The sequence below is a fragment of the Cupressus sempervirens genome, chromosome 1, assembly GCF_028749045.1.
Source record: "Cupressus sempervirens isolate cs-2001-9-10 chromosome 1, ASM2874904v1, whole genome shotgun sequence".
Classification (NCBI taxonomy): domain Eukaryota; kingdom Viridiplantae; phylum Streptophyta; class Pinopsida; order Cupressales; family Cupressaceae; genus Cupressus; species Cupressus sempervirens.
Genome location: NC_143118.1, coordinates 75,919,970 through 75,992,058, shown reverse-complemented (window position 1 = coordinate 75,992,058; position 72,089 = coordinate 75,919,970). Strand labels below are relative to the sequence as shown.

The 72,089-nt window shown below is 34.8% G+C and overlaps 3 protein-coding genes and 1 long non-coding RNA gene across 8 annotated transcripts; 2 read left to right on the top strand and 2 right to left on the bottom strand.

The window, feature by feature from the left end:
• Positions 1-28,789: 28,789 nt before the first annotated feature.
• Positions 28,790-45,093, bottom strand: LOC149576272 (uncharacterized). The gene is made up of 2 exons (XR_016361422.1): positions 45,011-45,093; positions 28,790-29,259 (listed from the first exon to the last, which is right to left on the bottom strand). It is a non-coding gene; the product is annotated as an uncharacterized LOC149576272 (long non-coding RNA).
• Positions 36,513-37,657, top strand: LOC149576274 (F-box/kelch-repeat protein At1g80440-like). The gene has a single exon (XM_089816727.1). The coding sequence runs from the start codon at positions 36,513-36,515 to the stop codon at positions 37,548-37,550; it is 1,038 nt and encodes a 345-aa protein (XP_089672853.1). The 3' UTR covers positions 37,551-37,657.
• LOC149576273 (F-box/kelch-repeat protein At1g80440-like) lies at positions 37,823-38,890 on the top strand. Its single transcript, XM_089814805.1, has one exon. It carries the CDS (start codon positions 37,823-37,825, stop codon positions 38,888-38,890), a length of 1,068 nt encoding a protein of 355 aa, XP_089670931.1.
• Position 45,094: 1 nt separating the features above from the next.
• LOC149576271 (homeobox-leucine zipper protein HOX15-like) lies at positions 45,095-51,178 on the bottom strand. 5 transcript variants are annotated; one of them, XM_089816721.1, is made up of 6 exons: positions 50,949-51,173; positions 50,339-50,736; positions 49,925-50,202; positions 48,595-48,710; positions 45,260-45,310; positions 45,095-45,118 (listed from the first exon to the last, which is right to left on the bottom strand). In XM_089816721.1, the coding sequence occupies exons 3-4, from the start codon at positions 50,096-50,098 to the stop codon at positions 48,660-48,662; spliced, it is 225 nt and encodes a 74-aa protein (XP_089672847.1). In that variant the 5' UTR covers positions 50,099-50,202; positions 50,339-50,736; positions 50,949-51,173; the 3' UTR covers positions 45,095-45,118; positions 45,260-45,310; positions 48,595-48,659. The 5 variants fall into 5 exon arrangements, 4 of the variants coding, with proteins under 4 accessions (XP_089672847.1, XP_089672846.1, XP_089672849.1 ...); XR_016361421.1 differs by lacking the exons at positions 49,925-50,202; positions 50,339-50,736; positions 50,949-51,173 and adding exons at positions 47,089-47,641; positions 47,801-48,018 and having other exon boundaries at positions 48,595-48,833; XM_089816720.1 differs by lacking the exons at positions 45,095-45,118; positions 45,260-45,310 and adding an exon at positions 47,812-48,018 and having other exon boundaries at positions 50,949-51,166.
• Between the last annotated feature and the right edge of the window lie 20,911 nt (positions 51,179-72,089).

Below are 72,089 nucleotides of genomic sequence, written 5' to 3'. Positions count from 1 at the left end.
TGTAATATGGGTATAACCTTGTGATCATTGTATGAAGTGTGAAGTGTGAAAAGGAGTGGAGTGTTTATTGAATGTGAATAAACTAATCCAAGGGAATATTTGGATGCAAGTTTTGTGATCTGGTTACAAGATCATAAGGAGTAGAGGTCCGATTGACACGACAGAGGAAGGAAGTACCATTCATTTCTATTATTGTGTAAGGAATAATACAAATATCATTTCAAGAGTGGGTTCATTGGTCTTTCCCCTAAAGCTCTTTGGATAGCGGGTCTAGCTATCTTCCACAACTCTTAACAGGGTTGGCACAACTCCTAATAGGGTTGGAATCTCTTAATAGAGATTCAAAGTCCCCTAATAGGGACTAATATGTACTAAATGTTGTTATAGTCTCCTAATAGGGTCCATACTCTAACAAGGAATATTTATATTAGTACATCATCTTGTGGGTACAATCCCTGCCAGGGTTTCCCTATGATCAAGGGTTTCCCTATTTAACATATATAGTGTTATTGTGTATGAGTATCTTGTTGTGGTTTATGATTATATTACTCATATGGTTAAGGTTGTTTAAAGTTAATATTTGTGATAATTAGTTGGATAAATAATTCTCTCCCCCCCAGCCCCCCTCTTAGTAATATTGGTGGACTATATATTATAACAATTGGTATCAAAGCATCAGGTTCTTGAAGGATAAGCTTTAAAATTTTGGGAGATTGATGGTGAATCCATTTAGAAAGGATATTCCTAGATTGATGAGGCCAACTATGATAGTTGGAAGGAGAAGATGAAGACTCATTTGTTGTGCATGGGTTTGGGTTTGGATCTTGACAAAGACTGAGAAGACAATTGTCAAAGAAGGGAAACTTGAAGAATGTGGTGAAGTCAAGAGAGATCTATTCATGTGCAACATGAGAGCTAGAGAGGATCTATTATTAGCTCATCCAGAGAATGAATACAATCAAGTAAAGTCACTTCAAACATGTCATGAAATTTGGAAAGCATTAGAAGTTATTTTTGAAGGTGATACACATACAAAGAGAGTAAGATTTAAAAATTGGATATGTGAATTTCAAGATGCTAAGATGAAGGAAGATGAATCTGTAAGAAACTATATTGGTAGAATATTATAGATTGTTCTAGGAATCAAGTCTCATGGTTTAACCAAGGAAGAATATGTGGTTGTGTGGAAGATATTGAAAACTTTGACACCACCATTCAAGAAAATTTCTTAGATGATTCAATTAATTATAACCTACCCTAAGGATTTTACCAAGGAAATGTTGCTTGGAAGATTGGAAGCAACAAAAGTAGATCTGAAGCAATCAGGAGAATTGAAAAGAGTTGAGATAGGTTTTCATGCCTTGAATATTCGGCCAAGAATATCTAGAAGCACAAGAACACATGGAGATTTTGCTGGTAGCAATTGAACTAGATCTAATGAAGACAAGAATATTGGGGAAGGTTTAACACTTCTTGCGAGAAGAGAAAAATATGGTAAGAATATCTCTAAATGTTGGACATGTAATGAATTTGGTCATTATGCATCTAAATTTCCTAAAAGAGAGAAAAAAAATTATGGGAAAGTTTAAGCCTACAAGAGATAGAAACTATTTGTATGCTAATGAAGATGAAGAATCTGATGAAATATCTCAAAGTGATTTAAGTGATGATGAGCTAGGATTTGTATCTATCCAAGAAGATGATCTTGATAGAGAATCAATGAAGAAAAAACTCTAGTTTCCCAAGTTGAAAAGAAGTATGATCAGATAATAAACAATGGTTGGTCACATCACATGACTAGTGATATAAATAAGTTTTTTAAATTTAGAAACTATGATAGAGGTATTGTTAGAATTGGTAACAATGCAACCTACCATATTACAGGGATTGGATCCATTACTTTAGATGGGAGAACTAACTCCGATGATGTTTATTTTGTTGATAGATTGAAGCATAATTTTTTGAGTGTTGGACAATTAGCCGACAATAGGTATCAATCACAATTCACAAAAAATGTCTTGCACCATCAAAGATAAGGATGGTAAGATATTGGAACTAGAACTAGGTCCAGAGGAAATATATCTCAATTGACTCCCACTAAAATTAACTGTTTGGTTGCTAAAATGGATAAAAATTGGTTAAAGTGCTCTAAGTCCTCCCACTATGTTGAAAGAAGGGAGAAGAGTCTACAATAATATCTGTATTGGGTTTTTAGTACAAAAGTTCTATGCCATTGACTTGATAATTTTCTTGTAACCCATCTCCATTGGTTGGAGAAGGCTAGGAAAAACCAGAGCTTATTGGAGACATGGAGTAACCCCCCACTCATAATATCCTAAACAAAACAACTACATTGACACATAGCTACACTTGCTAGATTTAGAATCTAGGTTGCCCAAACTCACCATTAGACTACAAGTGACATGTCATATGTTGGCTTTCTTGGTTTTTCTTAATAGTTTATGTGAGTACTTAACAAACACATCTACAACATCCAACCTCCCCATTTGTCTTGTCTACTCTCTAATTTGCTCAAATATATGAGGCTTGCCTTCTTATGAAAAATTAGCGAGGAATTTATAATAATTGAAAGGAGGAGCCCTCAAGTCCTTCAATGTAGGTGCATAAGCATGTTGTAGGTGTGAATGGTGGGTTTTGAGTCACACTGTATCATCTCATCATAGAGTTTAGTAGCTTCATCTGGTTTATATAGATCTGCCATGATTTTTATTAGAGCATTGTACGTCTAGAAATCATGAGGAATCCCAAATTTGTATTGTTCCATCAAAGGAAATATTTGCACCATTTTTAAATTCATCTCTCTGCTAGCTACACAACATTTGATGGAAAATGCATCTATTTTGACAAAATGTTATCTAGGTTCTTCAGTTTTTCCTAGCACATAGAAATTTTCTATTGAAGAACTCTTCATAGTGAAAGTTTTCCATATTACATTTCCTATTTTGCTTCCGACTCTTTTTAACTTTAATGTTGTTTTAGGTTAAGTTTTCCGTTTGTGTTTGTGGAAATTATCTTTAAATTCTAAATTCAAAGTAGAAGAAATCTTCCCCATTATTATTATTTTTATATTGGTTCCTACCAAAAGTAGGATACTATTGTTTTTATTCAATTCAAATTTTCAATTTAACTGACTAATCAATTCATAGGATTTCAAAGATTAAAAGAAACTTCAAATGTTTATATCTTTTTCTAATTTTTCATTATTTTATAAATCACAATTTTCATTTATTCTATTGGACCATTCTATTTTTGGCAATGAAAGAATTCAATTTTCTCCAACAAAAATACAAATACAACTCTATTAATGAATGCATTAATTGCAATTTTATCTTTTCCACATTTGTGACAAGTGGATTAACTTTAAAAAAAACAATCATTTTTATCTTCCACCTCAGAAATGAATGCCTAATCAATATTAATTATCCCTATCTATTTTCATTACCAAGTTCAAATATAGAGTTAAATATATTATATATTATATTTTAAATATATTTATTATTAGTTTTACATTGATATTTATTTTTGTAATTTGCAAAATGTTATTTCTTTAAGTTTACACTATATTTTACTAGCTACTATTTTCCAATCTTATTCTAATTAAACTTTTTAAAAGAAAACATTATAACTTGTCAATGCTTTTTTGTGGAGCTACCTAAATTATAACTGATTTTTGAAACTAAGAAACTAAATTAAGTATAATTTAAATTTTATTTTATTCTAATTTATAAATTTATTTATTTATTCTAAATTGTAATTAAATTAATAAATAACAAGAGTATATTTTTAAGAATCTAATTATTTCATTTTTTTATACTAAAAATATTTATAAATTTTGTTAAAATTTTTTATGAGGAATTTAAATAATGAGGTCATTTATTTAAAATAAGAAGAGATAGGATGTTGAGCACAGACCTAGTTTTTGCTAGGGCTTCTGTGCCCTAGCTCCTTCGGTGCTGAAGACCTGCAATTTAGAGGTGGGTGATCGTCTGTTTTGAATGTTGTTCTTTCTAGATTGGCTGGGCATGGAGATTTGGGTGGCAGTGGTTCATTCTAGCCCGTGGGTGGTTTCTTCATTTCCCAAGCTATGTCATGCTGCATCCTCAGTGGGGGCCATGCTGTTTTGAGTTTGTGGGGCTTCTGCCTCAGTCTCTCCTTATTTGTATTGTATCTTGGTTTGGTGGTGAATGGGGGATTGGGGTATTTCCTCCTTCAAGCTTCTTGTTGGTGATGCAAAGATGGGGGAGCCATCTTCCTTAGTGCATGTTGTTACCACATTTTGTTCACCCGCCAAAGATTCAAATTTCAAATGTCTAGCTCGTCCAATAGTTATTTTCCAAGTTAATATTATTTTAATGTCGAGCTTTATAACATGGTTCCTACGGCCACAAATTCTCCTTCGTCGGATCCACGAAGATCTATGACTGGCGCTGTCTCGCTATGGTGAAGTTGTGCGAGATTTATGTTAGCGACATGGTGCTTGGAGGACGTGTGTCCGATGGGTCCAGTTTGCAGGTCGTCCAAAACTCTACGGTAGGTCAGAAAAGTTTCACGACGGATCGAAAAGGTTCCCCGGCACTGTGGGCGCTATGTTGCTATCGTGTGTTGGCCGAAAAATCTTCATAGCGACATAGCGCCTAACGAAAAAGGTTTCACAGTGGGCAGATTGCATCACCGAAAAATGTTTGCGGTGGCCGGGCGAATATGTGGTTCACGGGCCAAAAAATTCAAAAGGCAGCAAGGTGCCATGTCGCCATCGAAAAACTCATGACTTTTCCAATAGTGACATAGCGCCCGACCGACCGGAGGTTATTTCTACGGTGAGTCCTAGTGTCGGCAGCAAGGTTCACGACAATGAAAAAGTCACCACAGTGAGAGCTTTAGGCAAGTTGTTGGGTCCCATGTACCTCATCTGCCCAGTTGGCAGAGTTTGGTGCCATGGTGGCGAATTACTTGTTGACATGTGGCTGATCAGTGGGGCCAAGTCTTGCCGGGTGTGCTGAGAACAGAGGATCAAAGTGTGGGGTACGACGAGTCTTCATGATCGTCAGATTAAGTCAGATCGACGAATGATGCTATGTCGCTATGGCGAAGCTGTGCGATCTTTACCATAGCAACATGGTGCCCTTTCGCCATGTGTCAGCAGGGCTAGATTGCACCAAGGTATGTCTGTCAGGTATTGCCAGGTTTCATTCGGGTGTAGTGCAGTTGCTGAGGTGGTGCCAGATATAATGGGCCCGGGGTAAGGACAGTGCAGAGCATGACGAGTCTTCACGATCGTCAGATTGAGACAGATCTACGGTGGGCGCCATTGCGCTATGAGGAACTACTCAGGAGATAACATTGGCAACATAGCGCCCTAGGGCCACGTGTCCTGGTGGGGCCATATTTCCATGCAGCCAGCGCAGTAAAGAGGGATAGATCTTTCATGGCCGTCAGATCAAGATGATCAATGGCAGGCACCATCGCGCTATGAAGAAGCTGCACGATGTATATGTTGGCGACATAGCGCCCTGATGACACATGTCTCACTAGTAGACCAAGGTTGATGGTTAGAGGTTGGCAGTTGCGGTTAATGATAATAGTTTGAAGGGTGGCGTGGTTAGTTCAATAAAAAGTAGGTCAACCACAGAGGACCTCCCGGGTGGTAGAATGAAAAGAAGTGATTCATCCGTGTGGCCCAGTTGGCTCGTGAAACTAGGTTGACTCTCTTACCCCTGCGGATTCATGAGCCAGAAATAATGAATTAGGTTTTTTGCCGCGAGATTTCAATCCTGTGATCAATCCTGACCTACCAGAAATGAATGCAGGATGAGGAAGACACTCCACCGTCTCGGTCGATCCATCTACCTGGTCAGAGCGCAGTTATGGCACCATTTCTATCTTCTCCAGGCTCTTTCTTAGAGGAATATCAGATTTTGGTACTCAAACCACCAGATCTTTGATTGGATTTTTAGGGTGAGAAGTTAATGCCAGTAGTTGAGAAGTAAATGTAATGCAATAATCCTTAGTTATGCTTGTACTATAAAGGCAATTTTGTAATCTTTTCTAGGGGACTCCTTCTTCTGATTTCTCTGCTACTGCTCATAGGTCTGCAGTGTAAAACTCCCTTTGCCTCTGAGCTGTATAACATTCTGTATCATCTCCTTCAGCTATCAATGTGTATGTGCATCCATCTTGCCTCTCATTGGTGTATTGTTGAGATCTGTGACTGGCATATTGTATCTATTTTGGCCTATTGGATAATATATAAGTGAATCCTTTTCCTTATGTTATTCAGTCTGGTTTCTTGATCTGTATGTGGTTATTGATTGATATAAGTCTGGGTGTGTATGTCTTTTGGACGTTATCTTGGTTTTGTAGTGCATATATGGCCAGAAAAGAAGTCTGAACACTCTATTTTGGTGCATCACCTCCTTAGATTAGACTAGGTAGATTTGCTTTCGTGCTCTCTCTCTCCCTTTTCCTCTCCAAGAGTAGTTAGGTGCACCCTGATAGTAAGAGGAAGCCAGTCTTCTCCAGAGACTCAACCTCGCAGTTCAAGTCCCACAGCTTGGAGGTTGTTTCCATGTTTCACTAGGTTGTCCTCGCGCATAGGCCTTGGACAAGGGTGCAAACCTAAGTGACAACAATTTTTGGCACGCCCGGTGGGACACCTTTTCAAACAAATTTAAAGTCTACTGGTGTTAAGAAGAAAGAGTTTTAGAGATTAATGCTGAAGAGGTAGTGCTGGCTTCAGTATTCAACCCTTTAAGAGGCTGATCCTTCAAAGTACTTGGTGACTCTGAACATCAACAAATCTGGTTCCAGGCCAAAGTTGTAGTGATTCATGCCCAGAGCTGAAACAAGGGCGTCTTCTAGAGGTAAATTTCAATATCAAGATCTTTCTCTTTCAAATCCTAGAAGAAGAAGGACTAGAACTTCATTATCACCAGTTAGGGGTGTAATAACAGTCAATATACCTGTAAGGTCTATCTCTACTCCTCCTACTATTCGAACTCAGCCTAGATTGCCATCAACGCTCATCAATAGAACACTTGTTTACATGGCACAACCAAGAGTTCATGCTTTTGCCACCTTTAATGGTGGAAGTCCTCTGTTGTTAGCCCAAAGACATGATATACCAGTATCTGCACTAAAAAGTATACCTGATTTTACTAGTGAAACTTCCATCTCCCCTTTAGAGCATATCCAAGAAGTAGCAAATGTCTGTAATATTCATGGTATTACAGAGGATGATGTTACTGTCAGACTTCTAGCCTCATCTTTAAAATGAAAAGCATTACAGTGGTATTAGCTCATGGTTCTATAACTGATTGGGATGGACTAGGAGCAAGATTATGCAAACATTTTGAGGATAAGAGTGACCATTTGTCACTTTTAGAGCAGCTGACTACAATAAAAAGAGCCCCCCATGAGTGTATGACTGATTTTAACTATAGATTTCAAAAGACATGGGATAGAATACCTACTATAGTGAAACCTACCCTTGGTAATGCCTTCTTGCATTACCTTAGAGCTTTTAACAGTGATATTGCCACTACAATCCAAACTATGGGAGGAGATATCTTGCCCAATGCTTATGAGATAGCCATAAAAGCTGAGAACATCTTGATACAAGGAGGAAAGTTGGCTCCAAGGCCCCCAATGCCTTTCTTTCCTGATGTTCCCAACCACCAACCAGCAATAGCCCCTCTTCCTACAACTTCTACATCACAAGCCCTTACTCTAGTTCCCCAAGCTTCCACATCCTCAAATGGGATAGATGAACTCAAAGAAATGCTCCAAGGTCTAGTGTTGAATACAGATAAAAGAGAGAAGACCCTAGATAAAAAATTGCAAGAGCAGGGGAGGGAGTTGAAAGACCAAGGAAAGAGATTAGAGGATAGTTTCTCTATGATACAAAAAATGAGTAACAAGGTGGTGGCCTTGGAAAGGCAACAAACTCAAGGTGGCAAGCTTCCCCAATTGCAATATCAGGCCCCAAATGGTGGTAGGCCTCCTAATCAGTGGAATAGCTCTTTTGATCAGGGTGGGCAAAGTAGTCATGCCTCTGCTTCAAGCTCAAATCAGAACAGGGCTATTGTCCCTCAAAATAACTTGGCCCAAGATCAAGATTTTTGTCCTTCCTGCAACTATTCTTATACCTATTGCATGTGCCAGAAGGCAGAATTATATTTGGCCCTAATTGACCAAGAACCTACAGAAAAGCAATCATACAAGGAAGATCATCCCAAGGAGGCCTCATATATTCAAGGACATGATGATTTCTCTTTCATGAATCATCAGATTGGGGAGCATTGTAATGTAAACCAGGATTTCGTTGCTCATAACACAAGAAGTAAGAAGAGAGCTATGGAACATGCTGCCCCTTCTTCTCCTAAGAAGGCCTCAACTTCAAGTGTTGCACCTCATGCACATGTAGCAAATGAACCAACAAGTACTTCACAACAACAAAAGCAAGATTCTAGAAAGAAAGATGCAGGTGATCCTTATGTTGCTCCATCTCAACCTCTTATAAGTGCAGCTCCCAAAGTTTCTACCAAAGTTCCTAATACACCTTTCAGTGTGGTAGAGAAAATGAAGAAGGCCAATGTGAACATTTCTATGTGGGATGCTGTTGCTACCATACCAATGTAGAAGAGGATGCTGCAGCAAGAATTAGAGAAGATTGAACCCAAGGATCAGCCATCTTCCATGGAGAGTGCCACAAGTCTAGTACAACTAGGAGGAGATGTGGAGACAAATAAAAAGGTTAGACCTCCTCCATTCTATGTTTCTCTGATTATAGGGGGAAAATTAGTCCACAATTGCATGATAGATTCAGAGGCTCGTAGCTTAGTAATGCCTAGGTGTGTTGCTGATGCTTTAGGAATGAAATATGAGCCCATTGTTAGGGATGTGTTACAATTAGATGGTAGTACTATCAAAACTATAGGTATCCTTAGGAATGTGGAAATGGCCCTACATGCATGCCCTAGTTGCACTGTGGTTCAAGACATATCTGTTGTTGAAGTCAAGCCCTATTTTGCTATCTGTCTTTCAAGAGACTTCATTGCTCAAATTGGTGGATTCATATCTGCTGATTGGTCATATATGTCATTTAAGACTAGATATGGAGCCAATGCCTCAATTAGAGCAAAACCTCAAGCCCTTCATCACACTGAATCCTACACCCCCAATCCCATCAACATGAATTACCCTATTTTAGAGATGGATGAAAATGACCTAGTAAATGAGCCTGTCATTTCCATAGCAGAGATTCTTGATTTCTTCTTGGATGAGTGGGAAAGTGCATATCAGTTTGAGCCTATGTCAGAGACTCTTGAGATAGGTCTTAGTACATATTGCATAATAGAGAAAGATGCTCAAGTTCCTGATCTTGTTGGGACTAATGATGATATAAATGGAATATGGAGTATGTACTTTGACGGCTCAAAGAATAGAAATGGAGCAGGGGCTGGTGTGATGCTGATCTCTCCTACACAAATAAGATACTACTTCTCCTTTACACTCCAATTTAGTTGCACCAATAATGTGGCTGAGCATGAATCCTTGATTCAAGGTCTCCTACTTGCCCAAAAGAGAGGAATTCAAGCCTTGAGAGTATATGGGGATAGTGAGTTGGTAGTTAATCAAGTGAGAAATTAGAATATCACCAAAAATGGCCTGCTCAAGTCTTACAAACACAGAGTCTAAGATTTGCTTGAGGGCTTCAATGCATTTAATATTCAGAGCATTCCTAGGAAAGAAAATAAACATGTTGATAGACTTGTAGCAGTGGGTGCAGCTTATGATGTACCAGGGAATCTTGAGGAAGAGAAGAAGCAAAAAATAAGGGTGGTAGTGAGGCCTGCCATCCCTAACAACAACACATATTGGCAAGTGTTTGATTTTGATGAGCAAATTGTGAGTTTCTTGCAGAATGAGGCAGAATTCTCAAATAGAAACCAGTCAAGAATGCAAGATCAGTATGGTGATCAGATCATTCATCTTAGTTCTAACAAGTTGCCCAAGGGTCTCATTACCTTGGAGAGTGTCTTTAATCCTGATGACCAAACAAGAGGCAAAGGGATGAATCTAGTTGTAGAAAAGGATGATTATGCCCCACTTACAATTTCTGATAGAAAATCTCTGAATATGGGGAAGGTATGTTCTGAAACTGAGCAAGAAAACTTCATCCATTTATGTCAAGAATTTAATGATGTATTTGCTTGGACATATGATGACTTAAAAGGATTTGATCCTAGTTTTTTTAAGCATACCATAGATTTAATTGATAAGGCCAAACCAGTAAGGCAAAAATAGAGGCCAATGAATCCTAAGATTGAGCCCCTAATGAGAAAAGAGCTATCCAAGTAAATAGAGGCTAATATAATATTTCCTATCAAACACTCATCATGGGTAGCTAACCTTGTCCCTGTAAGGAAGAAGAATGGAGAAATCATACTGTGTGTAGACTTTAAAGACCTTAATCAGGCTTCTCTTAAAGATCACCATCCTCTCCCTTCCATGGAGCAGATTCTGTCCAAGGTTAGTGGTTCAAGGAGATTCTCTTTTCTTGATGGATTCTCTGGTTATAACCAAGTGTTGGTTAAAGAATCTGATAGATATAAGACAACATTTACTACTAAATGGGGCACTTATGCTTATTGCAAGATGCCATTTGGACTAACAAATGCAGGTGCCACATTTCAGAAGGCAATGGAGATGGCCTTTAAAACATTAATTGATAGGTTTGTCTTAGTATACCTTGATGATATAACTATATATTCAAAAAATGTAGAAGACCATTTTAATCATCTAAGGCAGGTATTTCTAAGATGTAGAGAGTTTGGGGTTTCCCTTAACCCAGCCAAGTGTGTCTTTGCTACAAGCCAAGGAAAATTATTGGGACACATTGTATCTGAGGATGGCTGACCATTGATCCAGAAAGAACAAAGGCAATACTTGCCCTTCCTCTTCCTAAACACAAGAAGGGGCTACAAAGTTTCCTTGGTAGGATAAATTTTGTAAGAAGGTTTATTCCTAACCTTGCTACCATGGTGAAACCTCTTACGGCTATGCTTAAGAAAGGTATGGTCTTCTCATGGACCAAGGAAGGGAAGGAGAGTTTTGAAGAGATCAAGGCAACCATAGCCTCAGCCCCTACTCTCATGAACCCAATTTTTGAGAAAGATTTCATCCTCTACACTCTAGGTGGTGAGTCAAGTATCTATGCTGTCTTGACTCAAACAAATGACAAGGATGAGGAGCAGCCCATAGCTTTCTTTAGTGAAGGGCTCAAGAAATATGAGGACAAGTACAACTTTGTTGAGAAGCAGGCCCTTGCGGTCATCAGAGTCTTGAAGAAATTCAGACACCTCTTATCCCACAATAGGATCCATTTGTTGGTGCCCCATGCTAGTGTAAAAGACTTCCTGTTAAGCAAGGATATCAGTGAAAAGAGAGCTGGATGGATCATTAAGGTAACGGAGTATGATGTTGATATTCAGATTACCAAGCTGGTAAGAGGGAGAGGATTATACGAAGAAATGTTATCAGGCCAAGATTTAGATGAAGAGGCTGCTATGGTAATAACAGAGCAGCAGGAGGAAGGAAATGTTAATGGTCCAACGAGCTAGATAGATGATATGAAGAGGTTCTTATCAGGGGATGGATACCCTCAGGGATTGGACATAGCCAAAAGAAGACAATATATATAGTCTGCAGTTCATTACCTATGTTGTAATTGATGGTATCCTATTCAGAAGAGATTTTAATGGGACCCTGTTGAGATGCATTGAAGAGGATTAGGCTGAGAGGATGATTAAGGAACTTCATGATGGCCCTGATGGTGGCCATTTCTCTGCAAGAACAACTGCCATGAAGATCATGAGGGCTGGTTATTATTGGCCATCTCTGTTCCATGATTGTTATAGATATGTGAGAAAATGTGAGAAATGTGCTTTCTTTTCAGGAAAACAAAGGCTTGCAGCTCTCCCCCTTCATCCTATTCAGGTGGATCAACCCTTTACCCAGTGGGGGTTGGATTTTATAGGCCCCATTAATCCTCCATCTAGTGCAGGTCATAAATGGATTTTGGATGCTACTGATTATTTCACTAGATGGACAGAGGCAGTTGCCTTGAAGGATGCCATAGAACCATCAGTTGTTGAATTTCTTGATGGAATTGTATCTAGATTTGGTGCTCCTTCTACTATCATTTCGGACAATGCCAAGTCTTTTATTGGAACCCAGATTTGTGCATGGGCAATGGATCACAATATCTACCTGAGCACATCATCAAATTACTATGCCCAGGGTAATGGTTTGGTTGAGTCTTCCAACAAGAATCTGATTAGAATCATGAAGAGGACAATAGAAGACAATCAGAGGGTATGGCATAAGAAATTAAGAACTGCTCTGTGGGTTGATAGGATAACACCCAAGAGATCTGTTGGGAATTCACCTTTTGTGCTGGTATATGGTAGGGAGGCTAGACTCCCAATTGCATTGGAATTCCCATCCTTGGAGTTGGCTCATCAGCTGGAATTGATTAAAGATAATGCCATGTCAGTAAGAATGGCAGAGCTGATTGAACTAGAAGAAAAGAGAAATAAGGCTATGCAAACCCTAGAGATACATCAGCAGTAGATGAAGAGGAGTTTTGACAAGAAAACTAGGGTTAGGACCTTCAAAGAAGGAGATTTAGTTCTAAAGTGGGATTCTGATAGAGCAAAACTAGGAAGACATTCCAAATTTGACCCGCTATGGAGTGTTCCCTATTTGATTGCCAGTTGCAAACAGGCCAATGCATTTCAATTGAGCAGGCCAAATGGTGAAATTTTGCCCATTCCAGTCAATGAGATCTATCCAAAGCTCTGTTTCTAAAAATTTGGGAATTCATGTATATAGGTAGTTTAGATTCTTTTCTATTGTTTCCTGCTTTTCAAGAAGTGCGCGGGCACAGCCGTCTCCCTATGAGGTAGCAAATTTTGCGGTGTCTCAGGTTGTAGAGGAAGTTTGGTTTTTTGTTTCCAGTTGCAGCTGCAGAGCTAGGGTTTTTTCGATGTTTTCGTAGAGGGGTTAGGGTTTTGCAGTTCTCAGGTTCATATTTTTCGACTCCATAGCCCAATGGATTTTTTGCCAGCACTGGTCTGATGCATAGCAGGCTTGCATCCCCTATGAGTTACCAGAATGTTACCACATTTTGTTCACCCGCCAAAGATTCAAATTTCAAATGTCCAGCTCATCCAATGACTATTTTCCAAGTTAATATTATTTTAATGCCGAGCTTTATAACATGGTTCCTACGGTTGCAAATTCTCCTTCGTTGGATCCGCGAACATCTACGATTGGCGTTGTCTCGCTATGGAAAAGTTGTGCGAGATTTATGTTAGCGACATGGTGCCCGGAGGATGCGTGTTCGGTGGGTCCAGTTTTTAGGTCGTCCAAAACTCTACGGCGGGTCAAAAAAGTTTCATGACGGATCGAAAAGGTTCCCCGGCACCGTGGGCATTATGTCGCTATCGTGTGTTGGCCAAAAACTCTTCATAGTGACATAGCGCCTGACAGAAAAGGTTTCACAGCGGGTAGATTGCATCACCGAAAATGTTTGCGGCGGTCGGGCAAATATGTGGTTCACGGACCAAAAAATTCGAAAGGCGGCAAGGCACCATGTCGCCATCAGAAAACTCACAATTTTTTTGATAGCGACATAGCGCCCGACCGACTGGAGGTTATTTCTACGGTGAGTCCTACTGTCGGTGGCAAGGTTCGCGGCAACGAAAAAGTCACCACGGTGAGAGCTTCAGGCAAGTGGTTGGGTCCCATGTACCTCATCTGTCCAGTTGGCAGAGTCTGGTGCCATGGTGGAAAATTACTTGTCGACACGTGGCCGCTCAGTGGGGCCAGGTCTTGCTGGGTGTGCTGACAGCAAAGGATCAAAGTGCGAGGTACGATGAGTCTTCACGATCGTTGGATTAAGTCAGATCGAAAAATGACGCTATGTCGCTATGGTGAAGCTATGCGATCTTTACCATAGTGACATGGCACCCTTTCGCAACGTGTCAGCAGGGCCAGACTGCACCAGGGTACGTATGTCAGGTATTGCCAGGTGTCATTCGGGTGTGGCGCAGTTGCTGAGGTGACACTAGATATGATGGGCTTGGGGTAAGGACAGAGCGAAGCATGACGAGTCTTCACGATCGTCAGATTGAGACAGATCTACGATGGGTGCCATCACGCTATGAGGCACTACTTAGGAGATAACATTTGCGACATAGCGCCCTAGCACCACGTGTCCTAGTGGGGCCATATTTCCATGCAGCCAGCGCAGTAAAGAGGGACAAATCTTTCGTGGTCGTCAGATCAAGACGATCGATGGCAGGTGCCATCGCACTATGAAGGAGCTGCACGATGTATACGTTGGCGACATAGCGCCTTGATGACACATATCTCATTGGAAGACCAAGGTTGATGGTCAGTGGCTGGCGGTTGCGATTAATGATAACAGTCTGAAGGGTGGCACGGTTAGTTCAATAAAAAGTAGGTCAACCACAGAGGACCTCCCAGGTGACAGAACAAAAAGAAATGATTTTAATGGTAAACCTCAATCAGGGGATGGTGAATCCTCTCCAAAAAGGGTGCTTCAAGTAAAGAAAATTAATGGATGTTTGTAGAGAGCGGAGAATTAGCCAATTTTAATTATCCAACATGAACAAGTCTAAGAAGATGTTGAATACTAGAGCAATCATGCACTTATCTGTAAGTTTTTGGGTCTTCACCTTTCCTTGCTTGTACTGAAATCCTGGGCTTGCCAGATATAGAACCTAGAAGGAAATATGGAGATTTTGTTAGCAGCTAATAACTACTTTATGGTTTTTCTTCAAGCATGACAGAAAATTATAAGGCATTTAAAGAAGGCCCTTATTTCTTTAACCAGGTGGGGCTTTTCATCAAGCCTTGGCACATGGGCTTCAACTCTAATGAGGAAATCCCCTCTTGAGTTGTAGTGTGGGTCTGCTTACCGAGGCTGCGTTTGGAATTCTAGAGGGAAGATATTCCTTGCTCAATCTCAGCGCTTCTTGGAAAACCTGTGGGTTCAGCTACACTGATGCAAAATCGTAAGGTAATTTATTTTTCCCATATTTGTGTAGAAGTTGATTTAAATAATCCATTGCCAGATTCTATGGAAATTTGCATGGGATCATGTTCTTGGATCCAACAGATGGATTACGAGACCCTACCATTTAGATGCAGAATTTTCTATGAATATGGGTATTTATAGTGCAAATGTCCTAGGAACTAGTCCCCCACCTTGGCCACTCTCAAACCTCTAAGGGAGGACAAGGGGAAATCTACTTCATCTATTGGAACTATTGATAGGGAGGGATTTATTCAGGTCAAGTCTTGTAACAAAGGCAAAGGAAAGAAGAGAACCTGGGTGGACAGGCAGACTAATGAAACCTTTAACAGGTTTGATGCTCTTGGAGATTTGGTCCAAGAGGAAGGTACCCCAGTTGAGCTTCTTTATAAAGCTAAAGGGTAGAAAGAGATTCAAGTTGGGGATATGCAGAGGGAGGATTAGATTCTAAATACAAGGGAACAATAGGCTAGACAGTTGGATATTGATTTGCCTCCTCTTGTTCAGGATATTGGAGATATTGGTGAGTCACAAGGTTTGATGGGTCCTATCTTGGTGGCTCTTATCCCCAATAAGTCCAAGGGGACCCTAGATTCTACAAAGGGTAATAAGGCTCCTCTTGTCTTAGGCATATTGTAGAAATCTTTCAAAAAGGGGTCTGTTGATAAACGATTAAAGAGTGGTAGGAAGACTGATCAAGAGAAGGTGAAGATAATGAGTGAAAATTTGGTTGAGTCTGGGTCTCTGAAACCTATTGATTCTAATTTCTCTCACCCCCATAAATGATTGTGTTGTTATGGAATGTAAGGAGGTTGAACAAAATCCCTAGATAAAGGGTTGTTCACAGATTAGTTGAGTCTCAATCTCCATATGTGGTTTTTATATAGGAAACTAAGCTTACAATGGAGGTATTGGCTAATTGTGCTTCACGTATTTGGCCCTAGGGCTTTTGGAAGTAGGTAGGTGCCTTGAATAGTTTGGGGGGGGGGGGGGGAGGGGGGGGGTGTTGTGGCTTGCTTGTGGGACCCTAGAGAAGTTTCCCCCTTATGGTAGATCTCTAGTCAGTTTTCCATCTATTTGGTTGCTTCTAGTTTTGAGACTAGAGAGAGGTGTCTTTTATCCAATATATATGATCCTAATTATTTTTTAGGTAAATAAAATTTAGGGGCTTATATCATATTCATCTAGTCCCTGGACCCTTTTCTCCCATGGATTATGGTTGAGGATTTTAATGCTATCACTAGTTTGGAGGAAAAGCAAGGTGGGCAAGCTAGGCTGGACCCATTTCAATTTTTCTCAGTGATATATGATTGGCTCCTTGAATCTCATTGATGTGAATTAAACCAATGGTGTCTTTACATGGAATAATCAGAAATATGGGGGTGAGGCTATTTCAAAAAGGCTTGACAGATTTTTGGTTTCCTGTTGTTGGATGAACAACAAATGGATCACCAATTTAAAAATTTTTGACTAGAGGGCCTCTGACTACTAGCCCATCAAGCTATCCATCACCTCATACAATGTCACCAAACCTCCCTCCTTCAAATTTTAGTTGATGTGGCTCAAAGACTTGTCTTTAGCTGACCTTATGGGGGAGTGGTGGTATGAGGGGAAGCCTGCCCATGGAATGACTATGTATACTTCTAGTAAGAGGCTCCAAAATGTGAAGTATAGGCTTAAGAGATAGAATAAACATCATTTTGGGAACCTCCATGCTCAGAAGGTTGCTACTCAAACCAAGCTGGATAATATTACTCATTAGATTAGAGATTAGGGGTTGACATCTTATTTGAGTAAAGCTGAGTCCTCAACTCTAAAGGGACTGGAAGAATGGGAGCTTCGGGAGGAGATTATATGGAAGCAAAAATCTCGTGTTGATTGGCTACAGGAAGGGGATAGGAACACTACTTTCTTCAACAACTCAGTGAAGGCTGGAAGATAGGGTAATTCTATCTCCTCTCTTGTCTCATCTAATAGGGATCGGATCTCATCCGGTGGAGAAATTTCTAGGGAAGCTATCAATTATTTTACTAATCTTTTTACTAGAGAAGTTCTTTCTGCTAAGACTGAGGAGCATGCCATTTTGGACTGTATCCCCTGCTTAGTCTTTGTTGAGATGAATGAGGCCCTCTTAAGCCCTATCTAATTAGCAAAACTAGAGAAAGTTATTTTTAATATAAAAAAAGGTAAGGCCCCTAGTCCAGATGGCTTTCTGATTGAATTTTTTCAGGAATTCTACGAAATAATAAAGTTTGATCTCCTTGAAGTGGTATAGGAATTTCATAGAAATAAAAAGATGTTGAAGTCTTTGAATTATACTTTCTTGGCTCTTATACATAAGAAGGAAGATACCAATAGGTTGGACCAATCTAGGCCTATAGTGTTATGTAATGTTGTCTATAAGATTATTACCAAACTGATCGCTGAGAGGCTCAAACCACTTCTTGGTTCTTTGATCTCTGTTGAACAGGGTTGTTTTGTTGAAGGTAGACAAATTTTGGATGGGGTTGTGATAGAAATGGAGGTGATTCACTCTATGGCGACATCCAAGGAGAAAGGTATGTTTATTAAACTCGACATGGCTAAAGCTTATGATCGGGCAAGTTGGGATTTCTTACAAAAAATTCTTTTGGCCTTTGGTTTTGATGAGGAGTGGGTGAATTGGGTTCTAAGTTGTGTGACCTCTTCCTCCTTCTCAATTCTCATTAATGGGGAATTGTCTAATTTTTTTGGGGCTTCTTGGGGACTTCGGCAAGGAGATCCTTTATCTCCCTATTTATTCATCATCATGGCAGAGGGTCTTGGCAGATTTTTAAAATCACAGGTGAGGCAGGGTCTTATCCAAGGTTGGAGCTGGAATAATAATCTTCCCTCCTACTCTCATCTTCAATTTGTGGATGACACTAAGTTAATGGGCATGGCTAGAATCAGTGAGGTAGTAAATTTTAGGTGAGCTTTGGATACCTATTTGAAAGCCTTAGGGTAGTGTATTAATGATGATAAGTCTTCTATTTATTTCTTTAACACTTCTTGACTTATTCAGAATAGGATTGCAAGGATTCTTAGATTTCAAATTAGATCTCTTCGTCTGATGTACCTTGGGATTCCTTTGGTCTTGGGTTCTCAATGAAGAGACTACTGGAAGGGGATCTTGGATAAATTCTAGAGTAAGGTTAGTCACTAGACTTACAGATGGTTATCTTTAGCTGGAAGAGTGGTTATCCTTAAGTATGTGGTGTAGTCTCTCCCAATTTATAGATGTTTTGTTCAAGTTCCCCCTTCCAAATTTGTGAGGGATTTTGATGCTCTATCTAGGCAATTTATTTGGTCTAGCATCTTTCTATCCTCGAAATGGAGCCTTGTTAAGTGGGAGTCTATGTGTAGACAGAAGTGTCAGGGGCCTTGGTTTTAGGTCGATGGCTCTTGTTATCACTGCTTTGGCTGCCAAGCTAGAGATGGTGTAAATGTTACAATCATGATTGGGCCAATATTTTTGCCCACAAGTATTTTTCGGGTGCCAATTTCCTTGATGTACCAAGGCTTACTCTGGCAGGTAAAGGTTCTTGTATTTGGGACACTCTTAAGAAGGGAGCTCAACTTATTAACGAGGGCATCTCTTGGATTTGTAACAATGGTTCTGATGCCCTATTTTGGTAGGACTCTTGGGCTGGCCATCCTCCCATTCTTTCTAGCTTCCCCCAACTTTAGACTCTTTGCCACATTTTTACTAATGATGCATGGTTTACGGTGGAGCACCTTAAGATGGTCAAGTGTCTGGGTCAGGTGGAGGTGACTTGTTGGAAGGATCCTCAGAAGTGGTCCATGGGTGGTTCTGATGAGGACTGTGTTGTTCTTACTAAAAATTTGGAAAGTAGGTTTTGCAGCTCTCTTCATGAGTGGGATGTCTTGGCCTAGAGTCCTAGCCCAAAAGGCAAGTTTACTATGGCTCAAGTATATGCTATGCTTGAATGGAACCTTCATGGTCCAAATGAGGTGAACTAGTGGAAGAGGGTTTGGTTTAACCTTTCTTGGCCAAAATGTAATTTTTTCTTATGGTTGCTAGCTCAGAACAAATGCCTCACTTGGGAGAATCTTCAAAAATGCGGTTTTCAGGGACCCTCTATCTATTTCCTATGGTTAAACAATGAGGAATGTACTTCTCTCATGTTTTTTCTTTGCCCTTATTCAGGAGAAATATAGCATAAATGGTGGGAGGCTTGGTGACATGGTTGTATTCATACGTCCTCTTTAATTGACTCTTGGGAGAGTTTGGGCAGACCTCCAGCAAAGACTTCTTTCTTGCGGGTTGCTTGGATGGTCGGGCCATCTCTCATTCTGTGGAACCTTTGGCTAGAGAAAAACCACAAAATTTTATGTGACTTCAAGCTAGAAAGTTTGCATCTATGGAGGATTATTCTTAGTAGGCTTTAGGAGACCATCTTCGCTGACTGTGATATGTCTCAAAGTATTGATCTTGGTGATTTTGCTACTATGTGAAATTTGAATCTAGCAGATAGCAGACGAGGTTTCAACCTTGGAAAAAGACTTCACCATGGCAAGCAACAGGTTTGTCAAGATGGGAGGTGGACACCCCCTTGTGGTTGGGACTTTGTCGATTAACATGGATGGTTCTTCTCATGGGAACCCTAGTCATGCTAGTATTGGGGCCATAGGTAGAGAAAATGATGGGGGTATGGCTTTTCTCTTCTCTATCTACAAAGGTCAATACTCTAATAATCTGATGGAGGCCCTTGCTATTAAGACTGCGGTTGAGAGAGGTTGTTCCTTAGGCTGGAAGAGGATCATCAGTGAGTCTAATTTTTAGATTGTTGTGGACATGCTAAATAGTCAAAGCTTGGAGAATGTTAGTGGAAGGGATGAGTTACCTATTGAGTTTAGTGGGATTGTTGAGTAGTTGTTATTGGGTGACATGAATATGTAGTGTTGTTGTGGGTCGTGTGCCTATGCTTTGTACTTTGATTTTGGTTGAATAAATTTTTACCCCCTCTTCTTCCAAAAAAAATGTTCAATTTTTAAAATAGTTATATATTTTGATTTTAAGATTATTTTATAATTTTAAAACATATATTAAATGAAATTTAGATATCATTGTTATTTAACTTTGGAAAACATATATCAAGCTTTGAAGCTTTTAGTAACTATAATTATTATTGAAATGACATTGTTATTAATAAATATTTAATATTTTGGTACTATTAAAATAATAATTACAAGACTTAGTTTTTTTGCATATGAGACAACTCAAAATTGAATAATGGTCTATAATTTAGTCATGAGTAAATTAGTCATACCAATACGATTACATTATTTTTATAAGCCAAAATTACTATTATGTTATTACAATCATTATTATTTTTCTTTGACTTGTTGATCTTAGATTTATATGATTTAAGTCAAAAGACATATTTATTATTTAAGTATTTCTTAAAATGACATAAACATTTCTGTTTTCCATCTACAATAAATTATCAAAGTTTTAATTTATTTAGTTTAATGTAAAAATTTACTTGTCACAAATTGGATGGAATTTTCTTGGTTGAATGTTCCAGCTACTTGCAGTCCAAGGGGTCAAGTTTTCTTGGTTGGATGTTCCATGTCCTTGGGCCTAGCTGTTAATGGCTTTGGGAACCTTTTGCATTATTCTCTCCAAGCCTAGCTGTTAATGGCATATTAAATCTAAGATTGGTACTAAGTTGATTAAATTTATATTCAATCTCAACTGCATATTTCTTCTACATGTTCTTCCACTCTTTGTGCATTTTATTTCATTATGCTAAAAATTGTAACTAATTTAATTTCCTCTTCATGCACTACTACTTTAGTCAACCATAAAAACATGAAGGCAGGAACTTTGGCGCATGTGCCCCTTGTTTATTTTGTAATTTTTGAAGTTCTATTTAACAATTAATTTAAAATTATTTTAATGAGATATTATTAAATTAAAAGATCTATTATTAGTTCTTGCCTTTGGAAACTAATGGAATCATGAGATTCCATATTAGTTGCATAAATCTAAAAATTTGAAGTTATACTAATGTTTGCAAAAATTATATTAATTTGCATTTTTTTTGAAATTGATAAATATAATTTTTTGAAAATTGTATTGGCCCGTGATAAAAAAGGCAATGAAAAAATTCAATTTTCTCCAACAAAAATAAAAATATTTTCTAACAACTCTATTAATGAATGCATTAATTACAACTTTATCTTTTCCACATTTGAGACAAGTGGATTAATTTTTTTTAAAAACAATCATTTTTATCTTCCACCTCACAAATGAATGTCTTATCAATATTAAATATCCCTATCTATTTTCCTTACCAAGTTCAAATATCGAGTTAAATGTTTTATATTTCTTATTTTAAATATATTTATTATTAGTTTTACATTGATGTTTATTTTTGTAATTTGTAAAATGTTATTCAAATATAGATATTTGAATCAAATATAGAGTTAAGTGTTTTATATTTCTTACTTTAAATACATTTATTATTTAAGATGGTTTATGAAGAAGAAGTCACAAATTTATAGAGTTAAATATTTTTAAAGTTGTATAATTTAGATATTTTAATCAAATATAGAGTTAAAAGTTTTATATTTCTTATTTTTAAGCCGAGAGTCTTTCTATAGTGAAAGCATTCATCAACGTAAACATTTGGTGGTTTTAATAAAATTTGACATTTACTTGAATGTTTTATAAAATGGTGTGCTGGTAGAATGATGAGTTGACAAGTCACACTTATTTATATTTTAAGAATTACTAATAATTTATAGTCTATCCATTTGTTCATACAACTATAAAGAAGGATGTTTGCTTGCATTTAATTGTGTAACCCTAGACATTGAAGAGCCACTTGTTAGAACTAATAAAGAAAGATACATAGATAAAGAAACTTCTTACTTTTTAAATTGAAACTGAAGATGTTTCTAAAGTAGTGAAAAACTTTCTCATTTTCTATGGGAATATTAGAAAAAATAAATCTTTTAGTAAATACGTAAATAAAAAATATATAACAACTTTTTATTTTTCAATATCTTATTTTAAAAAAATTTATAGAAGATTTAAAAAAAGCTTATAGGAAAATAAGATATTTCTAAAAAATGTATTGCTTTAATGTCAAATGAATCTATTGTGCTAAAGACATTGCATCCAGAATGCTTAGGATATCTCTCGGCTTATTTTATATATGTAGAATATGTATATAAGCTAGTAAATATATTTATTATTAGTTTTGCATTGATGTTTATTTTGTAATTTGTAAAATGTTATTTCTTTAAGTTTACACTATATTTTACTAGCTATCTTACCAAGTTCAAATATAGAGTTAAATGTTTTTTATTTCTTATTTTATATATATTTCTTACTAGTTATACATTGATGTTTATTTTTAACAATTGTAAAATGTTTCTTTTTTAAAGTTTACATTATGTTTTACTAGCTACTATTTTACAATTTTGCTCAATTTTTTTAATACCATTAATACTACCCCTCAAACTTACTATATATTTTGGTCTTTGATTTAAGTAGCTGAAAAAGTTTATCATCAACAAGTTTTTACTAAAAATTGTAACTAATATAATTTCTCCTTCATGCAATACTACTTTAGTCAACCATAAAAACATGAAGGCAGGAACTTTAGCGCATGCACCGCTTGTTATGTTTTCAACTTGTCTAATCTCATAAACATTTCTTCTACTTAATCAAACAAAGTTTAGGTAAAAAGTTAAATTTAGCTTTAGTATATATATATATATATATATATATAATTTGATTTGATTCTTTTACTGTATTTTACATTTATTAATTTTTTAAATTAAAGAATTTACTTGTTGATATATTTTTTAAATATAATTTTATTATATCTATTTTTAAAAACAATTTATAACTTATTGATCTTTATTATAACTAATGTAAAAACAATCTTAATATAATAAAATTAGTTTAAAATATAATTAAATTTTTCAATGTAACTAATATTTCTAAAAATAGTGAGTCGATTAAAAATAATTTGAATATCCAACTATTTTATTTTATCTTTAAATTCTAAATTCAAAGTAGAAAAAATCTTCTCTATTATCATTATATTTACTATTTTGTGATGTTTGAAGTTCTATATAAGTATTAATTTTAAATATTTAAACTAACATAGATCTCTTAAATAAATCTATCTAAAGAAATTCCCATAGATATCCACTACAAAATAATTATAATTCAATTTACTACATTTAAAATTATTTAGATTTACTTTATCTCTATTTATTTACCTTTTAACTAGATCTCCTAGATCTCCTTCCCCCCTAATCAGTTTGGTAATATTGTTTAGGTCATTGCCACTACTCTTTCTGACCACCACCCTATTTTCACCAGGGTCAATTTTATCAAGGCCCCCTTGCATAATAAGGTTTCCTCTCATAAGTTTATATTGAATTCTAGCCTTCTCAAGGATGAAGATGTGCTTGCGGCCATTCAGATCATTAGAGGCATCAATAAAGTTAATCTTCATCATTTATCTAGTATCGATATATGGAACCTCAACCTCCCTGCTTGGAAGTGCTTCCTTCAGACTATTGGCTAGAAGAGGGCAAAAGACTATAGATTCGTTGAGAAGCAGCTGAGCATTGAGGTTTAGAAGGCTGAGAGCAGTATCCAAGAGAACTCCTCAAACTTTGATCTCTTATCTCAAGTCATGGCGGCTAACGATGTTCTTAGGAAACATCAACAAGTTAAAATTTGGGGAGCTAAAATTAGATCTAGAGCCCATTGGCTCCAATTTGGGGACTGTGGTTCTAAATTTTTTTTTCAATCTTCTTAAACATAAGCGCTACAAAGAATACATTGATAAGCTCTCTATTGATAATCAAGATATTTTTGATCTTGAGATTATTACTCAAGCTTTTGCCAATTACTATACGACCCTTTTCACCTTTGAGGATTCTAAGGAAGTAGAAGATAACAGGAACAAGTGTAAACCGTTGATTCATTTTAAGTTGAATGTTAATGATGTCTCAATTTTATCTAAATATATCTCTCTTGAGGAGATTGAGCTTGCTATTAAGGCTCTTAGTAATGACAAGGCCCTTGGCCTGGATGGGTTTCCTATTGAGTTCTATAAAGCCAACATAAGCTAGATATGTAAAGATCTTTGTGACATTTATGTTGAAGCTATCTCCAATGGTACTTTGGGTCCTGAAATTAATAGATGAATTATTAAACTCCTCCCTAAGGATGGTGATAAGGCTCTCATTAAAAAAATGGAGGCCTATTACTCTTCTCAACGTCTCTTATAAGATTCTCGCCAAAGTCATAGCTCTCAGGTTAGTTGATATTCTCCCTAAATTTCTTTGTGACACCTAGAAAGGCTTCATCAAGGGTAGGTACATCCTTGAGAACCTTATTACAAGCTAGGAAGCCATGGAATGGGCTAAATGTTCTTACCAGGATTCTGCCATGCTTCTTCTTGATTTTGAAAAAGCATATGATAGGATTGAATGGAAGTTCATTATAATGATGCTGGAAGCATTTGGATTCCCTCCATATTTTTGTAGTGTTGTCTAGGCTCTTCTTAAAGATGCCTCAAGCTAGATTGAGGTCAATGGTTCCCTGTCGACCCCCTTCCATCTTGATCGCTCCATTAGGTAGGGTTTCCCATTAGCCCTTGCCCTCTTCGTCATTTCCTTAGAAGCTCTTTTCTATATTCGAAGGGATAATTCTCTATCCCCTAAGGTTAGAGGTATGTATCTCCCTAATGATGATGATCTTATTAATTGTCAGTTTGAACTTTCTGAAAATAATTTTAAGATCCTTCAAGGAAAGATTGAATTATTTCTCTCTATTTCTAGTACTTGCATCTCCCAATCTAAATCCATCTATTTAGATTGGAATGAACAATCTCCTGACTAGTTTTCCCATTATAGTTTCCAATGGGGTGGTCCTAATAAGATTGTTAAGTACCTGGGCATCCCTTTTTCTATTGAACCTACTCTCAAGGACACGTGGTCCTATATTAGGGATAAAATACACAAGAAGCTTAATAAATGGCATAATAGAGCCCTCTCTCTGGCTGGTAGAATTCAAGCTTGTCAAAAGATTCTATCTTCATACAATTTATATTACTCTTTTGCTTGGTTATTCAATGACTATCAGATTTTGGAAATCCATAAAAACTATTAGACAATTTCTTTGGTCTAATGGTAAAGGTAACAAAAAGTTGCATGCTATTAAATGGGAGTGGTGCCATGTTGACAAGATCCTTGGGGGATTGGGGCTTAAGGACCTCAGAATCCAAGGCATTGCCCTTTCTTGGAGGGTAATAGTCCTTGGAAGGTGCTTATTAGACATAACATTGAAAGAGGTTGTCCTAAGAAAGCTAGGTCTTGGAATAATCTCCCTTTTTGCGATCTCCTTGTTGGATGCTTCCCTATCATCTTCCAAGGCTCTGTGGGGTTCAAATCTATTTGGAAGGCCTTAGACCATGTTAGGGAATTTATCACCAACAAGGACTATTATAGTAAAAAATTTATCCATGGTGAAAGATCCATTTGGTGGAATCTCCACCTTAATGGCAAACCCTTAGCCCTATCCCAAGGATGCTCTGCTAGGTCTTGGGCCAAGAAAGGTTTAAATCAAATTTCTGATCTCTTTGAACAAGATTGCCTCACTCCATGGGATGAGCTCAAAAGGAAGTATGACATCCTTGATTCGCAAAAGAAAACTTATAATATGATTATTCAAGCCTCTAAGGGTCTGCCTAATATTTTTTTTGTTGATTTTGATAGACATCTTAAATGTAAATGGCTAGATGAAGTTGTCATGGCTAACCTTAAAGCTAAGAATATTTACAGAATTATTGATGAGAATAAAGATATTATTGAGCATGTTAATAATGTTTTGTACTCTTCTTTTGAAGCTAGTGTTTGGAAAAATTATTTTGATTACTTATGGAAATCTCCTATTGAACAAAAAATTAAATGTTTTAAATGGCTTGTTATGTTGGATAGGCTTCTTGTTAAAAGAGTTCATGATAATTCTAATATATGTAGCCTTTGCAGGCTTCCTGATACTGGTAGACACATTTTATTTGACTGTATTTTTGCTAAAGAGATTTGGAAAATGTTTGGTACTATTTATCCTATTAATATTACTATTATTGACATTGTTACTGGTCATGTCTTTAGTCTTCATAAGGATTGCAATCTTTTTTGCAATATGTTGTCCTCTAACATCCTTTGGCAGATCTAGAAATACAGGAACAAGGAGAGGTACCAAGGTAAGCCAAGGGTTCTTACTGAGTGTTTTCATAAACTTACACATTTTTAAATTTTCTTGCAAGTTCAGGCCACTATGTTGATTGAGAAAGACAAGTTGAAGAGATTCTTGGAAGATGGTCACGTCACCTTCCTCGACCATCAGCTGAAACATGGAGAAGAACATTGGATAACCTACATGCTTTTGATCAGGCATGTAAAAGATTGAATAGGGAGATTAGGAAGAATATTAATGCTAGAAAAGAGGACCTGCTCATATTAATTCAATTTCAAGAGTGCAAAAACATTGTTTGGATGGAGGGTCCGCTTGGTTGGAATACCTAGATGGATGTTCACTTTGATGTTTTTCATTAGTTGGTTGTTCCTCATGTTTTGATGTCATTATACATTTGATACTTTATTTTTGAATGGAGGCTAGGCCTCCTTGTTGATGCTCTGTAAAATCTTTGGTTCTATTGTTTTTTTTAATCCTCTTATATTTAATAGAAAAAAACTTAAGTTTTTAATTTTAATTTTTATATCTCCAAATATTATAACCTAAACTAATATTTTATGTTGTATTTATTAAAGTATTTTTAAAAGCATATTCTATTAATAATAAGATTTAAACTCTTGACATGTAGATGGTTGTCAAATTTAAAATTAGATATTATTAAATTCAAAGATCTATTATTATTATTATATTTTCTACTTTTCTAATCATGTAAACATTCTTCCACTTAATCAAACAAAATTAAAGTTTAAAGTTAATTTTAGCTTTAATATTTGTTTATTTTCAAAGTATATATATAACTTGATTTAATTGTTCAATTGTATTTCACTAAATATTTTTATCAATTTCATATTTTTTAATTTACTTGTTGATATATTTTTGAAATATTATTTTATTAGCTGATAGGCTATTATAGGTGAGCATTTCATGTAAACCTGCCTGACACTTGAAAACAAGTAATGTTTTTTTGGATGGTTTGCAAATTTCAATAAATGCAATATCTAGGGAAACCAAAGTTTGATCGGATACCAATCATAAAGTGGTGGAAGACCAAAGCTCATTTTTCTTCAATCAAATTCTATATTGGGCGTTAATCAACGAGAACACGCTTTGTCTGTATAGTAAATGAATAAAGAAATGGATTTTAATAGCTGTTAGAGCCTGTGAATCAAATAAATAAATTAAACATGATCTCCAAGATTCCTTTGATTGCAATATTACTAAGATGAATTAACTTCCAATTTTACCCTAGGAAATGGCAATTTTAATAGCGTAAGGATATGAGATATTAAGATCCAATAACATTGACAGATGGCATACATAATTTCTACATTATTTGGCACTAAAATATGACAATATAAATTACATTCTCTAGATTTGGTGACCAAACAATCTCCTGGCTAGTTTTGACCAAGTTATATTATAATCTTTTATCCCATTTGGAAGTCTCTCTAACCTTTTTAGTTCTTGATGTTAACAACATCCTATGGAGTAAACAAAATGTTGGGATACATGAGTATCCCTTAAAAATCCATGAAATAAATTTCATTCTTAGACATCTCATGAGGCAAAACAAAACTCTTTCCAACATTGGTTTAAAAATACTTTACCATTCACCTGGTCTGACTGCTATACCCGAGTACATTTATCATAAATTTTAGTCGTGAAATTTTATTTCAAAACCCTTTGTATGATTTGTTTCAAATTAGGAATACTAAAACATACCCAAATCTGAGTCAAAGATAATCAATCCATTACACACTATAGTCTTTGCATGTAGACCCATTTTCTTTGTCATAAATCAGAAGTAAAACCAGTAACCCTTCCTTGGGCATCTAATAACTTTCTCAAAATGACTCCAAATAAAACAAAATCAATTTTTAATCAACCCCACATGAGTCTAGTTTCTGGATATATAAGCCATTAAATTTTTCAATTCATAAATTGTTCTACAAGCTCCAATCATTGCCTATAACTTCAAAACAAATCCTTAAAACCCAGTCTTCATTAAAATGAACATAAATAACATATATTTGAATGAAAATGAATCAAACAAATTGGAAATCAAATCCAATGAATACAACTAGAGTTTTTGTTTCATCAAAATATGTCCATACCAAACATTCAAATCTATCTGTAGTTGGGCATCCTCAAATCTGCAAATAACCAACTTTAGAAAAACTAGCATAACTTCTTTAAAACTTAACAAAAATTTTTCAAACCAAAAAGAGAAAGAATATTATTCATCCTAATCTTCAAATTTATAGAAAATACAAGAGTTCCAGGCTGTACATGGTCATACAAGACCTGGAACCAACACTAAAATAGTTAAAACCAATCAAAATGGCAAGTTCTTGAGAAACCAATTGTTTCAAAAATGATCTATTCTTCTTCTCATTCACCCCTTTCTATTTGGAATGACCAATACAATGATTTTAAAGTGGTTTTGGTGGTTTACAACTTCCCAACCACCTCTTTAACCAACCCAACACATTCTTTTAACCCTTGTACATTTTTCAATGCTTCTTTAAGCCCTCCCATTATAATGTAAATGTATTTTTTTTTCTATTTTTTAATACATCACAATGCAAAGTTCATAATTTTAACCATTTATTCAACATGGTTATAGGGAAATCTAAATGACTTAAATATTACAATATTATGAAATTCATCATAATGTTTGAAGGGTCAAGATGCTCCTACATCAATTCTCCTCCACATTTGGCGCAATTGCTTTAGCTATGCATTAAATCTTCCTATTACGCTCTAGTATTATTTTTGTCCCAGCCAAATATTGCCAAATTTTCAAGCCTCTACTTAGTTTAGAGGGAGATTCCTGAAAAGATCATGTACATATTCTATTAGTATTATATTCAACACATGTTTAGCCAAATCTAGTATACCTTGATCAATAGCAAAAGACCACCAGAAAGATCCTTTTAAATTAAATCCTAATTATCTCCATGTTCACTAATAAGATTTTTTATAATCTAAAAAAATGAGCAATAGTTTAAAATAAATAAAATTATTAGCCGATAGGCTATTAACGGTGGGTATTTCAGCCAAACCTATCCGTTTGTTCAAACCCGATACCATTGGTTGTTTACCAAGTTGAAAACTACTTTCAATGAGCAATCAATGTGAATCTCAAATCAATCTTATTGACCAACCATATTTATTATGATATTTCAGATCCTAGATCATTATATTTCTCAATAGATCTTTTAATGATATGTGAGATTTGTATATTGATTTCAACATATCTCTTAAAGATATGTGAGATCTATATATTGATTTCATGTTTTTGACTGCCTGGCTTCTATAAGAAACCTTCATGAATGATGTAAAGTGAACAATGTAAATATTATCCATTTTCAATATCATCTGGAATCTTGAATAGCATATTATTTTGGGATTCTTGGCCTGACAGTGGATCCCAAGTTATTATTTTTCTCTCAAAGTCCAAACTGCTGGTATATTGATACCTACAATACCCATCTGGCAGCTAGAGACTTTGGAAACACGAAGCATTTATCTCCAATAGCTATGTTGTATCCTGGATGTGTGAGAGACATATAGAATCTCATGGAGTGGGTGTATGGATTGAGCCCAAATTATAAGCTAATGGTTGCTACAAAAGGGCATGGCCATTCAATACATGAGCAAGATCAAGTAGAAAATGGTGTGGTGATTGACATGGGATCTATAAGAGGCATCGATGTGCACAAACATGAGTTGTATGGAGATGTCAGTGGAGGAGAGCTCTAGATCGATGTCTTACATACCACTCTAAAGGAAGGTGTGGCTCCAAGGTCCTTCATGGACTATTTGTATTTATCAATTGGAGAAACTCTCTCTAATGTTGGAATAAATAGTCAGGCCTTTCAGCATGGCCCCCAGATCAGCAATGTTCTCTAGCTCAAAGTTGTCACAGGTAATTAATTAATTATTCAGGATTGTGTATCAATGTTTCAAATCATATTCTATGGCTCATCATCAGAATAGTGAATTGGAGAAGAGACATTGAAACCATTATCATGAAGTTGTAGATGGGTGAGATTGATGAGTTTGGCAAGAGAAAGGGGAACAACTCCTTGCAAATGATGGGCACGTAATCAAAGACGGGTGCAAGAATACACAGTGGAGAGGATGCTATCCAACTCATGATTGCTATCGACGCCTGACATATTCACTTAGTCAAGGATAAGCTCCCTCAAATCTCTCATGTTTCCCATCCACATCCACATGTCTACCATTCTCATATAGCTTGAGGAAAGATCCAGGTACTAGCAAAGTCAACATTTTCCCCAGCTTTGTGGGAATATCTCCACTCAACCTAGCAAATGAAAAGACCATGTAGCACAGACTCTCAAGTCTACCCAATCCACGAGGGATGGAAATCCCTTCAAAGTAATTGAGGCTGAGATCGAGGTGCTCCAGGTGTTGGAGATTGAACAATGTGGAAAGAACATCCCCAATTACATTGCTCAGAGACATACCAATGATGCCTCTGTTTATGTAGGGTTTCCTAGTTTTATATTAACTATTTGTTTAAGTTAATAGTTTAACATTCTTTGTAATTGAGTTGTATCAATTGTTTTATATATTCTAATGCATGTATTAGATGCATATAGCCGCTATTCAAAACCAAGTATTGGCCCAATATTCTTATGTTAATTTTAACATTTTATACACCATTGATGATTTTGATTTTGTGATGATGCATTTGAGTTTATGATAGATTCTTCAGTTGTCTATTGCAAAATCTTAATTTTTAAGATTTATCCTATATTTTACTGTGAGTTGTTCAACATTTTGTGGTCGTTATTTGGTTAACATATATAGTTTTTAATAATTTTGTTAGGTTATATAAGAGAATATGAGATGCGTGTGATATTAGAGCCAAAATTCACTACCATCACTTTACCTTATCATATCATACAAAAACTGAGATGTGTTGAATCACCTATTCAAAAACCCACATTCTAAAAACACTCAAGAAGTACACAGAGAACCATTACAAGCATCATGATAAAAGAATCCAAGAAAATTAATTTAAAAACCTAAGTCCAATCAAAGAATTACCCATTCAAATGCAATGTTATGAATATTGAAGATTATCATGATACCATGAAAGATGTAGCTAATATTAAAAAATCCCAAAATTAATTATAATGCAAATTCTTTTTTTTGCATCCCAAATCCATTATGTTCCCATGATTGTAGGAGAGGACTTAGTAGCTGAGCACCCTAACTGTGTGCTTGTCAAAATCCTATATGATTTTTTTAATTTTAAATCACTCCTATTTATTTATAGCAGTTTCCTGACAAGTCCTTTGTTGATAGCAAATGCTTCAAGGCTACATCATCAAATATGATGACATATCAACATGCTTTTTGCCAAGGTGTCCAAAAAGACTCCCTTAAAAAATGAGATCCATACTTGTGCATTAAGTCATCTTTTGTTCCATTGATGTTGTATTGCATGATAGGTTGCTTTTCTTTGACTCCCTCAAGGAGATGCAAATTATAGGGTTTGGAGTATGGGACAAAGCAGGGTCCATGTTAGCTCTGGACAAGAACCAACACAACAATTCAGTGAATGGCATATTGGAAAGATGTGGCAGCGAAGGAGGTGAAGTACTATGTATGCCAAATTGTGTACGTCACCTCCTCAAGGCTTGCCCCAAATGCAAGAGTTGGCTTTCAAATATATATAGCCTAGATAGACTAGTCCATGCAAATTTTTTTCTTAGGAACTCTCACATATTTTATAGTAGTGTTGTAAGATACAACCAAATTTAGATTGTTTCTAATTTGAATGGGAAATTGAATGAAACTTATACGTTATTTTATTGAACTTTGTGCTCTACTATCATTTTCTAGATCGACACATATTGTCTATCAAGCATGTCAGAAGTACCTTTTTTGGCTAAAGAAATATGGTGAAATACGAGACCTATACCAGATGCCATGGCCTATCTACTTGATGTCATCCATCATACTATCATCATGCCTACCTGTCACCTGGCATTCTAGCATACAGCTCACTTGCTCTCACATAGTTATTTTTAACATGTCTTTAATATATTTTTTAACAGTGAATATCTTAATGTCTTATTTATATTATAGTAATTTATTTATTTTAGAATTATATCAAATTCAAATTGATTTAGTATTTGAATTAAATTGTTTAAATAATTTGAGATATAATAATGAAAATTTTTAATTTAGAATTACAAATACCTATTCTGTTTTAAAAATTGTCATAATTATGTATATTTAGTGTTATAATTTGTATTTTGTTTTGTAATTTGAATGATATTACAAAAATAATTTATGTTTTAAAGAATCATTTTTCTTTTTCTTTTTTCAATTGATTAATATTATATAAGATTATTTTATAAATTATATTTTTTCATTCTATCTTATAGAAGTCAAAATTGTATAAATCATAAAATAAAATAAATTTTAATTTTTATTATTATATAAATATAAAAGGTAAGGTATAATAATTTATATGATTGTACAATTTATTTATTTTCACAATTTCTATAATTATAGAAGTCAAATTAGAATTAAAATTATTTTTATAACTAAGAATACTAAAATTTGGTTTAATTATGTTTGGTTTCTATAATTTTGATTTTTTACAATGGTTTTCTAATATCAATTTCCTAATTTTTAAACATTTAAAAAAAATGAAAACTAAAGAAAACAAAAATGTATTAATGATTAGAAACAAATTCTATATATTTGAAGTAAAATTAAAATAGTAAAAAAATATTGTTGCTTGGTAAATTATTTAGAAAGATAATAAAGAAAATAATAAAAGTGATAAAATGATAAAAGTTACATAGACATCAAATAAATTCACTAAAATATAATTATTGACAACATAATCCAAATGGTTTTGAAGGAGCAATGTATTCAAATTTAATGTAATTTGAAAAAAAATTAATGATCATCAATAAATTATGAGTGTCAATCTTTCTTTTTTTTAATAACAAAATAAATCAAGTTTAGTTTATATAATAAAATTGAAATAAAATAATTTTAATGACCATTAAAATGTGTTAACTTAAATTTAATTTAATATATAACATGGTTTTAATCTTATAAGAAATAATTAGTTTTATTTAATCTAAATTTAAAAATATAATTGTCAAACAATATGATTTCAATTTAATTGATGGCACGCAATGGTTTTTGAAATTATTTAGATAATTAAGATTAAAAATCTTTGAGTAAATTAATAAAAACAAAAAATAATTTTACATTGCAATTTAACTATCTAATGATATTGTCTCTTTTAATAAATATATATTTAAATAATTTATTTATTTAAATGTTGAGTGGAACGAATCCATTTGTTCAATAATTATTGATGTGACTCCGTAATATTAATCAATTAAATATGAGTTAATAGTTACTAGCTTGGAATAAAGGCACTAACATTGTACATATGGATGGGATGACCATGCAATTGAAAGTCGCATGCGAATGACAAGGCTGTCGGTTGACTTAAAGACCCTTAGTATGTTGATCAATTGTACAAAATAGATTTAATCGTGGATACTTAAACTAAAAAATACTTTCATTTTATTTTTTTATTTTTATATCTTCACATAAATGTGTTAATATATTCATACTTAGATATATTATGCTCATCAAATTTATAGATGTATAATGGTTGTGGAAGACCATCTATTGGTGAATGAATGTGGTTTGGAGGATGTGGATACAACTAAAGAAGTTGCAAAAATGATAATTAAAAAATTGAATGAAAAAAGAGTATAGAAGCTAAAGTGGTAGTTCCAAATTGGACCAAAATGTTCTAGTGAGCTACAAATATGGATTCATTTGGATTTGTGGTGCACTTGACATAGACAAATTCAATTGGAAAATTTATGTGAAAGTAGAATGAGTGAAGTTATTCCTTGAAAAATATGTGAATGTATGGAATCCCCATACTCCATGTAGTAGAAACAACACATGACATCGATCTAAGTTGCAAGAATATCCTTGCTTATTGGAAACAACTTCTATCTTCTCTAGAGATATGTGTGTTTCACTATGAAAAACTAATCAATAATGTCCAACGACACATACAATACAATGCAGACACGTGGTTATGCAAATGAGGTACTATTTTAGATTTTTATTACAAAGCCCCTTGGTCTAAAGCGCTAGCTCATCCTTGGCCTGTGATAAGTGTGGAAAAAAATATTGCTACTTTCATTTTCTACATGCATTTCAATATCTTTCTTGCAACAACTGAACAACTTGAAAAGCCTTTGACATACAATTTAAGAGTAGAAGATCACTATGAGAGGTGGTAGATATTGTGTATACACCAAGTTATAAACCCCCTGAACTACCAATATATGTGGTTGTCTAGTTTAATAATTACAGTGGGCCACTTTGGGACTAAGAAGATCCAAAAAGTTTACCTATAACACATATAACCTTGGGTAATCATAGGATAATGTCATTATCCATCTCATGGGCACTCACCATACACAATCCAAAGGATTGACACTTCATAAAATAAAAATTGATATTTGTAAACTAGAATGACATGGTTTGACTTTCACACTTGTATCAAGAGTTAAATTACTAGACAACCTTTGTATAGAGCCACCATCTTCCTTTGATCAATATTCAAGAATGAAAAACAATCCATGTAAAATTATGGGAAAAAAGAAAGAATCTTGATTGCAAAAAGTCTCATTATTGTAAGGAGAGGAATGTGTGCTTACTTTGTTAGTTTTTTAATTGGGCACATTTATGCATTTCAATATCATCTATCCTTAATGTATAAAGTTGTTGTGTTATATAGGTATGGAGAAAATAAACCTATTGTGGCAATGTGATATAGTTTACTAATTTATGCATATTTACATATGTCCAGTGTTAGCTATTAATGCCAGTGTTTACAATAGTTCTATTGTATGATGTGTATTATGATGTGGGCATCTATTATGTTTATTTTGAATGAAACTACTTATTAAATAAGCGTTTTGTGGAGAACATGTTTGTAGCATGCTTTGTCTACATAGCTTGAATTTGAAATATGTTAACTGTGACGCGATGAAACTTGGTGATCTTTAATGATAAATTGGAACATATTTTTAACTTTTCACAAAACTGCGCAAAAACTTCCTAAAGATCCTCATGATGAAACTAAAAACAATACCAAACTAAAAGGTGCAAACTTTATGTAATGTCTATGTAGGGACTACCATTCATCCAAATTATTAATTAATAAAAAATAATAGAAAACAATTGTATTATGATTTATTTTTATTTTTAAATTATTGAAAAAAAATCTCCAGAACATGCAAAGTTTGACCAAGAAATAAAATAATTCCATGATAATAAGTAAAGGTTCCTTTGTTGTGACAATAGATGAGTACCCTTATCCAAACAAGCAATCACTCTAAAAAGGACTCTTTGGACTTAATATTAATTATAAAGTAACTCGTGAACACTGCAATTTCTATCTTAGATTTCTTGTTTTCCTCTTCTACATTTGTTATATGAATTTAAGTATCCTAGATTTAATAATTAAGTGTGTCAAATTGACAATGTTTAATTTTTTTCGCTATTTATATTTCTTTTATATTGTATTAAATTTGTGACAAAAATATACATGAGCAACCATCTTATATAGACTTTCACCTTTTGTCACTATTGGGGTACCCCTTGCTCCTTTGGGTGCAAGTGCTAGTTATATCTATTTAGAAAGATAGTAATTTATAACTTATTGATCTTTATTATATTTAATATAAAAACTATCCAATATTTAATTTTTCAACGCAACTGATATTTCTAAAAATAGTGAGATCGATTAAAAATATTCAGAACATCAGACGTATTCTATATTTGGAACAATTTTTTAAAAAGTGAGCAAATATAGAAAAAATCATGAGGTATCAAGGCACTTTTTGCTAGGTATATATATAACATGGCATATGCTGGGAAATCTATTTGTTTGAGACGTTACAGCTATGCTCTTTGTTTCGAATTCACGTGAGCACTGGTAAGATCAAGATTATTTAAGAATCGTTTCAGCAGTGTATACAAATGATGGAGTATTTTAGTGTAATTCCAGAAGAGTTGGTAAGGGAAATCTTAATGAGAGTGCCTTCTACATCTCACGGAAGAGTGAAGGAAGTATGTAAGAGTTGGAAGAGAATGCTGGAAAACTCAGAGTTTTACGAAGACAGGAGGAGTCGTGGGAGGTCCGAAGAGTTGATATGTTTGATTGAGAATGTTCGCATAACTACATTTGACCCCGTTAACCAGTTATGGGGAAGACTGCCTCCCGTCCCTACCCAATTTGAATTCGACACATTCTCCAAGTGTGTTTGTGTGAAGCATAAACTGGTTTTATTAGGGTTAAGATATGAGAGCTGCAGAGTGGGTTCAAAGAGGAAGAGAATATCAAACATGACTGTTTTGGTCTTTGATTTTGTGTCTTTCCAGTGGAGCAAAGGTGCAGATGCGCCCACCACAGAGGTCATGTTTGACTTTGCGTGCTGTGCATCTCCTGAGGGAGATGAGATTTATATTGCAGGAGGAAGACAATGTGATTGGAAGAGTACGAGCCAGGCCGCAGTTTACAACGTGGAGAGAGATGAGTGGAAGCTTCTTCCCAACATGCTTCAAAAGGAGTGGCTGTGTTCCTCGGTTTTTATAAAAGGAATGCTGTATGTTGTCAGCTTGTTTGATGAGGAGCTTCAGCGGTTCGATCCTGAAAGAGGAGTTTGGTCCACTTTGCCCAACGTCTGGTTTATTCCAGATTGTGTGCATCCCATTGTGGCCGCATTTGGGCGTCTGTATTGCTTCTACTGGGATGCTGTGGCACAATTTGACTCTACACAGAATTTGTGGGCGGAAGTTGATGGGCTTCCTCAGCCGCTTGACAGGGTTGATGCTGCGGTGTTTGGGGATGATGGGATTTGCTTGAGTGGGATTGAATCGGACACCAACGATAAAGTTTTCTACATGTATTACCCTCCATTGGAAACAGGGGTTAACACAGGGAGATGTGTTTCTGTTGAGATGCCTCAATACTTGTCCTACAGCAAGATCGAATCTTTGGCCACTGTGATGATTTGATTCTGATGCTGAGAGGGGAAACTATTATTTAGTAATTGAAAGTCTTTTCAATATATTTAGTACTTGTATTTGAATAATTTAATAAAAAAAACTCAAAACATGCGTCATCTACAGCGTTACATTTCAAAATTAAGAATCAATGTCTATATTTAAAAGCATGCCTATATTTAGAGTCAAATCATATTCTACTTCAATATATATAACTTATGAAAAATAATTTAATACGAGTTGCAATTTATTTGAGCAGAGTGTAACAGCAGAATTGGTTGGTAATGGAGTATTTCGAGGTAATTCCAGAAGATTTGGTGAGAAAGATCTTAATGAAAACGTCTTGTGAATCTCCCGCCATTCTGAAGACAGTTTGTAAAAATTGGAAGTCCGTGCTGGAAAATCCCAAGTTTTATGAGGAAAGATTGAGCGAGCGTGGGTCTAAGGAGTTGATATGTTTGCTTGGAAATGTAGGTCCTCTGGTAACTATATATGACCCCATTAACAAATCATGGAAAACACTTCCTCCCGTCCCTACCCAATTTCAATTCTACTCATTTTCCAAATGTATCTGCGTTAAACAGAAACTGGTTTTATTAGGTTCATATGAGCACTACAAGCACACTGCAGGTTTGAAGCGCAAAAGACTGGCGAGAAATTACAGGGCCATTTTGATCTTTGATTTTGTGTCTTGTAAATGGCGGAAAGGTGCACATATATTGCAAGAGGAAGATTTTGCGTGTTGTGCATCTTCTCATGAAGGACTGATTTACGTTGCAGGAGGAAGAATGAATGGTGAAATCACAAGCCGGGCTGCAGTTTACAATGTGGAGACAGATGAGTGGAGGCTTCTTCCCAATATGCTTGAAAAGGATTGGTTGTGTTACTCTGTTTTTATGGAAAACATGATGTATGTCATGAGAACATATCATCAGGAGCTTCAGCGATTTGATCCAGAAAGAGAAGTTTGGTCCACTTCGCCCAACATCTGGTTTGTTGAAGATTGTGTTGAGCGCATTGTGCCTGCATTTGGGCGTTTGTATTGCTTTCAATGGGATGTTGTGACTGAATATGACTCGGTAGAGAATGTGTGGAAGATTGTTGACGATCTTCCTGAGCCTCTTGACAGAATTGATGCTGCAGTGTATGGGGATGGGATCTTCTTGAGCGGGCTTCAATCGGGCACCAACAATGCAGTTTTCTATATCTACCAACCTCCATTAGAAACAGAAACAGAAAAAGAAACAGGGGCGGAACTGAAGAGACGGATATGGGTCTCTGTTGAGAAGCCTCCACAATTTTCCAATATTGATAGGATCGAATCTGTGTCCACTGTGATTGTGATTATTTGATTGGGGTTTTTCCCAAATTGGTTGTGGTTTTTCATTTGCTGTAAAAATCTGAACTTTTCATTGATTTTGAGAAGACTAACACAGAGTTGTTTTGGTTCGCCTTGTTTGTTTTAAAACAAATTTCTCTGATCAGGTTTTTTTTTCCAAATTGATTGTTATTTTATTGGGCTCTTCAAATTCATTGTTGTATTGTGGCTTTTCATTGGCTGTGAAGAACTAATCTCCAAAAAACTCATCTCCAAATAGTTTACTCACAATGACTACTTAGCGATGCAGCAATAACCTTACTCTGCTGCTGTTCTGATTTTGTATTATTATGATTTTTATTCTTCCAATAAAAACACTTTGAAATTTTAAAAAAATTGCTTCTGAAATCCACGTCAATGCGTAACCGCGTCAGTTGACATCGACACCTACCTACAGTCCATCATATAACGGCTACGTTCCAGATCCAGTATTTATAGGCCTACTTCACAGGATGGGTAAGAACAAGCATCCCGTGGCTGGCTCATTTTTTCCCCGCCAAATCACATTCAAATTGATAGAAGCAAACTTGTTGACAAGAGCCATTCAATGCCAGATAAACTAATCTGTTGTTGTATTACATCTTCGAAGGTTCTTTAATAAAAGTCTTAACACAAAATAAGAAGTTTTAGGCGGTTCTGCTTGGATTGCTGCATTCGTTGCTTCAGTGCTACAGAGCACCAGATTATCAGCAATTCTCTGTCGGCGTTTTCCTTTTCTTCTTCCTTCAAATTGATTGTTATACTGTGCTTTTTTCCTCAACTACTCTAAATTTGGCTTTGCTATTACCTGAAATTTAATGCACCAAGTTATATTCTAAATTTGGCTTTGCTATTACCTGAAATTTAATGCACCAAGTTTTACACTAAATTTGGCTTCGCTATTACCTGCAATTTAATGCACCAAGTTATACTCTAAATTTGGCTTCGCTATTACCTGAAATTTAATGCACCAAGTTATACTCTAAATTTGGCTTCGCTATTACCTGAAATTTAATGCACCAAGTTATACTCTAAATTTGGCTTCGCTATTACCTGAAATTTAATGCACCAAGTTATACTCTAAATTTGGCTTCGCTATTACCTGAAATTTAATGCACCAAGTTTTACTCTAAATTTGGCTTCGCTATTACCTGAAATTTAATGCACCAAGTTTTACTCTAAATTTGGCTTTGCTATTACCTAAAATTTAATGCACCAAGTTATACTTTATTGTAGTGCTGACTGTAATTAGATTTTCTGAGTTCTATAGTGACTTGGGAGGCCCAAAATGCAATTCGGAGCCCTTCTATGGATGTAAGATCCTGTTCCTCATAGGAGAGGCTCTATCTAACTTTTACCATAGATTCCTAATCCAATTAACATGTAGGAGATGTGAATTTGTAGGTGTACAACATGGTTTAACAGAGAAAATGAGTGAAAATTGATGGCTAGTGTGTAGCAGCAGAAGATCTACCTTAAGGAGGTAGTGTTTTTATGTGAAACAATGTTAGAGGATGGTAAATGAATGGTGAATATGAAGAGGCAAGGTCTAGAAGTGAGTTTTGGGGTTTGAACAAGAAGGCCCTAGTTTTAAGCATGATTTGGTGAGGGTTTTGGGGTTTTTGCATTAAACAAGTTCATATCATGAAAATAACTTGATAATCCATTTATTGGGGTCATATTACAATACTGTTGAAAGCTACAAGGTGTGGGGATAATTATTTCTCATACTTCCTTTGTAAAAGTGGGATCATTTGCATGTAAAAACAATCCTTTGTGCCAAAACAACAAGTTTAGTCCAAAACAACTATATCTAAGTTTTTGATATATTGTTATACTCTGAAATGGGTATCTAAAAATGTAATTTATTTGGGGGATGTTTTGAAAAAGAATTAGAGAAAACGTACAAAACAGTCCCAATAGGCCTAATTGGGCTGGTGGGTTGGATAGAGTGCACAGAAGGGTTTGAGGGCATAGTGGTTGGCTGAAGCTTTTTAATCAGTTGTTTCTTATCACAATATTTGGGAATAGGTTTTTGGAACCATTGGGAGACATTGACAAGTGTTGGATATTAATATACCCGTTTGTAACCTTTAGGAACACTTGAGGAGACAAGGATATTGAACCATTTTGCATGCACATTCCTTTAAGTCATCTTGACCCCTAAATCCTCTACATCACTTCATGCCAATTCTAAAATAGGAGTTCAACAGATATACAATATTAGTATATGACGGCAGTGATTTACATGTCATCATGGACATCTGAGTTTACCAATTTAACAACATGTTCTACATCTGTAAACGGAGGAAAACTCATGTTCTAAAAACTTAAAATAATAACCAATCCCTTCTATATCACTTGAAACTTGATATGATGCAAGTCTCATTGTTTACATTATAGTTTTGTTGTGCTAAAAAATAATCTCCACAATAATACTTTCCTTGTTTAAAATAATGAAACCTATTTACATCTCTATCAACAATTTCTCTAGCAATAATGTTGGAGATAAACTTGGTTGCATTGAGGCACTCAACACATACTTGAAGATTATTGGTGATTCTAATAGTTTCTCTAGGGGAAATGCAATTGCCAACTTCTCACTATGGTGGCAGACGAAGAGTTGTTTTTCCTCATCCTCCACATCATTCAATACATGTGTCAAATGTGGACAATACCCTGCTACCTTCATCTCCCAGGACAAATTCTCCAACTGTTTATAGATCTCCTGTATCTATGGTGTGATCTATCTCTTGCATAGAAAATATTTATTGTCTTGTGGCCTTTAATCCAACTACATCCAAGCATAATTTTTTATTTCTCTACCTTCCATCAATTTCCTCACCATTTGTGCATCACCCCACCTATCAAATTTTGAATATATATTTGATAGAAGTACATAAGTTGTAGTATTATCAGGGTACAACTCAAAGAGAAGGTTTGATGTAAATACTCCTAACTTTATATTATTATAAGGTCTACAGGAATCAAGCAAACATGTTCACATAACCATCTCAAGTCTAATTGGCATTTTGATGATAAAGTTAAGAGTTTCCTCAAGATAGCCAGCACAACCAAGAAAATCAGTCATGCACACATAATGATCAATGGTTAGAATAATGCAGTGAGACTAATTCATGCCATTGAATTATTTTTGTCCATCTTCCACTAAGCCTGCATAGGTACATGCTAATAAACAAGCAAAGGTTTTGGTGGATGCCCATGCCAAGTTTCAAATATCTAACTTTGGCACAGGCTGGGAGGATGTTGGCAATAGTTGTAGAGTTTAGCTTCAAACCTATCAATCTCATTTCCTTAAATACCTTGATGGAATTTTTAAATAAACCATTTTGTGCATATCCTACAACCACGACACTCCATGAGATGACATATGGGAAAGGCATCTCTTTGACAATCTTTAAAGCATCATCCAGAGCATCCTAGAGCATTTTAGACAACAATCCATAAATCCATTCCAGAGCATTTACAGAATTAGCAAAGAAATTAGAAATATACCTATTATCTAATAACCATGCATGTAATCATGGTAGAACATTGTCTCTCTATTTCATAAGAAAAAAATAAAATAAATTTGGTGTAACATTGTATTCTATTTGCCCGGGCATGCTTTTGTAAGCCTTAATTAGCAAGCATACAGTTGAAGTTGAAATTCTTTATATGGTTGAAGTTGGAATTATTTATATGCTAATGTTGTAGACTAATGTCATGTGCTTTTCTTACTGGATTGAGTCTATGACAATGTCAGATCTATTTGTAGTTAGATAGATTACTGCCAGGGGAAATTTTACAGAGTTGGAATCAATGTGATTGGAAACCAAAGGAAGCCAATAATGTTGAGATCTATAACAACAAAGGAAACAAGACTACAATAGAGTTTTAAAATCCACCTCATTTTCATAATTAGTTTCAAATAACTTGTATACATAAGCAACATATACTAGAAGAAAAAAAATTAATTTTAGGCTACACATTCAACCAGAGATAGGGACAAGAGAAAGGGTAAGGGCATAGCCAAATAAACACAACAGAATCATTGCCACACATGCAGCAAAGCTTCCAGCACTTGATTTTGCCCTATATATCCATGGGCAGTCAATCCAATGAAGCAATGAAGCAAAATAAGATTAAGTAATAGATCCAACCATTGATTCTGCAACAGTGACCATTGACCCAGTTCCAGTTGCCTAAAGATAAGTAGGGGCCAAAATCTCTCATCCAAAGATATAGATCTCTATTTTTCTATATCTACCAGCAGTAAAACAAGCCCCAGTAAAGCTAGTTACCCCTACTATTCTAAAGGGCAGCCCTAGACAGAGCTACTAGCCAGACAAAGCCCTACTATTTATAAGGGCCACTAGCCACTAGGTAAGGACCACCTAGGTAAGGAGCGTATTAGTAACTTGTTCCTTGGGAACTATGAACACATAGAAAGTAAGATTGGTACTATAGCAAAGGCAGAGGTTGTAGTTGCATTTCTAGATTGGGATCGAAACCTCCTAGCATCAATGGAGCATGGATAGAAGTAAAGGTAGTAGCTCTCTTTGCAGTGTCTTTTGTATAAATTACATATGTAACCAATGGCTTTCTGCCAAAATGGAATGGATGGGATAGGAAAGGAGCAAGCAAGGCCGGAATGAAGAAAGAACTTATGATGAAGAGGTGTCGACTAAGTCAATTAAATGATCAACAACTACAAAATCTACTCAATCAACAGAGTCGACTAGGAGATCCACTGCCTTTTCCTCTATAGGTTATGGAATGGATCCCTATTATTCTATAGGCTCGCCAAGAAACCATCACAGGTGCACAGGACAACCCTATCACATTCAACATGACTCCTCTATGCACTGTTGTTGCAACACCAAGTGCTCAAGTTGGCATCGAGTCAAGGACTCAACTTTCCATAGGGGTAGGGTGCAGAAGGGATACACCGGGATCCAATAGCAACAAGGCAAAATAGGGGCTAGAGACTAAGGAGCAATTTGGAATAACTATTCCCATACACAATTATAGGAAGGGGGCACCTGGGACCTATCAGGGAACAGATGAGCAATTTAGACCCAAACACGGCAGGCAAAATCACAAATGCCTATAATTCTAGTTGGGGAAAGCACCTCAAACAGAGCTCATAGTTTCACAGGTGAAAGAGGTAATAACTATAATGGATGACTAGCTAAGATCCCTCAAAAAAGAATTTGATCCCAACCCTAGCAATAGAAGTAGATAGGACCAAATAAAAAATTAGAGAGAGGGGTACTGGGGAAGAGAATAGACACTACAAGGCTACCTCTGCATGCATTTAGGGTGAAAAAATAAAGCTTTGTTGGGCTACATAAACACCTATTAAGGATCAATATGCAACTTGGGAATGGTATATGTCTACAAATGACCTCTTCATGCATGAAAGCTTCTTGATCACTGACCAAGAGTGTGTGGATCCCATCAGGTATAGACATGCAACAATTACCTACTCTAACTGCTGTAGGTAGCTCAAGGAATGGGAAGCTATAAGCACAAGCTCAACAACAAGCCCTATAATTTTATAGGAGTTCTTACAGGCCATTCACATATCTTATATCAGATCAATAGAGCATGAATGCAGCCTGTATAGAATTATAGAGGTAGGGCAGATTACTATCATTGCTAGAAGATGCTTTATGCATGTAGAGGGCAGAAAAGGGCGACTATTTTAGGTAGGTCACTACGAATATGTAGGATGTTGAGTGATAAGTGACAACATAAATGAAGATTTGAAACAATAGGTATAGCAGCTAGACTACCCTTGTGCTTCAGCCAAACAATTTGCAAATGGGCAGCAATAATCTATTTAGGGGGGCAAGGGCCCATAAAATTATAGGGTAAGGGCATAGCCAGGTAGAGACAACAGAACCGGCATAGGAGAAATGTGCATTAGCACACAATTGGAATAGAGGTATCCATAACATATTTTTGTATTTAATTCTAAGAGGCCATTGCCATAGGCATTCTATATCAAAGATAGCATATATGTTGATAATATTTTTTACAAATCAAAGAAAATATATTCAACTCAAAGAAAATATATTCAACTATATAATGAGGAAAAACTACTCACTAGTAGAAACTGGCTGAGTCTTGTTCTCAATTTGGAGGAATATAACCCGAATCCTTATACTACTATGTCGTAGAAAATCAATATAGTTGCTCCATTTTACCCTATTGGCTGCCACATATAGACAAATGAAATGTAGTAAGGCCATACAAATTCACCAAATTGGGGGAACACCTAATCCTAAGAACATTTATATTTGGCATTACACTCAGCTCGAAGTAATTATAAAAAGGGAAGAGATATAATGTGTACCAGTAAAAGGTGTCCAATTAGACTGTTCAATATTGCTGATTTTCTAGCACCCTGTAAAAGGCAGTAGAAAACTTTAATCACTATGCTCACAAACAATTGTAATTGAATATACATATTAAAGTAAGAATGTGCATGCCAATAAAATGAGCTGAATAATAATGTCCTACATCAAAAATATACTCACTTATGTATGCTTATGTAGACATCAATTTTTTTCAAACCACTTAAACTAACAAAGTCTGAATTTCTGATGGACCAGAGTTTACCTAGTAGCCGCATGGAGGGTAGATTTGATATTTTTCTTGACAAACATCATTTCTTGAATCTCCACAAAAGACCACCTCTAGATATATTGAATAATAGCAATAAAAAAGTCAAACTAGATCTATTTGTCATTTCTCCACAACTCCCCACCTTCTCGAATTTTTTTTTTTCAGAAGTGGATGCTGCAAATTTTTAGTTCATTGTCTTCAATAGCTGCATAAAATCTCCCACCACAAGAAATGGTAGTTTAGGTTTATAAGGCTATTTTCATATTATAGGTTTAGTTTGCACTAGAAAACATCCATGGTTTCTCCTATACAGTGCAACTCTTTGATGGTAGTTTCCACGAAGGGTACCCACTTGATCTTTTTTGGCAGCTATAGTACAAGGGTACTCAAAACCATGTACAGGTTAATAGGCTTCATGGAACATCAGATATTTGGTTACAATAACACAAAATACTAAATTTCTATTCAAATTTACTAACTTTGAAACATTACCACACAAAGCATGTCATTTGTGCAAAAGATGTTGCAAGTTTTTGAGTGGCTCCATGAAACCTCTATCCTCTTTCTAGAGCTAGAGTTCAAACCATCCTGCCAATAATATAGGAACTCTGATTTTTAGGGGCAATATTATGTACATTGTTCTAGTTGAAAAATACAGTTTTCATGAATCTTCCCACACACCAATAATCAGGTTGATGATCCACTCTATGGGACCAAGTCCTGAGTACAAACTCTTTTTGTATCAAAATTCTGCAAGCTAAAATCCTACTTGTTAGTTCACCTAGTCTATTGACCTAGTCTGTTGCCAATAGTCATTGCAGGGTGCTATAATGAGTTATAGCTATTTTTGAGTATGTTTAATGAATTTAGCAAGATGCATCATTATCTTGATTTTCCTTCATTAACCTTTGGGCTAGAAAAATTGAAAGACATTAATCTCTGCATTTAAAAATTTTGAATTACCTATAATTTAAATTTTCTTTCCTCTTCTTAGTATTTGTGAAAACCATTAAATTGAATTGTTTAGAAGAGAAAGTGGCTTCATATGGTGCTCTTGTCAACAAAATATTGATTTTCTAATGTTATGCCAGTTTCAGTAACATAAGTTGCATAACAAATAGATTTATACTAAGGAAATAAAAAAAAGGCGTAGCTTTTGGTGTTTGAAATAGAATGTTAAATACACAGATGTAGGGATTCAACTATTTCATGGCTCATAAAGAATGTAAACACCACAATCAATTATAGATCCAACAACAAGCATGAAAATACAAGTAACAAACTAGTGCTTGTACCCCAGCAGAGTGCAAGAGTACAGCCGATAGGCATTGGGGTTGAAATGTATAGCTGAATATTTCATCCATGCTAGTGTGATTATAGTGGAGGTGAAAAAAAACCATTTTTCACAAAACATTTAATATGATTTGATACCAGGCAATAGGAGATTTGTAACAGACTGATCCCATTTTTTTAAGAAGACATACCTATTAATATGATTTAAGATGGTTTGTTTAAGAAAAACCTACTCAAACAACATGTTATCAAAACATAATGTACCTGTACTGATGAGTATGATCAAGCTTCTGAACACCTTCAACGACAGATGCTTCACCATTCACTTCATATAAAACATTATTCTCATCATCCTTCATTCTCCATTTGCTTATAGATAGAAATTGAAATAACACCTGTGCAAATCTTGTGAGAGGACTTCCAGTAGGATACTTGAACTTGTAGAAAGGAGCTCCACACACAAAAACAACTATAGATACCAACATGGCTATGGTGGAATCCCAAATCCACACAACAATCCATTTATGTCCTGAACATATACAAGCACAGTTATGCCTAGTAGTGCACTGGTGTTAATGCCAAAGAAGAACCAATTGAAGGAGTACTTTCCCTTTCTTTCCTCCTCATCCATTTCATCAAACTGATTTGCTCCAAAAGGAGGAGACACAAGGCTTGATTCCTCTTGTTCCAAGTGCAATTATGTATAGAGCAATGTATAAAAACCGAATCTGAGACTTGGAAGCTGGCTCACACCCACTTTTAGTTCATTTTGCTGGCCTGAGAGAGCTTATTGGTCTATTTAGGAGAAGCACATCTCCTATAAAATGGGTCAAAACCAAGATTAATTATTATTTGTTATTATTAATTATTATTATGTGTTAAGTTCAAATAGACTCGAATACAAGACCTCCAATAAGGGGCTCATAAGTTGGCGATATAGACTAATAATAATTGGGCAAGCTGAATTATTCCTTACCATAGCATAAATGCAAGAAAAGATAATAATTGTTTTAAAGCATCCCAAATATGCATCAGCAAGGAAGGATCCAGGTAGTGTGAGCACAAAAGCAGCACCTATCTAGTCTGTAACAAAATTAGCAGCATTTGGTACGCTCCCATGCATCTCTGTTATCACGTATGAGAACATGTTCACAGCAACTGAATAGTATGCAAACCTTTTAGCCACCTCATTCACTACAAAGTATCACATGAATTCAACATTAGTATCATTTCATCTAATTTGAGTAAAAACACATTTAGAGGATAGGGCCATTAAAACTGTATAGATTGACAACACATATTCAAAGTAATTAAATCACAATTCAAAACTCAAAAAAATGAGAGACCATATAAAGATTACGTTGTTAAGGAAGTGCTAAACTGTTAATCCACAAAAAAAGAAAAATGACAGACCATATAAAGAATATATTGTTGAGGAAGTGACAAGCTGTTCCACACAAAAAGAGTAAACTTACTGTCATTTGTTTAATGTTCTACAAAAAGGTGAGAAGAGTATAATACACAACGATAAATTATAAGCCTCTTATTTGAAAAATCTTGTGTCAAGTCTACTCAAACACAACGCTTAACACTTAACAAATGAATAAATAATAATGATAACTGAAACTGTAGATGTTACTTGACACAAGTCTACTCAAACATAATGCTTAACACGTAACAAATGAATAAATAATAATAATACATGAAACTGTAGATGTTACTTGAAACCAAGCATTGCATTGATTTCAAAAATGTGCTAGTCTACTATACCTATAATGAAAGGTGATGCCTTCCATCCCCCTATTCTTTTCTTATCAACTACATTCCCTTTCAACTCATGCTATACGTGGAACATGAACAGATAATTTTTCCCTTCTCTCCATTGCCTGCAATAAATTCAACAAGGGGTCATAAATCATGATAAATTGAACTCCACAGAACTTCCATATCTGGTATTGATATGTTTGAGATTGATGGTTGTTTGAAGCATCCAATGTATAGCTTTCCCTTCATGTAGCTTTCCCTTCATGTCAGTTTTCTGCTAATAATCTCAAAACAAAACTTAAAAGAGTTGAACAAAATCTCTTGTTGCATGGATGTATTTAAAGGAAAGCAAAGATAATTTGAGAGAAATACTAGAGAACCTCAGAGAAAAGATGCCATAGACAAATACAAGATTCCAAATAGTATATTTCTCCATATTCTCAAATAAACATGCTAATGGTGGAAGTGCCTTCATATTCCTATAATCCATTTGACTTGGCTAATTATGATAATGAAATGATGTATATTTAAATCCATTGCAGGCTTCTCTGAATTTTACTGATGATCAGCTTGTATGATTTTATTTCTAGCCTTTTTAGAGGTGTGAAAAGAACTCCAGGCTTTTGCACACCCATTTTTGGGATATTTTATACTTGATGGCAAGGACATAATTGACCTATAAAAGATTTTGATCTTATTAAAAAAAGCTAACAGATTTTAAGCCTAGAAATTATAATCATAAGACAATAACATTTGCAAAATATATGAAAACTGTTGATTCCTTCAAATTATTCTTAAGGTAGTTGATGTGATTCCATTCATCTCTTATGTATGAGACTTCCCACTCTTTCGCAGGAGGAACACATGGTGAGGGTTGCCGCTGGAAGTTGCATGTACAATGGAGTTGAAACCTTCAGAGCTCACAGCTCATGCACTTCCTTTTGTAGCCACCTGTTTTCTTCCGTCAAATTTTCACAGCACCGCTTCAAAAATTTGCACTCCATTTCTGTCTGCTTCACACCATTTGTAAGCAGTATGTTCTAGAACCAGACTCCAACCTGCCATGGACAAAGGTTGAGCTGCTTTGCCAGGGCAATTTTTTGCTTCTGCGCCATAAATTTATTTCAACACTTATTTAAAGAGTTTGAGCAGGATTTGAGCAATTACATCAAGAATTTGAGTAGTTATTTAGATTTTTTTAACATTTACTTCAAGGATTTGAGCACTTATTTAAAGGTTTTGAGAAATTATTTAAAGGACTTGAACACTTAAAAGGATTTGAGCACAAATTTAAAGAATTTGAGCACTTTTTCAAAGTATTTGAGCAAATATTTACCAGATTGAGTGTGTTGTGCTTTTTAAAGCTTCCTTCTAGGAGAGCCGATTGATCTTTGGAAAGGCAGAGCTTCTTCCTGCTATTATCTCCTTCCTCTTCATCACTACCTCTCCAGGATGCCCTGTCACTCTCCCTGTTGTTTTTGCCATTGCAACAAAGCCCGCCCTCTTCCATGTGAAAGGACAAAATGGTGCTATTAGGAGAAGACACACCAGCCTCTTCATCATATTCAAGCGAGGATATCTAGTTCATATCAATGCCCTGCCTCTCCCTCCTCCCTACAACACACCATATGAAAAAATAAACTCAGAAAATACCCTACAATTTCTCCAAATAACTAGATAATTTCACCAAATAACCAGAGGATTTCACTGAATAACCATAAATAAATGCAACAAAAATGCAAAAACACACCAGAGGATGTCATCCAGGACCATAGCCATCCATGGAGGCTGGCCTCGTCTTCGCCCAGTAAGGAAGCTTAGCTATCAAAGACGAAGAGGAGATATTTAATGGAGTAAAGCAGAACTCCAACATTTCTAACCTGAGCTTTTTGCTGAGCGGTGGTGGAGACAGCTGACCCCAGACATGTCAGACATGCCTTTCACCGCCTGTTGCAGGAGCACATCTTGATCATCCCTATCAACCAAACTCTCTGATTCCTCACACTCCATCTATTTCTTTGTCCACACATCAGTGCCCCTGTTTCTTAAGTTCTTATAATAATTATTGGCAGCATCCCACTCGCGAATGGAAGACTTCTAGCAGCTCCCTCTCACAAAAAAGAAGCTCTCTATCCCATGCTGGCTGCTCTGTCATTCAAAACCGCTATAAGCAGGTTAGTGTAATGCATATGCGACAGGCAGGAAACCAGTGCGCAAACCAAATGTTCCATCCGATGCAAGCAACAACATGAGGAATTTCTGGGGGCTCTCGTCCACAAGTGAAAACCTATCAGCAATGAAAAAGGGGATAGGGCAATAAAATGAAATCACCTAAAAGAAGAAATGTCAGGAGGATATACCTGGTGATCTGTAGCTACAAGATGAAGTAATTCCATGCATTACAAAAATAGAATCGCCTGCTGTAATAAAGAAACCCTGATCCATAACACCAATCTCAAGAAAGCATGGACAAGCCACGTCACAAGAGCATGCAAAAAGCACGTACAGTGGGCTGTCTAAATAACACGTCTAACCCGAGATTTGTTTGGGTTGAATTTTATGACAAGGAAAACCAAAAGACTGCTAGGAAAATTGATTCCCACCAATGAGAATTTCATAATTTTCAAAAGGAAATGATGTTTTAAGAAAGGGAGAAACAATGCGTAATTTTATGGGATTATTTTTCAATTATCCTGATTCCCGATGCACAATTTAATGCAGAAGTTGAGTGAAAATATTAGTTTCTGCCTATGGGTGGCAGGGACTAATAAGTGCATTTCTTAAAGCAGTGACATTTTAATTGAGGATTCACTAAAGAAGATAATTTGACAAGACGTGTAAGATGCAGGTTTATTCCCTAGAGTTTGCAAAGATGCAAGGTGCATATTCATTCAAAGGAGAAATCTATATCATTGTTCAATTTTATATAGTCCACTCCAAAAAAATAAACTCAATGCTTATAGCAGATAATTCAGGAAACTAATATATTGGTTGGCATCAAGCAATTTTATGGCATCCATCAATTTCCCAGGACTGAATTGCCCATGGGCAAAAGCCCAATATAGAATTTTATTGGTTAACTGACCTACATATTTTTGCATATTAATTACAATTGTCAAATAACCTAAAAATGGCATTGGGTTTTGAGGAAGACGAATAAAAAGACAATTTGGGCGCCCAATTGAAGATATTCAAGAAATTTCATTTTGGAGAACTTGGCTTGAGAGTTAAAGAAAAGGTTTGAATCAAGAGCTTTTAAAGAGACAATACTTCACAAGATTGGGTATATCAATAGTGAAAGATCTTTCTAGGCTATTCTTGAGGCGATCTCATTTTAGGGAAACTTAATTGAGATTGTTTATAGAAGTATTGATAGAGTTTTTGAAGGTAGATTTGAAAGTAAAAAAGTGATTCCAGATTTGAGGTGACATAAGGCATAGATTGGAGGTCATTAACTTTTCCATCTATAGTGCAGGTTGAACCACTTCAAGGTGCCTAGCATGTGATTTACAGGAATTTAGAGGCCAAATTCGATGAGGGTTTCTAGAAAAATAGTAACAATAATTTATAGATCCTTTCAAACTTAGTCTTGGCTATACATAATTGTCCTAGAGCCATATTTCCTTCACCATTCTTACTTCTTTCCTGGATAGACTTGTGAGCTAGTAGACCTACTTCTTTCCACAATTAATACTCTTTCTTGAAGCTAAATAAGTATGTTTTGCTGCATCATTTGAACAAAAGTTATTGAAGATTTTTTTGTTGTAGGTTTAGTTTGCATTATTACTTTCAATCATTTATATCTCTAAATTTTTGGACCACCCAATTCTTTGACAGCTAATGAATTTTGGACCACCTGAATTTTGGGATAAAAGACATTGAATGGCTACTGCATGTAACAACTAAAATGATTCCAACCTAGTTCTATACCACTTGACAAATAGGCACCCCCAGACAACATATTCAATTGGTCCACCTCATTCATGAATAACAAATCAAGATATGGAAAGAACCAACCCCTCTGGAATTGTATAATTCGGATTCTAATTAAGTGTTAGTGAATTGTCACTTTAATCATGGATCTAATAAAGATTTGGTTAGAAGTTCTTTCTTAGCTATAAATTATAATTATGTGAGAATGTCTTTGTAGTAGATGCAGAACAACATAGTTTTATATCATTTATTGATTTCATTTCTCTAACTCAGATATTGAAATAGAAAGAAGATTAACTTGTGGGCGTTATTGCACTACATGATGATATACATTTACTAAAATTTGTCTTTTCTAATCCTTTGATTTGTAAGGTCTTCCATGGAGAAAAAAGTGACATCCCTTAGCTCCAATTGGACTTTCATGTCTATGTTGTAAATTTTTTGATAATACAAGGCATTATGATGTTCTTGGGAAGCCACAAAAATATCACTGGCATATTTATTGCAAATATATAGTGGAATACATCCAAATAAAATATATCAATGTGCAGATTGGTGACTTTGTCCTTTAGCATGTTGCAGGATAATGAAAAACATGTGAATATATAGATCAGCATTGTAGGTACTAATGATAAAGGATATTGAAAATTAATGAACATTTAGCTTTCTGTGGGTTCAGAAGGAATTCAAAATACTAAAGAGTGGTCGATCAATCAACAAGAACAATTTAAGGGTTTATAATTATTCTACATCCTAAATAATAAATAGGTTTGGGTTTCTTATCCTCTTTTTCTTTAACAAAATTTTTCTTAAATTAATTGTACAACATGACACAATTTGCATATGCCAATAGTGACGACACAGGCTAAATTTGACAGTTACTCCACTTTGTCAAGAATTTTCCACTATTGCTTTCTTGTACACTATTTTAGATTTCCCGTCTGTGAATCAAGTAACTTTATTTCACCTAGCTCAGATTAGTTATTATCCTTATTTCACACTGCATCAATAACCCTGCTCACAACAACATCCTAAATTCCCACTCCAGCATAGACCAAACTTATTGTGTGATACACACATAATCTTGTTACAATAGTGTTCCTTTATTATCTATTGTCATGCTCTAAGCAGCATAACTTTATAGAGTTCTGATTCAAAGATCATTTCCTTAGCTCTGATTCCTTTTGGTATTTTTGTTTGAATTAAAATTTGGTCATTGTTTTAACTCCATATTTAAAGTAGGTTGTGACGATAATCCTCTATACTAGATTTTGTTTTTAATATAGAACTCACTGTTGGTATGTTATTGGATGTAGTTCTCCAAGTAATAATGTTATGTTAATTTGCAGTGAAACAAATACCAACTGTATTAACTACCTAGTTCATATATTCATTCATGTTATCTGGGAAGCATATTGTTTACTCAGGAATCACTAGGAAAAGTGAAGGATGTTGCTTTCCTAATAAAAAATGCAAGAGCCCTATAAGTTAATACAAAATGATAAATAGGCGTAGATATTGAAAGAGAATTCATAGGAGTAATTCCAATGAATCTTGTTAGAGCAATCACATTGCACAAAAACATTCAATATGTGACTTTTCCATGCTTCTCTTATGTTGCAGTGAGCATACATATCATTGTTGACTATTATATGCTGTTTGTTTGTGGCACAAGGGAAGAAGAAATATCTGCTAGAATAGCTAGACATGCCACATGCCACAAGCAAATACCATTGGTCTACAGGGATTGCACTAGCTAACTACCTTATTTTGTTGTACAGATATGTCACAAAGGAGGACACTTATGACCAACGACTTCCTCACTAAATAACTACCTTATTCTACTATGAAGATATGTCATAAAGTAGGACACCTGTGACCAATCACTTCTTCAAACACATGGAGATCCTCAACCTTCAGCAAGAAGAAATATCTAGTGCAATAGCTTGACATGCCATAGGCAAATACCATTGGTCTTCAGGGCCTGCAGTAACATGGACTTATCTACCATCTACGGTTTGCTGCCAAATCCAACTCTATGGAACTAGTAGCTTGTGTGAATATGGGACTCACAAGGCATGCATTTAACATTGTCACTATATGGACAACTCATGAGACTATCTGTATTTTAAGTATTAATCTCAATAGCTCACTTGTTTCTTCATCAAATTGCATGAAATTATTATTAATCAATTCAGAAAGGAACATAAATTGTCATTAATCAAATGGGAGAGCATATGCAATATTAAACAAGAAGGACAGGGATTGAAGGATGCCTAACTTGTTCTAGCATGATATTCTCACATTAGACTATATGGTAGATACATCTCCAATTTCTATTTTCATAATGATAAGATCTTGTAAGGTTTTGTTGTTCAGAATCTTACGGTGGCATTGAGGAGTATGATTGCAGCCACATTAACCTATAACATTGCAGATTCAAAAAAGATGAATTCTAGTAGGATTCTTGGCCTGGTAATGCACTTCTCACTAGTATCAAATATTTAGTTGAATAAAAAAGAAAAGTATCTTAGGAAATGGGCATTAAAGGGAAATATTATTGGGGGAAATATCTAGATCAAGGAATTCAGAAGCAAAATGACACAAATTTGATCTATGTTGTATTCATAGTTACACCACCCTAGGGGATGGGGGGTTGGGGGAACAAGTTTCCAGGACAAGGGGACAAAGGGGCCTTAATTTGGGGATGACAAGGGGACAAAGGGGGGATGATGGCATGGGGACCGAGGGGGTTGTATATATTATATATGGTACTTAAAATGCTAGTTATGAAAAGATTTATTGCAATATAAGATATAAAGCTGTAAAAGAGAAAATACTTGAATATTGCATTGAATTGGAACATCAAACATTGAATATAAATAGTAAAATCAGATAATACTTAACACTTGGACATCCCGCCATCCTTGATGAAGGTGGTGGAATTTGGTGGGACCATTGGGGATGGGGGAATAGAGTCCCCAAGTCCCCAGTGCATGGGGCAAAAATGGGGGAGATACATCCCCATGTTACTATGGTTTTATTCTAGACAACTAATTTTTTTTAAAGAGCATTTAACATCCATTTATACTCCAGTACTATTTAGGGGGATCACCCTTTTCTAGACAAGGAGTAAAGATGAAAATTATAAATTCAAATCTGCCTATTATTTAATCAAATGCAGTTAGGTTCCCTAGTTGTTGGACTAGCATATAGATCTTATATGCCATACATCTGCATCCACATGCTCAACTCCTCTAAATGTAACACAATTGGATTATTGGAAGCTAGCAATAACATTCCAAAATTTAACAGACATATTAAAAGATCAATTAATAGCCCTTCTACTTCATTATGTTAAGTGTGTATGAGATAGTACATCATTTTTTTTGTTCTTATCAAGGATACAAATTATTTTTCTTTCTAAGCTTTAAATGGAGTGGACATTTCTGAAAATGTTATGGAAACATTATTATTGTTGACCTAAGGGCATTTCATGGCTACAAGTCCTTTGGAAAGCATCTTTATTATCTGTCTTATGTCAGATTTGACTTGGGTAGATTTGTGAAGTATTAAGAACCTAAGAAGTTTTTAAGGATGTTCAGAACAATTGACCACCATAAACTTCAAGAGTACATGAAAAAAAAGATAATTAAGAATGTTAGCAAAAATTCCAAATCTAAGATATGAATAGTAAACTAATGGTATTTTGCATATAGTCTTCCTGTTGATGAATTGGTTTCAAAAATAGTATAAAGATGAAAAATGGAAAGCTCTACTAGAAGGGGGTTTCTAGAAATTTGATGATGCAACACAAGGTGATATCACTCAAGCACATGTTGATGTGCTTCATTATTTAAGGATGACTTTATTGGGAGAAGCTCAACACTAGGCCATAATACTAATAATGAAGTAGAATTGATATCACTCCTTGTAGGACTAAATATTGCATATGCTGAAAAAATGCTAGAATAGTATTGAACAAAGCATCCTTCCCTAATTGGAAACATCTAAGAATCCTTAAGGAAATTTCAATCTACAATTTTTTTCTAAGAAGCTTATAGTGGCCCAATATTTACAAAATAAAATAGGCTATCTAATTTTTTGGGGAACAAAAGGAATAAAATTATCTAATTTCTTGGCCCTAGAAAGTAAGGACACTAATGAATAGAAAGGTCTTTCCAAGCTTATAAACAATGATCAGCCACTATGATTAAAAGAAAACACAAGATTTGGCCATAGGCAATCTATTATGGCATTGCTTCAAGCTAATTTGAATTAAATGCTGATAGTAAGGTGATTCTAATCCTTTGCACATTTTGAGGATGTGAGTGGCTATAAGTTTAATATATCAATATAAAAAGGAATGTATCATATGTATCCATTATTAGGTTTAGGGCCTTCTCTCATGGTGCATTTGTGACTTTGGATTCAAGATTAGATTTTTCCTCACCACTGCCTCCTTCACTACCCCTATGTAGTTTGTGGATGGAGTTTGTTTCATGGGTAGTCGGAGAGGCTCGAGGGAACAAAATATGTATGGAATATATTTTAAAAACTATGACATAATATTTCAATGCTATGTGACTATCTCGAAATAAGAATTCTAACCACAATTTTGCCCACTAAATACCTCAATTAAAAGTGTTAATGAAGAAACCCCAAGGTCTAGTCTACTAGATGCAGAGTTATCATAAATTATTAAATATCCTTAATAGAACTACCAAGTGGCTATTATAAAGGCTACTGAGAAATCTTTTATGACTATTCTATCAATAATAACATTACGAGCTAACTTTAATACAGATGTATGAAACCCTGTGCAACTTAGAAATTTCATAGTAGGCCACTTAATAGTACCCTATGCTAACAATTTAAAATCCTATGCAGATTTAAAAAGCGGATGGACAAAGGAAATGAATATTTACCTCAATCAAATGGATGGAGAAATCCTAAAGTATAATACACACCAAACTCCTTTGCAAATGAACTATTTAAAACATATAAATCTTCTGAGATGAAGGAAAACAAGGTAGAGTATAAGATGCGCTTACTATTCTCTAACCTCATCTCCATTTCCAACTAAACACTTACCAACAACATAAAAAAATAACACACATAAGATATCAAAACAAATTGTAATTCATACACAGAAAGAAAAAACATAATCACATTATTCAGTAGCATACTTGAAGCTCCTCCAAGAGGATTCTAAGGATTCAGTCCACCATTAACAATGTTTGTGTGGGGAGAAGAGTTTTAAAGATTTGAGTCAAGAATCAGCAAACAAACCTATGCCCTACGCTCCTCCATTTACATTATTCAGGGGGATAGATGAGGTCCCTCTGAGGATTTAAATTGATGTTAACAATTTTTGAATTGAGGAAAGAATTATGAAATCCCAAGCTAGGAATGAGAGAGCCTATGCCCTCCATGCCATTAGTGAAGGGAGAATTTTTTATTGCTGCACTCCGAACGGTAAACGGAAGAGGCCAGTGACACCGATGGGTGGGAAGAGTGCAACAATAAAGGGCCCCTATGCCCAATCAGCATGCTCCTACACAACCACTCTACCACTATCCCTGACCTGGTTCGACGCTTGCATGGAAAAAGGAAATGGAAAAATACAACTTTCCCGCCTAAGGAAAAATGACAAAAATGAATACATGCCCGCCTAAGGTAATACCAATTTTTCTTGTTTTATTTATTTATTTGTCTTTTATTTTAATAACTAAACTTTAATAAAGTAGGGTGTCTATTATATTATATTATATATATATATATATATATATATATATATATATATATATATATATATATATAAAATAAATGTGTGGGTGAGAATTTAACAAAATTATTTTGTAAATATATTTATTATATTATTTAATTTTAAGGTTAGATAAAATAGACGTGTAAGAAAGTAATAAGGAATGACTATTTGTTTTTCTTTATTGGGCACATTAACTTGTTGTAAAACATTTGATAAATTGATATTTAAATTTTATTTTATTTACATATTATTTCAAATGTAAAAAATAATTATAATATTAATTGATAGAAAAAAATTGAATGAAAAAAATTGATAGATTCCTTTTGTCTCTTGGCAACAATAATTTCTCTCTCTTTTCAAATTTAAAAAACTCACCTACCTATATTCAATATTTTTGACTTGTGTAGGACATTAGGGTGGGAGGTGGGTGTTTGGCTCCAGGGGAAAAATGACTATCTACATTAAATATTTCAACACAAGCATCTCCACCTGGTGAAATTAAGGCTCCATGTTATCTTTGATCTCAATGGTGAACTTTTTGAAGGCCTCATGAAAGTAAGACATTTTATTTTCTATCTCGACTCATTTCCATCTTTCATCTCATAGATGAACTTAGTATCATGCCCATTTCTCAGAAACCTGAATAGCTTGTTCCTAACCAAGTTCATATTAATGAAAACCTACACAATGATGTTATAAAAGGTGAGTCGTAAAAAAGACTCAATAAGGCACCTTGCTAGGCCTTCAAACCTATCTTCATTCCTAATCAATAAGGCACCTTACTAGGTCTTCAAACCTATCTTCATTCCTAATCTTCCATCTATACCAAAGAATGTTAGTAGAAAGAATAAACAAAAAGATATAAGCATAGTGCTTAAGCCCCCAAATTTAACCAGAGATGGTTTCCATAATGTTTGCAAAATCTTGAATAGAGAAACCAAACATTAAATGAATCTTTGTGATGTCTTCAATTTTAATGTATTAATTAATTAATTAATTAATTAGTCTTTAAGTTAAATTAAATAATAAGGACCTTTAGTTAATTAATAAATATGGGACCCAAATTAAAACAATCAATGAAATATTTGATATGTGGTGTGTGTTCTAATTATGGGCTTCTAAATCTACACACATTTCAACACAATCTTTAAATGTTAGAAAATATTTAAATTTTATTTTATTTACATATTATTTCAAATGTAAAAAATGAAAATGTAATCTAATCAATATTTTTGATGTTTTTCGAATGCAAAGATACAAAGATTAATCTAAATGAAATTGAAATTAATCTAAGAAAAATGGAAAGTAATAATTAAATGAATGCTATCATCTACCGTATTTTTCTCCTATAAAATTTAATGATGAATAATATTTAATTAATATAATTTTACTAATCATTAATAAATAATGATTAGTAAAATATATTTTATCTAATGTAGTATATTATTATAAAGAGATGTATTGATATATCAATATAATATGCATCAAATATTATAAATATATACATATAAGAAATAATCAACTTAAAAAATATATGTATTAGATATACATTAATTATAAATATAATAAAGACAATAGTCGTGACCCAATCCCTTGGGGTCATGACCATTCTTGATGTATACACAAATATAAATTAAAAACAAGTGGAGAGCAACCAAGAATCACAGCAGGGATCATCGAAGGAAAGAGGAGGATCAAACAGTTACATATTGAATCCAAGCCAGCGACAATAGCTTTCCATAATATTGGAGAAGGAATAGAGTAGAACATAGAGTGGGGAGTTTGTCAGGAGTGCTATCAAAATAATAATAATAATAAAAAGATATAAAGCATCGGTAATCAGAATACCTACCATCGACATGGAATAGAGGGAAGCCATTTAAATTGAATAAGAAAATGGCTCAAATATATGTATAATCCAGTGCTACCATTGATGGGAAAAAAAAACAACATCAAACCCAAAGGTCAGACCATGACACAAGACAAGAAGAATCAATTACCTTGGAGACCGATAGTTGATATGAATAGTGGAAAGCAATCATAATTGGCCAGCCAATATCCCACATAAGACTCTATCACATACAAGACTCTAAGTTTAACATCATTGGAAGGGATATGCATACATATATTTATATCTTATATTACTCATGTGATATTCTCCAGCAGGCAATGAATAAACAATACTATTATGAAATATGAAGGGATATATTGTCAAGAAGGAGTCACTAGAGTAGTGTTATTGATTACATACATATTTAAATTTGGAAAAAAAAAAATTCTTTATCAAATACTTGGATTTAGGACTAGTACAAATTTTTATAGAAAATCCCTCTCGCATTAATCAAGCATACATATTATATCAGGCATTCTTATACTTTTCATATTTGAAGGGTATTTCAGTAACATATATTCATAAGAATTTAGATGTTGAGAATACTAGTGGACTAAAAAATCAAAACTCAAGTATAATAATGAGACATAGAGTATAGGTACTACTACCATAGTTATGATAAGGACTAGTCAGCATTGAATATATAACTAGAAATTGGATGCTCTTACACTAGCCAAATTTAGGATAAAAAATAAGACATGGAACATATCAGACATGGCCTAGATTATCGTCAAGCACAATCAACATGACCTTATGGAAATAGAAGAGAGGGACATTACATATATATAAAGTCAGATGTAAATTTGTGGATAGAAAGATAACATAAGAGAGTTGATATTTACAAACCATTAGATTTCCCATTGAACAAACATCAAGTACATCTACATAATCTACTTGAAAGAACCAAACTAGTGTAATACACAATATCAAGTATAGAGAAGTATGAATCCAATTTAGAAGTCATTTACTATCAAAGTGAGATAGAGGTTGGGTCATCACCTATTACTTCTAAAATCCTTTGTATCCAAATCCAATTCAGATTTGTGCTCTTTAAAACAATTACTTTCATAGTGACAAGTTGATGATATACAATTTCACATCATAGTAAGGGACAAGGTATGATTAAGCTCAAACAAGGCTCACAATTATTATTATAACCAATATTGGAAGTACATGACCTATTCACAAGATATACCATAATTATAATCAGGTGCAATTCTTATAAACCTTACAATCCAACAAAAAAAGTCCAGATTAAACAATACATGGATCTTCAGAAGTCCTAAAGTATACAAGTGACTAAAGTAATAATTGATAACAATAATTAAAGATTTTTGTATATTTCCCTTATAATTTAAAGTAATTATAAAACTATCCCCTTTTCCAGCACAACTAGGATAGGGAACATTATAGTGGTACCAGAGCCTAGTTATACAAAGCATTATGATAGACACATGATTGAATTATACAAAACATTATAGCAGAATTATGGAAGAAGTGAACACTAGTCCTTTGGAAAATAATAATATGAGGACCATCAACACATTACTCATTCGAGATTGATCATCATATAAACAAATAACATTCATCTCAGATCAAACTAGACATGACATGTTTTTGACATCATGTAAGAAAGGAAGAAAATCAATAGAAATGAGTGGTATGGGGAAAGATTCAAATAAGAGGAACAGTTAATGCATCAATGTTCTAATGGAACCCAAAAGGACACAACAAGAATATCAATGAAATATATATAAGAGCAATCATTGATTTAGTGATCTCTTATAGTTAATGATAAATTCTTGTAGAATATTGAATTTGTTGAGATCGAGAGGAAGAAGAAATAGACTACTCCAAATAGCCACTAATAAGAGGAAAACAAAGCATAATAATTCCTAGAAAGAATTAAGGCATAGAACTAACCTTTTTGAATTACTTCACAAGATATTCTATAATTGAATACTCTAAAGGAAGTGAGGTGGGGAATTGAGTATTCTCTGAAGGATAGTACATACTATTAAGGAAAACCATATGCATATGTAAGGATGGATACACCAAGAGAGGGTATCCATAAGGCCTAGGACAAGGAAGAAATCCCTCCTAGGAAGGATGGATATATCAAGATTGATTATCCATAAGGTCTTAAAGAGAAGTATTGTGAGAAGATGGTTCTTAGTGGAGAGTTGTTCTATTAATTAGAGCCCCAGGAAGAAATCCCCCAAGAGCTAAGCATCTGATCACAACTTCTCCTTAAGAATTGATTTAATTGGGAATTAGGATCTTATATTTTAAATGACTTACAAGATTAAATAATATTCTTATCATGGATTTGGAGTACTAACATATAATGTAGGTCTATTTGTTAAGGAGCTATTGACCATTAACTTTGGTAGCATGAAAATGGAAATCTGAGGAAGGAATCTACCAATTTTTTTTTACATGTGTATACTTTGTGTCTGCATTGTGTCTTCATGCATTAATGTGTATACTTCATGTCTGCATCGTGTCTTCATGCACTAATATACATATATTTTACATATATTTTTAAAATTATATATATATCCTAGTATATATTTCCTAGTGAGTGTCAAAGATTCAAAGCATTCTTAATGAGTGCCATAGACATCCTTAGTAAGTGATGGGGATTCAAGGTGTACTTAGTAGGATCCAAGTGGCAAGGACATTCTTACAAATGGATCTAAGAAAAAATTATTAGAGGATAGATAATAAATGACATCAAGATAAGTACCCATCTTCAAAATTATTCTTAGTGAATATTATGATCTCTTGTTTGGATAAGATTATGCTTTGAGCTTCTAACTTCAAGTTGAAATTATCATTTCAGGATCAATAATCAACAATACTAAATGGAAGAATCATTGCTTGAGGACAAGCAATATGAGGAAGGGTGGATTGTCTTGTCCCCTATTTTTCTTCTATAGAATTTAATAATAAATAATATTTAATTAATATAATTTTACTAATCATTAATAAATAATGATTAGTAAAATATATTTTATCTAATGTAGTATATTATTATGAATAAATGTATTGATATATCAATATAATATGCATCAAATATTATAAATATATATGTATAAGAAATAATCAACTTACAAAATATATGTATTAGATATATATTAATTATAAATATAATAAAGACAACAATCATGACCCAATCCCTTGGGGTCATGACCATTCCCGCCGTATACACAAATATAAATGAAAAATAAGTGGAGAGAAACTAGGAATCTCGGTAGGGATCATCAAAGGAAGGAGGAGGATCAAATAATTACATATCAAATTCAAGCCAACGACAAATAGTTTTTAGTAATATTGGAGAAGGAATAGAGTAGAACATAGAGTGGGGAGTTTGTAAGGAGTGCTATCAAAAAGAAAAAGAAAAAAGGAAGATATAAAGCATTAGCAATTAGAATACCTGCCATTGACATGTAATAGAAGGAAGCCATTTAAATCAAATAAGAAAAAGGCTCAAATATATGTATAATCCAATGCTACCATTGATGGGAGAAAATAATGACATCAAACCTAGAGGTCACACCATGAAATAGGACAAGAAGAATCAATTACCTTTGAGACCAATAGTTGATAAGAATAGTGGAAAGAGATCGTAATTGTCTATTCAATAGCACACATAAGAGTCTATCACATATAAGACTCTAAGTTTAACATCATTGGAAGGGATATGCAGACATATATTTATATATTATTTTACTCATGAGATATTCTCCAATAGGCAATGAACAAACAATACTATTGTGAAATATGAACAGATATATTGGCAAGAAGGAACCATTGGAGTAGTATTACTAATTACATACATATTCAAATTTGGGAACAAAACTCCTTATCAAATACTTGGATTTAGGACCAGTATAGATTTTTACATAAAATCCTTCTCACATTAATCCAAGCATTCGTATTAAATTAGGCATTCTTATACTTTTCATATCTGAAGGGTATAAGGCACCTTCTCAGATTTTAGTCAAAAATATTCATAAGATTTTAGATATTGAGAACGCTAGTGGACTAAACAATCAAAAATCAAGTCTAATAATGAGACATAGATTATACATACTATTGCCATAGTTATGATAAGGACTAGTCAGTACTAAATACATAACCAAAAATTGGATGCTCTTACACCAACCAATGTTAGGTAGAAAATAAGACATGAAACATATCAGATGTGGCCTAGATTATTGTCAAGCATAACCAACATGACTTAATGGACATAGAAGAGAGGGGCATTATAGATATATAAATTTAGATGTACATTTGTGGATAGAAAGATAACATAAGAGAACTAATATTTACAGACCATTAGATTTCCCATTGCACAGACATTAGGTACAACTACAAAATCTACTAGGGAGAACCAAACCAGTGTAATACACAATATCAAGTAAAGAGAAGTATGTATCAAATTCAGAAGTCATTTACTATCAAAGTGAGATAGAGGTTGGGTCATCACCAATTACTTCAAAAATCCTTTGTATCCAAATTCAATTCAAAATTGTGTTCTTTAAAACAATTACTTTCAAAGTGACAAGTTGATGACATACAATTTCACATAATGGTAAGGGACAAGGTATAATTAAGCTCAAACAAGGCTCACAAGTATGATTATTATAAGTAATATTGGAAGTACATGACCTATAATTTACAAGATATACCATAATTATAATCAGGTGCAATTCTTAGAAACCATGCAATCAAACAAAAAAAGTCTAGAATAAATAATACAAGTATATTTAGAAGTCCTAAAGTATACAAGTAACTAAAGTCATAATCGATAACAATAATTAGAGACCTTTGTATATTTCCCTTACAATCTAAAGTAATTAGACAACTATCCCTTTGTCCAACACAATTAGTATAGGGAACATTACAAATGCATTTTAGTCTAAATGATAAGCATATGAAAGCAAGAGAAAATTTGAATGCAAAGCATTTGAGTAATCAAATTAGCATTAATTAGATAATTTTCATGTGCATCCTCCTCAAATGAGAGATTGAAGGTTTTCTTTATAGAATCCTAGAATTTGATCAATGATCAAGATCGATCTATGTGTACGATCTTGATTGAAGATAAGATTGAGTCCTCCATTTTTTATGGAGTTGAATGGGAAAAAATATGAGATAATAATGATCCATTCAAATATGTGCTCATAATTATATTTTCCAATTAATTAAATAATTAGTTTCAATAATTACGAGGACATATTTGAATCAATCATTATTATTAATTCCTTTTTCATGTGAGATGAAATAGGAAAGGATATTGATCCATTCAAATATGCGGTCATAATTAGATATTCTAATTAGTTTTAGTGATTATGACATATATTTAATTAAATCAAAGTATTTTAATTCCTTCTTTATGTGTATTAGCTAAAGGAGTAGATTAAATTAAATTAAAGTACTTAGGACTTATAATTAAATTAATTGAGTTAATAGTTAAATTTAGCTAATTCAATTAATATTTAGGAATTAAGTAAAGAAAGTAATTAATACAAATTAATGATTTTTTGCATTTGACACTTAGATCAAGTAGAGATTATTAAAATTAGAAATGCCTAGTACAATAAGACTTAAGTAAGATTGAAAAACTGAAATTGGTTCAAAATACTAATTTTCCTATTTAGGAGTATTATAGTTGGCATGTACTTATAAACTTCTAGATGCTTCTTGGAGACTTTTATAAGGAGATGGATGACATTGTCATCATCATGGCTTGGATTTAATTTTGTTTTGTATTTTCAGAGGCTAGAGGTGGAAGGTAGTTTGTGCATAGTTTTAAAGGGGGAAGATTCTCCCTATTTTGTCCTCATAGTTTCAATGGTTCAACACTGCCCTATTTAGCCATTAGAGGTATTGCTTAGATATCTCACTATGTACTAGATTTGCTAATCATTTTCAAGTGGTGATTGCTCTATAATTGGTCAATATTTTCTAAATTCCCATGTAACTATAAGTATTGTGATTTGCGAATATTAGTTGCATTTGGAATTCCATTTTCTTTAGGTGTGTGGATTCATGAATTGATTTTAGGAATTTCATATCTTTATGTTATATGCACAATAGTATTGTGCACTCTTCGTACACCTGGCAACACCCCCCCTCCGTACTCCTCCCTCCATCCACTGTACTACCTCCCTCTGTACTCCTCCATCAATCCCTCATACTACTCCCTCTATACTCCTCCCTCCATCTTCCATACTACCTCCCTCCATACTCCTCCCTCCATTTGTCATACTACCTCCCTCTATTTGTCATACTTCCTCCCTTTGTACTCCTCCCTCCATCCACTGTACTACCTCCCTTTGTACTCCTTGATCCACCCATTGTACTACTCCATATATACTCCTCCCTCTATTTCTCATACTACCTACCTCCATAGTCCTCCCTCCATCCATCATACTAATTCCATCCATACTCCTCCCTCCATTTGTCATACTCCTCCCTCCATCTACCATATGCCAACATGCCAACCTCCCACTTGGATGGGAAAATTAGAACAATGTCAGAGCTGGTGATCTTTCCAATTCGTCTGGTGTTGAGTTTGGAGCATGGAGTCTAGTGATGATTTGGTTAATCCACTGAGAGAGCTAAGAAGAAGTAAAGAAAGGATCCATGAATAGGAGAAGGAAACACTCAACATCTTGGCAGCCGCATGGTGGTTGGAAATGACTTTTGACTCCCAAGGTTGAGCATTGAGAATGATAAACACCCACCTTGGTTGAGTCACTAAAGAAATTTAAGCAAGATTGGGTGATTGCAAGATGGGAGAAAGCCATATCTCTAGAGGATTATATAGAGTTTCAAATGAAGAATCTATCATCTCAACACCATATACTCTTTAGCAATAGTCTGAGGTGGGACATTGAGAAGTGGATACAAGATGAATTCATACAGACATCAAAAGATTGAAGATGGAAAAATGATTGATGATTCAAACACAGTTGATGATAGAGAAATATTTGAGATTAGGGAACATGACTAAATTAAAGATTTAAAATAGGATGACAATTGAGTCAATGTCAAAGTGGATTTTCATAATTATGTCATTGTATGGAAGGATAATGTGACTGAAAATGTTTTGGAGTGTATGGGTAATGTTTTGGAGTCAAATAAAAGAAGTCACAAACCTAGAAGTGTAGGCATTACCAAAAATTAATTCATGGAATAATTACTACCATCACTTGAGTATGAAGTCTATCCTCTGTAGATAGCAACCAAGAATGATTACATCAATGAATTTCAAGTCTGGCATGTTTGGGATCCTAAAGACTACGGATAGGACAATGTTTATATCAGAGTGGCACAACATAATATTTTCAATAGTGTGACAGAATGAAGGTTGAATGTGCACAATTGGTTTGGGATCTTGGAGTTGATGGTAGTTCAATTAATTGATATTTTTGGAATGTACTTATAGATTTCTAGATGCTTTCAAGAGATCTTTATAAGGAGATGGATATCATTGTCATTATCATGGATTGGATTTGATTTTACTTTAATTTTGGAGGCTGGTGGTTAAATGTAGTTTGTGTTGGTGTCAGAATGGTTTTGATATTCGAGTGTCAACACACTTAACCAATTCTACTATGTGTGTCAAGTACACTATACATGCGAAGCTAGAATTTCAATAGGCATCGAGTGACTTTAGGTGCCAAGCAAGCAATAGATGTTGAGTAATATATAGGTGATGAGTCACAGTTAATGCTAAGCAAGACATGATGTAACATGTGCCAAGTGATCTAGAAATATACATGTGCTGAGAAAAACATAGTGTAATAGGTGCTAAGAAAACTAGGATAGTATATGTGCCAAGCACCAGTAATGCAATATGTGTTGAGTAACACATAATCAACATAGTAGTTTGTGCCTTCACAAACTAACATGCAAAACCATTTTTGGATGATTCATGAAGGGATAAGAAGATAAGATTGAATCTTTACATTTACCTATGATATCAGCATGTAGCCAATCAGAAAATTGGAGACAACATCCAAGCAATGAGCTAAATCTAAGGATTTGAGTAGGAATTTTGACTTCATGATTTCATTGTAAACCCTAAGTCCAAAAAATATTTATAATAAGACTTAGACACCATAATTTTAAGTTGCTAAGAAGTTTTTGAATAAAATTGCTAAGTAGATGGGAAACTACATAATAGAGAAAGCAACAGTGGTGTCAAGGACTTAGTGAATTGAGCATCAATTACACATTTAGTTGATCACAGCAGAACAAGGGACACACATCGAGATTAGATCAAGCAAGGATCACATCGGAGAGAGCAAATCAAGTGCCTGAATCTAACAATAGGAGATTGCATACTATCAAGTTAATTGTTCTAATACTTTCTTGTCATTCTATTAGATGTTAGAAATCCTATATTGATAGGTTATCTTAACAGCTAAGTGGGAGAACCTTTGGAGAAGGTGAGTGAAAATTCTATTGAATTAGGTGGGCCTAACAACCTTTTGGAAATCCTTTAACCAAGTCACTATTGAGACAGTGTAAAGCCTTTAATAGGGTAGACCATCAAAAGTGGTCAAATAATTATTCCTGTAGTGATTTTGTTATCATCCCCACCCCAATTTTACCTTCTTATTCCTAGAGGTTTTTCGAGTTACCAAATTCCTTGTGTTATGTGTTGATGCATGCTTTTATTTTATGTTTGTTTATATGTTTACATGCATGCAATTTACTTTCAATTATGTGTTGAAAAGGATATAAAAAGGATAAAAACTAGTTACTTCTGATTCACCCCCCCTCTCAGAAGTACTCTTCCCATTTGAATATTCCAACAATTGGTATTAGAGCATTGGTTCTCACAAGGTGAAGCCCAATAGCTTAGAGAAAAGATCAGAAGATGAAAGTCTTCAAACTTGGGAAGATCATAGGCAATTAGGTGATTGATGTGCACCTTGCTCTACACAAGTTGGAGGAAGCTAGAGAGGAACTAAGAAAATCCTTGAAAAGAAGGAAGGACATAGTCATAACTGAAAATGACATACACTACAAGAAAATTGATACCACACAAGTGTTTGCTAATGGAGATTCCAAGGAATTTGAAGCAACAATAGCATAATTGATGGAGAAAAATAGAGCCCAAGAAGAAGAGATAAGATCTCTTAAAATGGAGCAAGAATCACAAGCCACGATGCTATGTGACATAACTAAACAAAAGAAAAGAGAAATTGAGGATAGGGCCATGCTTGAGGATGACAAAAGAAACCTTGCAAATAGACTTGAAGAGAAGTCCATAGAACTTACAAAGATCTCCAACATGTAGTTTATGCTTAGCCAGATGATGAATACTCATCATGAGCTAAACATGAAGGACATTGAGATCTCCACTTTGAAAATGCAAAATGAAAAATTGCAGAATGAATTGAAAAGAGAAAGGGAGATAGTAAAGAGCTTCAACAAATCAAGTGAAGCCATCAAGCACTTTGAACAATTTTTGAAATCACCAAGATCTAACAATGACACTTTAGGACTAGGATTCACCAGTACTGAAGAAGGAGAGACACCAAAGAGTGTTGAGAAAAGGGGTGACAAAGGTAAGAACTCTAAACCCACTTGTCATTTCTATGGTAAAAAAGGACACACTGCTAATGCATGCAAGAGTAGGAAGACCAATCAGTAAGACATACCCAAGAACAAGGGTCATTGTCACAAGTATAACAAGCAAGGACACCAGACACAAGATTGTAGGACCAAGACCATGAGGACACCAAGATTTGATGGTAACTGCTAGAACTACAAAAATTATGGACATGGAGCCTTTGAGTGCAGATCAAAGCCTATGTGGACATCTAATCAACCCACAAGGAGAAACAATCATGCACACCACTACAATTGGGATTACAACACTAGGCAAAGTTGTCATTACTATCAGGAGTATGGTCATGTTCCTAAGAACTACATAAAAACATATTTAAGAGGAAACTATAGTAGGTGGTTAAGCTAAGCTACATGTTTCAATTTCTTGAAGATTGGACATATCAGCAAGAATTGCCCTACAAGGGCCAAGGCACCCAAGCCAAAAGTCAACAAGCGTCAAGAGAAAGTTGATGTGGAACACATAAAGGTAGAGATGAATAAGACATGGCAAAGAAGGGATGGAGCAAGCACATCCAATAGAGGGATCACTTCACCCAAGAGGTCAAGTGGTCACACATCATCCAACTAAGCAAAGATAGGTGTATGGGAATGATATACAAAGCTATATCATACATCATCCCAATAACAAAGAAGTACTGCAAAGAAGAAATTAGCATGAACAAAGATGCCAAATCGAAAATTTGAAGAAGCTGTCAAGTTGCCCTTAGATGCCGAGTAAAGCTCTAGTACCTAGAAGCGACCAAGTTGATAGTTGATGCCAAGTTAGAAATATTAGTAGATGCTGAGTGAATGAAATTCAATGGATGCCAAGTCATGGTGAAACCTTTAAGTGCCAAGTTTATAGCTGTATGTACTATGTAATAAATGCTAGGTTTCAAAAGGTACAAAGTTGAATTTTTCTCATCTTCACATCATTCGAATAAAGAGAAAAGACAAGAAGAGTGAAGAAGTGATAAAAAAAAACCTTGCTACCTTTTGAATAGATTTCAACAACAAATTTACATGATTTCATCAATCTAAGGTATTTATCAGGTGCTGAGCTATGCAGTTTTAAAAGTTTATTATATATATAAAACCCTAATTTGATGAAATGGCATCTAGTTCCAAAACCCTCAAGGAAAAGGAAAGTCATGAGGTTCAACTGGTTAGTAATGAGGTAAAACAACTTGAGTTTAGACCCATTCCCAAAGTAGCATATAAAAATGACCCTACCAACACGTTGTCTATCATTTCATCGAAAGTAGTCATGGTGCAAGATGTGAGAAAATGCTATAACTACAAAATTGGTGCCATAGGTGATCTTGAAATCCTCCTAGCCTATGAAAATTTGTGTGATAATGGCATACTAAAGGACGAGTTTTCAATCATTGAGAAGAAGGGTTTGACAAATGCACTAGTTTTTCCCACAGTGTTTAAGACATAATGGATTCACATTATTTTGAGTTGAATTCACGATGGCTATCTATGGCTGGAAATAGGACCTATCAAGATTACCAAGAGGATAGTACATAGCGTTATGAGATTTCCAACCCTAGATCGGCCAAAGACCTTGAGAAGTGATAAGAAGGAGGCCATTGAGAAGAATACAGGAGCCAAGTGGAACAAGAGGGGTATGACCATTGACACTGTAATAGAACCCCTACTTGACTTTGCAGTGAGAGTGATTTCTCATAAATTCTACCAATCTAGTAGACTAAACAACATACCTTGTATAGTTGTCGATGTGGCATATAAGCTGGTAAAGAAAGATCATACTTATGATCTAGTAGAACTAATGCTTCAGCAAATCAATGAAAATTTGGGAGCTATAAGAAGATCGAAGGGAGCACAATGCAAATTTGGATTAGTATTAGTCTACATATTCTTCTATGTGATGGAAGATTTACCTTCAATTGGGAAGGTAAATTGGAATTCAAACAAGTCTAATGTAACAAAAATTAATGAATATATAGATTAGATGGGAGATAGCTTTAAGACTCAAATGGCCAACTATTTTGAGGACTTCAAGAAATCCATGAGGTAGAGAATGAGAATACTAGTTTCATTGGTAGAGCAACATGTCAATGACATATTCTTTTTGGTTGAGATTGACTACACATACATCCAAGCTGTAGTGCCAAGAGTAAGATGGTTTAGGCCACTAGGTTATGAGTTGGATGTGGATCAAGCCTCAGCTGCAATCACTGCACTTCTTGTAGAAGATATTGACAAGGATGCCAAAAATTTTGGCACATATGATGTAGTAAA

Bases quoted from the DNA above. Each gene is read 5' to 3' on its own strand.
- LOC149576273 (XM_089814805.1), top strand. From the start codon at position 37,823: ATGGAGTATTTCGAGGTAATTCCAGAAGATTTGGTGAGAAAGATCTTA.
- LOC149576271 (XM_089816717.1), bottom strand. From the start codon at position 50,098: ATGGAAGAGGGCGGGCTTTGTTGCAATGGCAAAAACAACAGGGAGAGT. The intron at 49,695-49,924 runs GTAAATATTTGC...TTTATGGCGCAG, and splicing joins AGCACAACACACTCAATCTG to AAGCAAAAAATTGCCCTGGC.
- LOC149576274 (XM_089816727.1), top strand. From the start codon at position 36,513: ATGATGGAGTATTTTAGTGTAATTCCAGAAGAGTTGGTAAGGGAAATC.